This window comes from Cenococcum geophilum, assembly GCF_001692895.1.
Source record: "Cenococcum geophilum 1.58 unplaced genomic scaffold K441scaffold_1, whole genome shotgun sequence".
Lineage (NCBI taxonomy): Eukaryota > Fungi > Ascomycota > Dothideomycetes > Gloniales > Gloniaceae > Cenococcum > Cenococcum geophilum.
This window is the reverse complement of record NW_027137559.1, coordinates 358076-422739: the sequence shown is the minus strand read 5'-3', so window position 1 is coordinate 422739 and position 64664 is coordinate 358076. Positions and strand designations below refer to the sequence as shown.

The window sequence follows — 64664 nt, the reverse complement described above, 5'->3', positions numbered from 1 at the left end:
TAACTAAGGTATTCCTAGTACTGCCTTATTATTTCCTAATAGTAATATATTAAAAGACATCTTAATTTATCTCCCTTTAATAGTTAACTAAATAGGTCCTATTTTAAGGTTGATAATGCCTCCTCTATAGGCTATTAGATCTTCTAAAATTATCACTAATAGGTAAGAGTGCTTCTTCTTTTTGTATAGTAATCCCATTCTTTTAACTACTGCTAGTAAGATATGGTTCCTTATTGCTCTACTATTTATTAATACTTTAAACTATTAATCTTACTATTTAACTTATAAATTTAGGTGCCGTTTTTGAATTCCTTTAAGGGTCTAAGGCTCTACTACTAATTCCCTCTAGTTTTGTGGGCCTCTACTTTTCCTAACTATTAGCTGCTTAATCCTATTTATACTTAGTCTACCTTTAGCTAATACTTAGTTTGCTTTTTGTCTTCTATATACTATAGATATATATTCTCTAGGTATTCCTACTACTATTATCTATCTAGGCATTCTTCCGTAAGGAATCTTTTTAGCTAAAGTATTAAGTCTCCTAACTTCTGTACTTCTACTAGATGCCAGCTATGTATATACTTAGTATTCTAATACTTTTATTCTTCTGCCATCTAATATATTCTTATAGGGTATTTTCGATATTTATTCTTAGGTGCTCTGTATATATTATATATATTATCTATATATATAATGTAAGCTTTGCAGTGTATGGGAATTGAACAAGCAACTTGATTGTAAATCTATGGGTATCAAGTGGAATATATATATAAAATGGTAGCTGAAATGGGAACAGTGATCTGCAAGCAATATTGATCTGCGATCAATATATTGGGTGGCGTTGAGGCTGTCTCGGCAGCACGCGTAGTCGGTTACATATAATCTATACCAACGTATAATATGCTTAGTACTTTAGGTTAACTCTTAGCTTATCCTTATCTTTAAGTTTAAACCTCTACCGTATTAATCTAAACGTTGCGACTTTATTTACAGGTACTAAGATACGCCTTTTACTTCTTTAGTCTTTTAAACGCTCCTCTAGATCCTTTAACATTATAATTAAGGCTCCTTTAATGTGACTTATCGCCTTTTCTATAATAGGGTGGTCCTAAATAACTTTCTTATCTAACTATATATAGAAATCTTCCCACTTATTGTTGTGCCTTTACCTATACTACTTTTGGTATAGCTGCTGGAGTATATACAGTTTATTTATAAGGAAGTATCTTCTTATTACTGTATTGTAATAGCCCTTTATATATTATTCCTCAAACCTAGTTAAAATCCCTAAATCCTTTTCTTATTCTAGTTCGGTAAGCTATTTAGCTCTTAGTGTGCCTACTTTAGGCCTATTAGTAATTCTTTATCTATCTATCGCAGTCACGTAAGGGGATATTTTAATTTTTGTATAATTGGGAGGCGCAGGGCTATAAGGTCGCTCTAGGGCTAGTTCTTAGCAGTTTTGCTAGTTCCTAGCACTCAAATCTGCTAAGGATTTGCCCTAAAGCGGCCAGATNTCCNNNACCGCAAGCCTATNGCTNNAAGACTATNTAACTNTAGTNGTCGCATTAAGGCTNGCTNTTAGTGGTTTTACTAGTTCCTAGCACCTACTAAAGAATTGCCTTAAAGCGCTATCTATATATAATATATACTAAGTACAAGGGATGGCGGGTAGGGAAAGCGAATTAGCCACGTAGTAACTGCGTTTAATATTCGCGAATATTATAGGAGGTCTTAGTATTGTGCGTTACTAAGGTAGATGCTGCTAAGCAATATATAGACGCTAGTATCTATCTATCGCAGTCACGTAAGGGGATATTTTAATTTTTATATAATTAGGAGGCGTAGGGCTATAAGGTCGCTCTAGGGCTAGTTCTTAGCAGTTTTACTAGTTCCTAGCACTTAAATCTACTAAGGATTTGCCCTAAAGCGGCCAGATATCCCTAAGCGAAGCTCCTGCGCCTAACAAGACATTACCGCATTCTGCTATATTCTACCAAATTCTACCACCTTATCGCATTCTGCCAAATTCTGCTACATTATCGCATTCTGCCAAATTCTACCACATTATCGCATTCTGCCAAATTCTGCCATATTATCGCATTCTGCCAAATTCTGCCATATTGTCGCATTCTGCCAAGTTCTGCCATATTGTCGTATTCTGCCATATTTTGCCAACCCTAAGTTATAAGCCAACCAATTAGGATTTTCTATGCCTGGTATAGAAAATCGCTATTAGCTTGCTTACCACTAGCGCCTTAGCGGCCCTCTTAATATCTTAACCTATTATATAGTAATTCTTACGCTAAGAGCGGTATACCACGCTAAAAGTAAGAGTTAAGGCGATAAAGGTTAGTAGTCTTAGTCTTAATATATAGGCAAAAGGCTTCTAATAACTACTGACCTAGCTGCTGAATTTACTAGTGTAAATACCCTAAATCTTTAGCGAACTGGGCAGCGCCCTAGTAGAAGGAGTAGTTTAAGTAACTACTTAGGTTAATCCTAGCAGCTACTAGATAGGAGGAAAGGATCTTATAAACCCCTAGAGAAGTAAAAAGTTTACTATTAAGACTAAATAAGGGAGAGTTAAGGGGTTAAGGGTCCCTATTAAATAGCTTTATTATAGCAGCAACTAGGCATAATAGGCCGCCTACCACCGCGATAGCGACGTTAACGCCCTAGTATTACTTATTGGCTTTGCTCTATTTAAGGCGGAATATTATCCTACTAGGCGTAAAGGTAATATTATATTAAGTGGCCTTTTTTGCTAAAAAGGTCGTTCGGTTCTTAAGCTCCGCTATAGTATATATAATCTCGCCTATCTATAGAAATCTAGCAAATGCGAGGGTGAATACGGCATTAGTGTTGATATCTGGTAGCAATAGGCCGTATATTACTACCTGGGCTAGAATATCCCTAGTAATAGGTTACTTATCCTTTTTTGCTAAGGAAGAGATAGCGGCTACTCTAGCGAGTAATTGGTGTACTATAGGATCCTTAAATGCTATAATTAAGATACTATAATCCACGTGGTGTAAGCGAATTACGGAGATATAGGCTTATAAGGTTTCGGCCTTAAGCCTGCCTATCTATAGCTAGGAGGTACTAAACGTGTAGTAGGTAATCCATTTACCTAGTTTACGCGGCTTAGCTAGGTAAGGGGAGACTCCTTTAAGTGCGTAGTATAACTTCCAGCTATTAACTACTAAGGAATAGTTCCTATGGGTTACTGGCGTAAGGCCATTCCAGAGAAGGAGCGCGTAGAGGTTAGATAGCGCGTTAATATTATCTTTAAAGTTTATAGGCGGTTATAAGTAGTCTATTAGGTTTACGGCACCTATTAAAAACTTATTAGCTTTAGTAGTAATAAATTAAAGGCCTAGTATGGGCAGAACTAATAGATAGCCGTGGCCTGGAATTAAGATAGTATATTAGCTAAGCTATTTAAATTACCTAGGATCTACTTCGCGGATATTATAATATCGTAAGCTATAGTAGCTAGCATAATCTTACAGAGTAATTTGTTTACTATACTACGGATAATAGTCTTCTTAATGCCTTAGTAAACCATTATGCTATTAGTATAAATAGATAGCGCGCTATACTACTAGTTAGTAGACTATAGATTAAATACGTAAGCAATAGCATGCATCTCTTTTAGATTAATATAGTCTATTTATTAACTAGGCTTAGGCAATATACTAAACGCCTAAGATTAAGGGAGGTTAGCTATATACTACTACTAGTTATCCTTATATTTAAGTTCCTTAAAAAAGTAAAAGCCGCCAAACTTAAACTGGGTAGAGGCGTTAGTAAAGAGATAAATACGGGTACGCTTAACGTTGTTAAAGAATAATACCCTATTACTCATAGTAAGTAGGTTAAGCCAGATATATAAGTTACTTTATAACTTAGTACTAAATCGCCTAGGTTTATACTTATTTACTAAAGTCTCCAGCTAAGTAGTAATAAAGATCTAGAGGGATTTAGAGTAAGATTAACTAAGTTTAATTACGTAGGCGCACTATATAAGGTAGCCCGTAAGCTACTAGGCTTAAAAGAATAATAATAAGCCATATTAGAGTGCGGTAGTGACTTTCTTAATAGCACATAATTGTTTCTGTGGTAATAATTACATTTACATTTATATGGTGTTAATAGTATATCCTAGAACTTTAATAATAGTTCCTGCTATATCTTTAAAGCCATTTTAAGGGATACCTAGGGAGTTAGTAATAGAGATATAAGTCTAGGTAATAGCCACTAAGTTATTTAGGTTGGCAAGGATAAAGATAAAATCATCTAGGTAGTGTTCTACCTTATAAGGTAGTTATAAATAGAGTATTTAGTATAGGCCTTCCGCGAAGAGGTTAAATATAAGCGGCGCAGTTTAAAGATTAAAGGATAGGTAGTATTCCTGGTGGGTAACACCTTCCTAGAAGAAGCCTATTAATGTTCTTACCCTATAAGATAGGGGGACTATATAGAACGCGTCTTTAATATCTCTTTTAAGCAGTAGATATCTATAACCTACAAAAATAATATAGGCTTAAATAGCGGTAACTGTAGTGTATACTAGTGCTCCATATTCTTCTAGGATTGCGTTATTAACTAAAAATGCTAGTAAAAAGGAGAGATCGTGAATTTGGCGGTATCCTCTATCCGATTTTGGCACTAGGCTAAGAGGTAAAACTATAATAGGCCCTATCGCAATTCTAATATATCCTTTTTTAAGGTCTAATATTATCTTCTTAGAGATAAAGTCGGCGTTATCCTAAGAGGAGTTATAGTTCCTATAAGATCTTAGGGTAGAAATAAACTCGGCTCCTATCTCGCAGCTATAGGTTAGGATGCCTATTAAGGTAGCTAGTAAATTACCCAGGTAGTTAGATAAAAGGAAGTGCTATGCTAAGATCCTTAGGGGTAATGGAGAGTAATAGAGAGCCTTTACCTCTATAAAGGTAGAGAATAATAATAACGTATTAGGCCTAGGTCCTAGGCGTATAATTAAAGTTAGTATTATTATTAGGCTAGACCCTACTTTATAAGGTTCACCTTACTATTCTTAGGCGCAAGCTTTAGATAATATAGTGTAATCTTTACCATACTTTAAGCACTTATATAGGTATTTACAAGCTATATTATTGCAGCCTCTGCTATTAAACCTATAGTAGGTATTAGAGGTATAGGAGGTATCTAACCTAGGTCTCTTTAAGGCGGCGAAGCCGATAGCATTAGATATTATAAGGTATGGCGCTATATACTAAGCTAGTATTTGCCAATTAGTAGGCTCTAGTTGGCCATTAGTTATTATAAAGGTATAATAGTTAAGTGCTAAGTTAAGTATATAACCTACCTAGATATACTAGGTTAATAAGGTATAAATCGTGTTTATTTAGAGAAGTATGCTAGCGATAAGGTCTAGTGGGCATATATAAAGGGTGCCAGTAATAACTATGTAGTTAGTAAAACCTTTAAACCAAACGCCTTTATCTATAAATAGCTTCCTATTTACCTTTGCCTTCCTTATAACCAAAGTACTATTCTTAATCCGTGTCTTATTGGCGATCTTAATTTAAGCGGTATAGACTTAAAGATGGGCGAGGTTTACTAGATTAAAGGTACCCTTAAAAATATCCAGGTAATCCCTTTTTATAATGCCAGAAAGGCGGAGTTCGAGCGACTTTATGCTAGAAAAGAGAGGCTTACTAAGGACATTAGCTGTAGCAGCTGTTGTAGTGGCCTGTAAGGCCGAAGCGGCTAAGCCTAACTATAATTAAGCCATTTGAGCTAGGTGGTATTTATACTGGCGAGCCTCCTCCACTAGGTGGGCTTTACGCTCTTCCTTATACTTCTAAATCTCCCTTTTATCTTAGGCTTGTTCCCTTTACTCTTTAGCAATTTNNCGCTCTTTTANNGCAGNGGCGCGTATATTAGCCTNNGACGGCATTATAGNACTAGNNGAGNAGGGTGTAGCGGTTGTAGACGATGGTGTAGTTAAGGTAGGTCGTCTAGGTGGGTTTACTTATTGGGATTATACACGCGTATAAGTCTCCTAGTTAGTTATAAGCGGTAATAGCGTTATAAAATAATTCTTAAACGAATGGATGATAAATATATAATGAATATTAATGAGTTTAGCGATATTAAAAGTGAATTAGCTATATAGTAACTGCGTTTGATATTCGCGAATATTGCGGGAGGTCTTAGTATTGTACGTTACTGAGGTAGATGCTGCCAAGCAATATATAGACGCTAGTATATAGGTGCTCTGTCCTTTATACGACCTAATATACTAGATCTTTTATCTAGTTTCTATTTTTACTATAAGGTAATTCTTATTCTAAATTCCTCTATAGTTTCTTTCTTTTTATATCTTATAAGTGGATTCTTAAAGTCTTCCTACTTCTTAATCTTATTAATAATCCTTATTCGTGTTTTGAAATCTTAGTTTTATAGAATTCTTAATCCTAAGCTTACTTCTACTTTAAGCCTTACTCTAGCCTTAGTTTAACTAGGCTTACTTAGTATTCTTATCTTATCTTAAGAGTCTTAAATCTTACTTATTTCTTTTTAAGAATCTTATACCTATAGAAAACTCTATCTTAAGCTTATTTATATATCTTTAAACTAAGCTATTACCCTACTCCATCGGTTTCTGTTTATTGTGGGTCCTTAGGTATACCTTATCTTATCTTAAAAATCTTAGTTATCTCTTATCTTATCTTAAGAATCTTAAGCCTTTGGCCTTTTGCCTTTATTAAGTGCCAAAGTAGCTTATTATCCTACTTCTCTTGCGTCTTATAAAGCGATAGATATTATGTCTAGTAGGGTCTTACTCCCTACTAATGTTCCCTATTCTATAGTGGAATTATCCTCTATTTCTATTATAATATCTTTAAGGTTTATATACTCCTAATAAGCTGCCTTTATTACCTTATTATTATAGAATATTTCGCCTATATTAAATTTATCGTCCTTAATATCCGATCTATAAACTAGTTTATTAGTTTCTCTATACTTTAAGGATTTTAGCTCTTATAGCTAATAGCTTACGCTATACTTAGTGTTTTTATAAATTTAGTATGCGTTGTTATAACAAAACGCAAAACTTCTAATTAAATACTCTTTGGTTCCTCGCAGTATACTATTACCTCTCTATACGTATATATCTTTTACTAGTCTAGTTCCCTTTATTATATAGTTACTCTAATTATCTTTATTATCCCTTGCGAAGTGACTTTATTTTCTGTAATTATATAAGCTCTATCTTTAAACTATTAACTTTGCTATAAAGTCTACCTAAATGTCTTCTACTACTAAGATCCCTAGTTTAGCCTCTACTCCTTAGTCCTATAATATGAGGGGATCTTATAGACAGGGGCTATAAGGACACGATTGGAACAGGATAGATTGGTAAGAGAGATGAATTTTTAAGGAGGTAAGGCCTCTAGGATCGTAGAGACTATATACTACGGGCACGTGCCTCTGGCACGTAACTAGTGACTATCTAAGGGGCGTCCGGGGGTTGTCCTAAGGGTAACCTAAGGTGTCTGCAATAATATCCCTTACATTGCCCTCCCCCTTCTTGCGGTTGGCCTTTGATTGCTATTACCTTACGGTAGGGAGATTATAAGGGCTTGTTTTAGAAGAGGTTCAAAAAGATATTAGAGAGGTATTAGTATACCGCTGTATATTATCTATCTATCTAACCCCTGCTTTAAACTCCTAAAAAACCTTAATAAGGGAAAAATATAATTAGAGAAAAGACGTGAGGATTACTAGGAGACCTATTAAAAGCCTATTAGAAGTATGCCGGTGACTACCTAGGCTAATATAGGGATTTTTATATAACTTTACTTCTAAGCCTTTATGCTAGTCTATAATTAATCACGAGTATTATAGGTAATTTAGTATTCTAGTATAGTTCCGTAGAACCTTTTAGTATGGGATTTAATGTATAGAGCCTTAGCCTGCCGTTGTCTTTAACTGCTAAGATATGGTCTATAATTCTTTCTTATAATCCTTTTCTTATAATCCTCTGCGTTACTAACGCATTACTCCCATATTTGCCCTTAGGCTATTAGATGCGGTTAAGGTATTAATTAGTTAGTTAAAGAGACTTGTCTTTTAAGATTTAGTGTATATACTTTCAAATCTAGTGGTCCTATACTGTATATTTGGCGTAGCTCTACTACCTAGTAAATAGGGACATTTCGCGATAGTAATTGTAGCTATTATGCGATTGTTAAGAACGTCTATAACGTTGTTCTTTGATACTATAATATCGTTTTAGGTCTAATTTAACCTATATGCGTCTTTAATTTAACGTCTTAATTGCCTTCCCCCGGCCGCGTAGTTAGTTTTTATAAGGAAGTGATGGTTAAATAACTTATACGCGTGTTTCCTTCCTTCTAAATAACGCTATTGTAACGGAGTTATATTGGCAAGGTTGCGGCTAGTTACTAAAAGGGTAATAGACGGTAAAGTATAAAGACACTTTACTTATTAAGCTTAATCCTTTTCCTTAATACCTTACTTCCCATTATTAACCTTTATCTAATTTAGACGTATCTTCGATATATTATTAAGATTTTCTTCTTTTTCATTATTAATTTAATATGCCTCTTTGTTCTCCTGCTAACTACTTTTCTAAGTAAATTCTATAGTGTATTCTAACCCTACCTTTATATATAGAACCCTAATCCCCGCTAACCTGTAACTGGTGCTAGTCCTACCTAAATAATTTTGCCTATATGTCTTCAAAAGACCAGAAATCTAATGACAGGATTCTGGAGGCAAGAGCGGCAGTTGCATTAAGGTAAGTTTTTCTATCCTTAATAGATTTCTATTGCTAACTTTAAGCTTTAATAGCCTAGGCCTAAGTGGCGACGTTCCTTTAATATCCTTAACTACTATATTGCCTAGGCTCTCTCTTATTCTAGCGTAAATGCTAAATAGCTTAGCCGAATTTAAGACTATGCTACGGCTATCTATACTGCCCATAATTCCTAATAAGCTAGCTAGTAACGCCTAATATAAGAGTAAGGTTAGTATACTAAGGATAGGGTGCGTAATGGGGGTAATAAGAAGAAGGTCGCTGTCTACTATAGAAAGGAGTTTGCGTATACGCGTTAAGTTTTAAAAGAGTATAACATAATACGGTATTAGGTAGGTTACCCTTTGGGTACCTAGCGGATAGGTAACTAATAGTTACTGTAGTAAGGTCTTAGTGGTTCTGGACTATACCAGCTAGCTAACATCTCTGTTTATTCTAGGCTTAAGCGTGTTTTTATTAACTATAAGCTTATGCTATAAGAGCTTTGTTAGTATTGGTTTAGACCTAATATTAGTGTTAAGCATTTAAGAGTCTCTGCTCTAGCTACACCTTATTACCCTACCCCTATTTTTATACCTACTTATACGCCTACTAAGGGATCTAGATCCTATTCTTATTAGCCATTACTTAGTAGCCTGATGGATACTGATCCTACTCCTAATAATAAGGCATAGTGGCTTTTTAGATTGGGTATTTATGGTTTAGACTTTTGGGATTTGTTCTTATATATAGTAGCAATTAAGGACCTTAATTAGGTGCTTAGAAAGGCCTTATAAGGCTTTTAGAAAGGGCTTAGAAGCTCTAGGAACTATATTCCTAATATAGATTTATAAATAGGAATGTAATTCTAGCAAAATGCCCTATTAACTCTATGCTATATACGTGAAAAGGCTAAGGACCCATCCTGCCTTAGGCTGTAGCCCTATCCCTATAGTTTCCGGAGCTTATCTATACTATATCTAATTTAACCTATTTACTCTTTAGGGCCTTTTGCGGCCTATTATAAGCTTTCTTTATAGGTTGCGATAATACTATAGTATTAGAGCGCTTTCTATAATTTATAGATTGTAGACCTTGGTCCCAATATTCTTTTAGAATATCTTTATAATAATTAAGGTAATCCTCTAGTTTCTATATAGAGTCCTTAGCGGGCTAGCCTAGCTATTTAATTTTAAATTAAAGCTTGTTCTTGACAGACTTATAGTATAGTATAGCTTTAACCTTATACCGCTCGCCCACTACCTTAGGGTGTTTAATTGGGCCTAGACGGAAGTTCTTTTTTAGTAGTAGTCTATACCATGGCTCTAGTAAGTTTATATAAAATACTAGATATATATAGGCTATAGATGGGAGTAGCTAGAGATAATAGGCTAGCTTGCCAATTCGTTCCTTGACTTAGAAGGGACCTAGGTATTTTATATTAAGCTTCTTTAATAGTTAACGGGTCTTAATATTTGTTAAACGTAATAGAACCTTATCGCCTACTCCAAAATACTTGTTTTAGTGCTTGCGGTTATACTAAAGTCTCTACTGCTCTTAGGCATCTTGTAGGCTCTACTTTATATACTTCTATTACTCCTTCTATTTCTAGAGGTATCCTTATACTCTTTAGTAGATATCCTTAGACTTCCTAATAGGATCCTATAACTAATTATGCGGCCTTAGCTAGTAATTATTGGGTATACTATTAAACCTAAATAGTTAAACGCTATAGGCAATCTGGATTAATGCATACTTATATAATATATGTTGCTTTAAATTGTAAGCGTACTCTATATACGAAAGTAGCTCGCACTAGTTATCTTGCTAGTAGTTTAAATATATCCATAGGTAAGACTCTAGTTCCTAGTTCTAGCGTTCTATTTGCCTATCCGTCTATAGGTAGAAAGCCGTACTATACTAGTGGTCTATCTTTAAATAGAAGTATAGGTCCGACCAGTATTAGCTTATAAAGACGCTGCCCCTATTAGTAATAATAGAGTATGGTTAATCTACTTTAAGAAAGCATTTCTTTTTAATTAGGTTAATGAGCTCTTATATATTAATCGTCTTGTTAATAAAAAGGTATTAGACGTACTTTAAAAACCTATTAATAAGTATAAGGACCGAATTGTATATTTGTTCTTAGCCATCTTTAGATAGCGGGAGATCCGTGATAAAGTCTATGGCGTAATATCGCCATAGCTCACTGGTGGGAGGAATTGATTTAAGTAGACCCTATGGCTTATACCTGCGGATCTTGTATACTTAATACTTCTTATAATAGCTAATGTACTCCTTTGCTTTCTAATTAAGCCTTAGCTAATAGTATTTGCGCTAAAGTAATTCTACTGTCTTTACTTAACTATAGTGGCCGCCTAAAGGATTATCGTGATTCTTTATAAGAATCTTCTATTATAGATTTGCTTCTTATAGCACCTAAACCTTACTACCTCTATATAGTAGGCCTATCGGGTCTAGTTCCTAATAGTAGCGCCTAGTAGCTTTCTTTTTGTTACGTTTCCGGTCTACTTCTATATTAAGGATAGTATAGGAAGTATCCCTTTATTGCATCTTATAGATAAAATCCGTTAACCTTTCGGATAGTTTTTAGGTAAAAGCTGTTTTGTCCTATACTGCTCCAAATATAAGACTAGATAGTACTATAGATCTTATAACTCTTTAATACGCGTACGTTAGGAAGGCCGCTATAAGGTTAAAGTTCTTTAGTTATTATAGGGCTCCGAGTTCTAATTACTTTATGGCTTTACTATTTATTTAAGGGGATAGCTTAGTAATTAGAGATGGTATATTACTAGGTTCCGAGAATGTATTAGGGACGTCCTATCTAGGTATATTTAGACCCTTATTAGTAATGGACCGGGTACTAGCTAGAATATTAGTGGAAATTAATAGGGCTTGCACCGCCTAAGACTTAGTATATAGAGCTATAGGTACTTAAGCATCCTATACCCGGAGCTTATTCTATAATATAAGGAGTAAGATATCTATTATCTGTTTTCCTTCTCCTGTTTTAAAGCCTTTGGTATAGTCTAGCCGTTATAACGGTTTATTAGCAGGGTTGTTTTCCCCTAGCTTATATTTAATCTTAAAATTAAATCGCGCGAGCTCCTCTACCTATTTGGCTTATTAAGGTATAAGCTCCTTTATAGTTATAAAGTAGCGTAGATTATAGTAATCTAAGAGTATATAAGTGGTATAGCTCGCATACTTAAGGTAGTATCGCTACTATTTAAAGCAGTTAACTATAGCTAGCAGTTCCTTATTATAGGTATAATACCTAACTTTAGGTCCCTAGAATTTTCTATTATAAAATATTACTAGTCTTTAATGGAGCTGGGTAGCGTCTAGATGCCTATTAGGTTATAGTAGGATACTAATAAGGGCAAAATTTAATATATTAATAATTATTATTAATAGCTAATCTAGGTTAAAATGCCGCAGTAATAAAGCTTCTATAAACTTTATATAAAGTTCCTAGAAGGCCTTCTAAACCTTTCTAGGCTATAACTATAGCTTATACCATTTAGTTAGTCCCTTTTTAGTTTTCTTCCTTACCGCCTTTAAGCTTTTTACTCCTTAAGTCAGGTCTTAAGAAGCTTCTATAATATATATTACAGACGCTTTAAGTATAATATTACAACTACTTGGAGAAGAGATGGAAGAAGCTAGTTAGTTAATATAAGCACGGTCCAGGATGGAACCCGTGGAACCATATAACGAGGAATAGTAAGCAGAGTCACGTAATATAATCTATATAATCTGTATAATCTATAAGATCTATCGCAGAGGCAAACAGAGCAGATAGAGCAGATAGAGCAACAACTTTCTTAGGAGTACGGTTATATATTTAAGGACCCTTAGTCCCTACCTAGATAGTTCCTTCCTTATAGTAATTCTTAGAATATAATTAGAGTTAATCTATTAAACAACCACTCCACCAGTTATTATTACGTTGTTGACTTTTATACTTACATTTTCTACACACCTAGCCTAATAACAAGCCCATCATAGTTCTTGCTACAAGGTTCCGTTACACAATTACTACCTAGTTACAGTATTAATATAAGAAGTCAAACAATATGCCACCAAAAGCAGCCACCACAACGCCATTAACGGCAGCAACTACTTTAGGGATAGGAGGTGACACCAGTATGGCAGATACTAACTTACAGCAACCTATAACGGTTGGACAGCTATAGGAAATAGTTAACTAGCTAACAGCTAATAATATAATATTAGAAGAAAAACTTAACGGGATAGGAGCAGCAAAAATCAAGCTACTATCAATTAAGAGATTTATAGAAGAAAGGTTAAAGCTTAAAGGATTCCTTACGCAGATACACTTTAAGGTCTTATAAGAAGAAGTAAAGTTACCTATACCTATAGATCGGATAGCCTACGCAGGACTATTCTTATTAGGAAAAGTATTTAAGTAGTTCAAACCTTACCTTATAGAGATATAGGTAAATAGAATAACAACCACTAATTAAGACATGCGATTTATGTTCTTAAGTTAGGAAGGATTCACAGAATAACTTACGCAGATATTTGGAGACCTAAAAGAAACAACTATAGCGGAAAGAAAACTCCAGAACCTCGTGCAATAAACTTTAATAATTAAGTATACAATATAGTTCTAGACACTAGCAATATAAGTAGAGTAGAATAATAGGGCGCTTATAACACAGTATAAACAGGGACTTAAGGCTAAAGTCTAGGACGTAATTATCCTAATAGAAGATGCGGACACCCTAAGGGAACTAATAGATTAGGCGATTAAGATTAACAATTAGATCTACTAAAGGGAATAGGCTAAAAGAGGCTAGGATAGAGTTTTACAGTTATATAAGGCGTAGAGTACGCAACAATAAAAGCTAAGTTAAAAACTATAGTATAGCGCAGAGCCAATAGACCTAAGTGGTACTAAAGAAGCCTATAAGAGATGGAGCAAACTATAAAAACCTAGAGGATAAGGATTAAGTAATTAAAGGTTTAAGGAGCAGAGGCTGAATTAAGGATCTTAATAGCAAAAGATATTCAGGCGGACTCTATAACAAGAAAAATAGTTTAAAAAAGGAGCTTACATAAATTGCGGAAAACAGGGTTATTACGTCAGAGACTGTAAAAGTGGGTAGAGTTACTATATAGTAAGGGGCATAAGACTAGCAGACGACATATACGTATAAAGGGATAACAATATACTGCGAGGAACAAAAGAATGTTTAATTAAAAGTTTTGCGTTTTATTACAATAATGCATATTAAATTCATAAGAACGCCAAGTATGGCGTAAGCTATTAGCTATAAGAGCTAGCACCTATAGGATATAGAGGAACTAATAAACTAGTTCGCAGATTAGACATTAAGGACGATGAATTTAATATAGGCGAAACATTCTATAATAATAAGGCAATAAGAGCCGCTTACTAGGAGCGAGCAGACCTTAGAGATGTTATACTAGAGGTAGAGGATAATTTCACTATAGAATAGGAAACATTAGTAGGGATCGAAACCCTACTAGACATAATGTCTATCGCTTCACAAGACGCAAGAGAAGTAGGATAGTAAACCACTTCGGCACTTAATAAAGGCAAAAGGCCAAAGGCTTAAGATTCTTACAGCAAAATAAGAAATAACTAAGATTCTTAAAACGAGATAAGGCAAGCTTAAGGACCTATAACAGACGATAACCAATGAAGTAGGGCAGTAGCTTAGTTTGGAAACATACGAATAAGCTCGGAATAGAAGTTCCCATAGGCACAAGACTCTTAAGACGAGATAAGTGAGATTTAAGACTCTTAAGACGAGATAAGAACACTATAAACGCCTAGCTAGACTAAGGCGGGAGCTAAGCTTAAGTTAGAAGCAAGCTTAGGATTAAAGAATCTAAGGGACTAAGATTTCAGAGTATAAATAAGGGCACCTATAGGCAAGAGGTAAGGGGCTTCTTTATAGATCAGAGAATCTACGGCATAAACAGCAATTAGACTAGGAGACGAATATATAGACCTAAAGGATTTACTAGTTAAATAAAGTGTTTAGACTAAAGATTAAAAAGTTAATACTAAGATTAAGAAGTAAGACGACTTTAAGGATTAGAGCGCAAGGCGCAAACTAAAAGAAACTATAGAAGAATTTAGGTAAAGAATTATTATATAGCAAGAATAGAAACTAGATAAGAGATCTAGTATATTGGGACGTATAAAGGACAGAGCACTAGTATAAAGAATTACTAATAGGCCGAGAGCAGGCACACTAAGAGCTAAGTAGCTTACCGAACTAGAAGATAAAGAGGATTTAGGGATTCCAACTAGGTTTAAGGAACGACATATAAAGGGCTGTTATAATATAGTAGTAAGAAGATACTTCCTTATAAATAGGCCGTATACACTTTAGCAGCTATACTAAAAGTAGTATAGGCAAAGGCACAATAATAAGTAGGAAGATTTCTATATATGGTTAGATAAAAAAATTATCTAAGACCACCCAATTATAGAAAAGGCCATAACGTATATTAAAGGAGCCTTAATTATAACGTCAAAGGATCTAGAGGAACATTTAGAGGACTAAAGAAGCGAGAGACGCATTTTAGTACCTGTAAATNAAGTTATAACGTTTAAATTAGCACGATAAAGGTTTAAACTTAGGGATAAAGACGAGCTAAGAGTTAACCTAAAGCACCTAGCACACTATACGTTATTATAGATTGCGTACGTGGACAATATATACGAAATATATAAGAATCTAAAAAAAAAGAATCGGAAATACCCTATAAGGATATACTAGATAACGGATAAGTAATAATATAGGAATGCCAAATATATATATAGATGGCATCTAGCAGAGGTCTAAAAGGAAGGAAGTTTAGTACTTTAACTAGGAAGATTCCTTATAGAAGAATGCTTAGACGGATAATAGTGGTAGGAATACCTAGAGAATACGTGTCTATAGTATATTAAAGATAAAAAGCGAACTAGGCATTGGCTAAAGAGTAAGCTAAATATACTAGGATTAAGTAGCTAATAGTTAGGAAAAGTAGAGGCCTATAGAACTAAAGGGAGCTAGTAGTAGAGCCTTAAACCCTTAAAGGAATTTAAGGATAACACCTAAATTTACGGATTAATTAGTAAGATTAGCAGTTTAAAGCGCTAATAGATAGTAGAGCAATACAAAACCATATTTTACTAGTAGCAGTTAAGAGAATAGGGCTACCTTATAGATAGAAGAAGCAACTTTACCTATTAGTTACAATTTTAGGAGATCCAATAACCTATAGAGGAGGGATTATTAATCTTAAAACAGGACCTATTTAGATAATTATTAAAGGGAGACAAATTAAGATGTCTTTTAATATTCTACCATTAGGACGGAACGAGGCAGTATTAGGTATACCTTAGTTATAGGAATATAATCTAAGAATTAATTAGATTATAGGTTAAGTCAATATTAAAGATACTTAACGCTATAAAATGCAACAATAAGCTAAGTTAGTATGATACTAAGTAGGAGCAACCTATAAAGAAATAGAAAAAGGACTAAGTTATATACCAAAGAGATACTATAAGTACGGCAAGAAACTATAGTTACTAGAAAGTAAAAAGCTATTAGAATATATAATATAGGACTATAAGATAGAGTTAGAACTAGAAATAAATTTAAAGTTTTTTCTAATCTATAAGCTTACCAAAGAAGAAGGTAGAGCATTAAAAGAGTTTATCTAGGAAAATCTATAAAAAGGATATATTAAACCATCGCAGTTATTAGCGGGTTATCTAGTACTATTTATACTAAAAAAGAATGGCAAACTAAGGCTATATATCGACTATAGACAGTTAAACAGCATTACTAGAAAGGATAGGTATCCTTTACCCTTAATTAGCGAAATCTAAGACAGGATAGGTAATGCGCAAATCTTCACAAAGATAGATCTAAGATAGGCGTACTATTAAATTAGGATTAAAGAAGGCGATGAATAGAAAGCAGCCTTTAGGTTAAAGGAAGGACTATATAAACTATTAGTTATATAATTCGGGCTTATAAACGCACTAGCAATGTTCCAGAAGCGTATTAACAATATATTAAAAGAACACTTAGATAAATTTGTTATGGTATATCTTAATAATATTATTATCTACTTAATAACTAAGGAAGAATATAGGGAATACATTAAATAGGTTTTAAAGAGACTATAAGAAGAACAGATGCTAGTAGTAATTAAGAAATACGAGTTCTTTACTAGGAAGACTAATTTCGTTAAATTCATTATTAAACTAGGCTAACTTAGTATAGATCTAAAGAAGATCGAGGCTATAGTAAATTGGTAGGAACTAAAGAACGTTATATAGTTAAGATTATTCCTAAGGTTTTACAATTACTATAGAAGGTTTATAGCGCAGTGGTTAAAGGATATTAAGCCATTTACGCGGTTAATAAAGAAAGAAGAACTATAGGCATAGGGAGAGGAGTAAAAAGAACTCTTTAAGAAAGTCAAAGAGTTATTTACCTAGAAGCTAGTTCTTAAGATCTATTAACTAGAACTAGAGACGGTTATAGAGATAGATATATTAGACTATATACTAGGGGCATACTTTATATAAAAGCATTAAGATAGATAGCACTTAGTGGTATACTATAGTCGGAAGATAATACTACCGGAGTTAAACTATAACATCTATAACAAGGAGTTATTAGGTATAGTTACAGTATTAAAGAAATAAAGAGCATTTTTATAAGGTATAGAGAAACCATTTATAGTTAAGACGGATTATAAGAACCTAATAGGATTCCTAACGACAAAGGAACTTAACTAAAGATAGGTTAGATGGGCAGAGATGCTTACGGAATACTATTTTAAGATTTAGTATACTAAAGGTACAGACAATACGCGGGCAGATACTCTAAGCCGTAAAGCTAAACTACAAAATAAGGAAAAGCCATTAGGGGCTTTATTACGAAAAGATATAGACGGATTAATTAGGTATAATTATCTAAAAATCACAGCAACTTAAGAAGATGATAAACTAGAGAAAGTCTACAAGATACTAGAAAGCTTTTAGGTATAAAGAATTCTAAAAGCACAGCTAGAAGATCTACAGACAGATATATACGAAAATTAAAAAGTAAAGTACATCCTAAAAAGCATAGCAGAGTAGTTTATAAAAGACTTCTATAAGGGACTAACCTAAGGATATAATAGAGCTACAGGCTTAGTGTTAAGACTTTAGGAGGAGTACATTATTAATAGAATCTAGAGAATAGCTAGAAGGGTTATAAAGAAATATCTAGATTGCTAAAGGAATAAACTAACAAGGCATAAGCTATATAGAGGGCTATAACCTATTAAAATATTAGAGAGACTATAGGAGGTTATATTATAGGACTTTATTATTAAGTTGCTAAAATTAAAAAATCCTATTACCGAATAAGATTATAACGCGATTTTAGTAATAGTAGATAAGCTTATAAAGTGGGGATATTTTATAGTATATATAAAAGAAATCTTAGCGGAGGATATTGCTAGAATCTATGTTAAAGAAGTGTTTATAAAATATAGAGCACTAAGCAAAATTATATTAGATAGAGATCTAAGATTCGTAACAGCATTCTGGGAAGTATTCTTAGCAGAGTAAGAAGTTTAAGCAGCAACTTCTACTGCATATTATCTACAGACAGACGGTTAAACGGAAAGGTTAAATTAGACGCTAGAATAGTATCTAAGGTATTATATTAATTATGCACAGAATAATTAGGTATCGCTATTACCAGTTATATAATTCGCATATAACGCAACACCTTAAGAAGAAATAGGTATATTACTATTTAAGGCAAATTACGGATATAAGCCAAAAACATCGTTATTACTATAATAAGTAAAGAAAACAAGTAGCACAGCTAAAGAAAGAATAAAGATATTAATAAATCTTTATACAAACCTTACGGAATTAGCAAAAAAAGTACAAGAGAGAATAAAAAGGTACTATAATGCTAAGAGATCTAAGGGACCAGATCTTAAGGAGGGAGATAAAGTATAGCTACTATATAAAAATTTTAAGAGTTAACGACTAAGCAAGAAATTAGACTATGTTAGACTAGGACCTTTCAAAATTATATAAAGAATTTTACTAGTTATATTTAAGTTGAACCTACCAGCTAAAATAAAAATCTACCCTATATAGCACATCGCAATACTAGAGCTAGTATATGGGAATATTAAGCCACCAGTCTATAAAGCAGACACATATAGAGAATAAGAAGAAGATAAATAGTAAGTTTTAAAGATCATTAATTATAAGGACATTAATAACAAGATATAGTATAAGATTAAGTAGATAGGCTACACTAAGACTACCTAGGAGCTACTAGAGAATTTAAGAAACGCTATAAGAAAGGTATAGAAGTATCGGAAGAGATTAGGTTAGGCAGCATTAATAAAGAAAGATTACTAAAGAATAAGTCACCTAAGGGGGACCTAAGAAGAGCAGTTGCCAAACTACTTAGATCTATTTCCTTCTTTATTAAAGGAGAATCTGTTCTTTTATTACCTAGTTCCTATAGACCTTATTCTATAAGTTTCTACTCCTTAAAACAAACCTTCTTATAAACGTATTAAAGACGCTAAACTTTCGCAAAGGTAGACTGCTAAGCCTTAAGGGCATAAGCAGATTCTTTAGATCGACAATAGGCTTCCGCTAGCGCTGTGGCAAGATTACCCTTAAGTTTTTCTACCTCGGATTAAATATAAGACCCTAAGACAAATTAATTAGGGAACTAAATAACTATTAAGAGTAATAGGTCGCGCATATTTAACATTAGAGATAGAGCGAATGTTATAGGATAACCAAATATTTGCTTTAGTGCACTCTAAATAAGAGGAAGGTTACCAGGACAAAGGACTTACTAACATAATATAAACTAACCCCTCTTTTACATAACGAGAATACGGAGATGGTATTATCTTACTAAGAGATAATATTATAGTAACAGTATAAGACTAACGGGCTGTAGAGGAAGAAGAAGGTGCTTTAGGTATTATAAGTAACAATATTAACCAAATTAATTAGACGGATATTATACCTCTAGTAAACAACCTAAAGATGCTAGGTATCTTTAAGGACGAAGATAAAGAGGAGGGAGATGGTATTACGGACGCTTTAAGTATAATATTATAACTACTCGGAGAAGAGACGGAAGAAGCTAGTTAGTTAATATAAGCACGGTCCAGAATAGAACCCGTGGAACTATATAACGAGGAATAGTAAGCAGAATTATATAATGTAATCTGTATAATCTATATAATCTATAAGATCTATCGTAAAGGTAAATAGAGTAGATAGAGCAGACAGAGCAACAACTTTCTTAGGAGTATGGTTATATATTTAAGAACCCTTAGTCCCTACCTAGATAGTTCCTTCCTTATAGTGATTCTCAGAATATAATTAGAGTTAATCTGTTAGGCAACCACTCCACTAGTTGTTATTACGTTGTTGACTTTTATACTTGCATTTCCTACACACCTAGCCCAATAACGAGCCCATCGTAGTTCTTGCTACAAGGTTCCGTTACAATATAGTTAAATAGGTATTGGGCGATATTTAAGTAATTATAGATAAAGCGCCTATAGAAATTAGCAAAGCCTAGGAANACTTAAANATCCTANTAGCTNTTTAGCTCCGGCCACTCCTAGATCATCTACACCCGTATTAGGTCTATAACTATACCTATAGGCGTTATAATATAACCCAGGAACTTAACCTACTTAGTATTAAAGATATACTTTAACGCCTTAGCGTAGAGGCCCTAATTATCTAAACGTTCCAGTACTTCGCGGATATATTACTTGTGTTAATCCTCGTCTTCTAAGTAGATTAAGATATTATCTAAATAGATAACGTATATACGGTCAACTAGTCCCCCTAAGGCTCTATAAATATATAATTGGAATATCGCAGGTGCATTAGCTAGCCTAAAAGGTATTACCAAATACTTAAAGTGGCCGTATTAGGTCTTAAAAGCGGTCTTTTACTTATTCCCTTCTTTAATACGGAGCCTATAATAGGCGTCTTATAGATCCAGCTTTGTAAAGATCTTCGCCCTAAATAGCTGATTTAGCATTTTACTAACTAGTAGTAGTGGGTAACGGTTCTTAATTATAATCTTATTAAGACCGCGATAGTCTACGTATAGCCTTATAGTTCTATTTAGTTTTAGGATAAAGAAAATTAGTACGCCTAACAGCGACTTACTAGGCTAGATCTACCCCTTTTCTAGTAACCTATTAAAGTACTCCCGTAGGATCTTAAGCTCTTTACGCAAGAGGTTATAGATAAGAAGGTTTAGCGGTTATTTGCCTTCTTCTAGATTAATTATATAATTATACTCCAAGTTCTATAGTAGGACTTTTGCTCTCCTACTCGAAAATACCCTTAGTAAGTCCCTTAGGCCTACTAGAATATTTAACAAATTAGGGTCGCGTTTGTCCTCTATATTATCGTTAGGTAGATTCTAGAGCTTTCTTAAAATACTTACGGGCAGCGTTATACGCTATAGTAGTTACTTATATATGGTTACCATTATACATTAAACCATTTTATACAGTAGCCAGTAAAGGGCAGGGAACTCCTTAACGCAGCGTTTAAGGTGCCGTAGTATACTCTCCGTATATTACTTAAGCTAGAGTAACCTATAGCGGTTAAAATATCTTATAAGATCCTTAAGATCGCCGCCTCCCTATAATGTCTCCGCGACCTATTTAGTAGTTCCCTATAGGGTCTCCATTATAAAGGGGTTATTACCTATACTAGGCTCTATACCTATTTTACTATTAAATAGGGGTTAAATCTAATACTCCTTTGGGTATAGAGTGTACACTATTTTACCTAGGGCTATATTCTTTAGGATGTCCTTTAGGCTTATTAGTAATATACGCCCTTTTAAATCTTTATTATTTTATTATTTAAAGGCTCTAGTCTTAAAGCGTATCTTAGGATTTACTTCTGCTAGCTAAGGGTATCTAAGAATAAGGTTATAACCTATAAAGTTAGCCGCTTAGAAGGGTTACGGGCTAACTACCTTAATGCGGTTGTATATATTAGCCACTAACACTATAAGCTTATAGGCACTATATAGCTTAATCTAATACTTATCTAGAAAGCCTATAATAGGTTTCTGCTACCTTTATAATGGGATAAGTTTATACTCTTTTACTAAATCATATTATATAAGATTAATTTCGGCGCCGCTATTATATAGTGCTTAGAACTGTTATACCATACCTATAGGGAGTATTATTTCTAGCTTAACAGCAATACGGAGAGTCTTTTCTTCCGTATCTTGCCCTAGTTACAGCTAAAAGAGGTCCGCAACTAGGGCTTTTCTTTTTTTAGATTATTAGTGCGGTTATTACTCTACTTATTTTTCTAATAGAATCTACCTCCGGAGTTTTCTCTTAACTTTTTAAAGTGTTTCCGTAAAGGTGCCAGACGGGTATTAGGTTAACCCTAGAAGTCTTTCCCGTTATTTAAGGTTCCTAACTTTAACCCTTTTAAAGTTCTCTTTAAGAACAGCTTCTTTAAAGGTTAGGTCTGCCCTATATTACTACTAAAGTGCCCGCGCTTTTAGTGACCCCTTAACTTTCTACTAGAAGAGGTCTGGTTCCTTATTATATCTTTAGCGTTTAGAACTGCTTATTTGAAATCTATATATATAGTAATCCATAATAGGGCTCCTACGCGCTTTATCTTATTATAAATTACTAGCTTAATTCTAGCCTAGATAAACCCAATTTCTCCTTTTTATAGATGCTACCGCCCTTATTTTTAAAGGGCTCTAAATCTATCTACTAAGTATAAGTTTTTATAAAGTTTATAAACTAGCGAAAGTCGTGGCAGTCTAGCTAGATCCTATTTTAGAATAGCTCTATATTATTATATTATATAATATACGGATATTAAGTCCATTTCTTTAGAAAGGTTTATAGCTATAGCTATATAGTAATTTACTCTTTATTAAGCTAATTAAGTGCAATCTAGTTTAGTAATTGGTCTTTAATCTTGCTAATAATCTAGTATATACGCTCTTTAGTATTATCTTATATTATTAGCATTTTAAAGAAGTTATTTACCTTATAAACCCAATCGTCTAACTGCTAGGCGTTAGGTCTATGGCGGAGTTCTAAACTACTAAAGGCCTTAGCCAGTTAGTCTATATCCTTTTTCTATTTATAGCGTAGATAACTCTCTAAGTCTTTTATACCTCCTTAGGTAGGTATTAAGTAGCTTCTAGGAAGCCCTTAGCCTTAACTAGGTTATAAAAGAATTTGCCTTGCTTAGATTAGACCCTACTAGATCTAGATTTACCCTTAAAGGGTTCTAATATATTTATTAGTGGCTTCCTTCTATATAGCTTCTAAGAGCCTTACGATAGCTTTCTAATATCTATCTTAAAGAAGATTGGTATAGGGCTCTTAACCTTCTAAACTTAGGCCTAGGGAGGCTCCTACTATAAAGGTAGTGTTAGTACTAGTAGCTAGTATAGGCTTCCCAACAAGGCTTGGGTCTTAAGTTAGTAATTAGCTTAGATTACCTAAAGAAGTAGGCCCGCTTAGCTTATAAGCAGTCTATATACTACTACTATACTAATTATAGGCCGGTGGTCTTCTGGGAGGGTTCCGGTTGGTTCCCTAGTTAAATATATTAGTGTATTTTTCTGGCATTTCTAGCTTAGGGGAAGATCTTAGAGTTGCCTCTAGCGCTTAATCTTCTAATTAGCCTAGGTAGGGCTAGAGGGGTTTTAGTTACTTTTTAGCAGCGTTATAACCGTTATAGAGGGTATCTATATTTTCCTTAGCGTTGCTAGTAACTGTAAGTATACGAGAGTCTTTAAGCTCTTAGAGCATCTAGGTATTAGGGCTCGTTTAGCTATCTTACCTAGAGGGTTATATTATCGCAATCTCTTGCTATTAGAGGGACCTTCCTGCCTTTACGCGACGGCTTTCTATAAGGTATTTATGGAGTTTCTATTTAGGTTATCGCGAGATTTTAAGGGAAAATAGTAGTTGTAAACAAAAGATGTAAATAAATAATCTAGTCCTTAAGCCGACTACCCTTCTAAAAAAGAGTAGAAAGAATTTAAATATAAGGGGATTTTATAGACAGGGGGCTATAAGGACATGATTAGAATAGAATAGATTGGTAAGAGAGATAAATCCTTAAAAAGGTAAGGCTTCTGGGATTGTGGAGATTATATACTATAGGCACGTGCCTCTAATACGTAACTGGCGACTATTTAAGGGGCGTCTGGGGGTTGTCCTAAGGGTAACCTAAGGTGTCCGTAATAATATCCCTTATATATAATTACTAAATCCTTAACCTTTAGGTTTCTATAGTTTCTTACTCTATCTTTTATAGGCTTCTTTAGTACTACTTAGGTCTATTAGCTCCGCGCTATACTATAGTTTTTAACTTAGCTTTAGTTGTTGCGTACTTTATATTTTATATAACTATAGAACTCTATCCTAGCCTCTCTTAGCTTATTGACTTTAGTAAATCTAATTATTAATCTTAATTACTTAATCTATTAAATCCTATAGGGTGTCCGTATCTTTTATTAGGATAATTATATTCTAGACTTTAGCCTTAAGTCCTTGCTTATACTATGCTATAAGCACCTTATTATTCTACTTTACTTATATTACTAATATCTAAAACTACGTTATATACTTAATTACTAAGGTTTATTACATAATATCTTAGAGTTTTTTTTTACTATAATTACCGCCTCTAGGTCTCTAAATATTTATATAAGTTGCTCCATAAATTCTTCCTAGCTTAAGAATATAAATTATACCTCTTAATTAGTGGTTATTATTCTATTATTCTATATCTCTATAAGGTAAGGCTTAAACTACTTAAGTACTCTTTCTAATAGGAATAGTTCTATATATGCTATTTAATCTATAGGTATTAGTAGCTTTACTCTTTCTTATATAACCTTAAAGTATATTTACATAAGGAATCCTTTAAGCTTTAATCTTTCCCCTAAGTACCTCTTAATTAATAGTAACTTAATCTTTACCGCTCCTATCCTATTAACCCTTTCTTCTAGCGCTGCATTATTGGTTATTAACTAGTTAACTATCTCTTATAACTATTTAACCGTTATAGGTTGTTATAAATTAGTATCCGCTATACTAGTATCTCCTCCTAACCTTAAAGTAGTTACCGCCGTTAATAGCGTTATAGTAGCTGCTTTTAGTGGCATATTATTTAACTTTCTATATTTAATATTGTAACTAGGTAGTAATTATATAATGGAACCTTATAATAGATACTACGGTAGACTTATTATTAGGCTAGGTATATAGGTAATATAAATTAAAGTTAATAATATAATAATAACTAGTGGAGTGGTTGCCTAATAGATTAACTCTAATTATATTCTAAGAATTACTATAAGGAAGGAACTATCTAGGTAGGGACTAAGGGTCCTTAAATACACAACCATACTCCTATAAAATCCTTCTTATATATAATATACGTGTGCTCTATCTGCTTTGTTATAGATTATACAGATCCTATAGATTATACAGATCATGTCTCGTGACCTCGGTTACTATTCCTCGTCACATAGTTCTATTGGCTCCATTCTGGACCGTGCCTGAATTAACTAACTAGCTTCTTCCGACTCTTCTCCAAGTAGTCGTAACATCGTACTTAAAGCGTCCGTAACAGCCTTACTTAAAATTAAGCTTATTCTAATTAGGGAAACCCCGCACTCTATTATTTTACTACTATATAAAGGGTAAGGTTATTAAGCCTTAATTGGCAGGAGGTGGATTTTGTATTAACCCCTTGAATTATCTCTCTAAATGTATGTCTAGCATGTGAGAATCGACATCCGTAGAATTCGGATATGCGTACCCTAGGAACCCTACACTTACGACTGTTTTCAGCTTTGGCAAGCCCCTAGTTGCTGTTGTCGGAGTATAGCGCGAGGTAAGTAAACGCCACCTAGTTGACAAGAATGGCAAATTCCTCCCCGGCACGAATTTCCACTCACTTATGATTGCCACCTCACTGTTATAAAATCAAGCTTCCTCTCCTCCAAAGCCTTTGGCTTACCTCTACTACTACCATTAGCACAGGTAAATCCTAGAGATGTCAGCGTACTGGCGAACCTCCTCAAGTCAGGGTATCATTACTGTCCCATAGTAGCTAGATTGGAGCGATAGGCCCTCACGCTCATGAGGAAACTTTAAGGTAGGCATCCAAGGTCTGGCATTTTAATTTGGTATTCTCGACTGTTTATACAAACCATTATGCAATGTAGTTCTCGATCAGACAAAAATTTTATGTAATGGAAGGCCTGGTAGAGTACGAATATACATCAAGATATCCAGATGCAATCCTACGCCGAATACAGTACAGATATAGAAACAAATAGAAGATAATCAATCCGACGGTCATCTATCAACGCCGCTATCTACTATGACCTATATACCTCTTGTTCCAGCACTTTTAAACCACCACAAAACACCCAACCCAACCCCATGCAAAACGCCTCTCCCCATTCCTCCCTCATCAGCTCTGCCTCTCCCCTCCCTCAGCTCCGGCCTCCTCCCTCTCTCCAACTACCCTCCTCAAAACTTCCGCATCTTTCTCAAACTTCCCTACGACCGCCTCTATCCCCGCAAACAGATCCCCGCCCGCGGCCGCCCTCGCCTCCTGCAATAACTGCTCTCCCCCCGCCGGCGTCTTCTGCTTCCCCTGCTGCTGCGGCTGCGGGACTTCCACCCCCTCAACCCGCACCATCACGCCCCCACTGATCCCTCCCCCCTCTGCCACAGCCTCCTCGTCCCACGTGGGCGCCGCCCGCACTTGCGTCCCTGTGACCTGCCACTCGGCACTCAAGCTCTGCGCGGCGACTATGCTCGCGCCATCAGACCCCACATCCAGCAGCAAGAACCGCTCCTTCACGCCGGGCAGCGACGGCGGCAGTGGAGACTCGCGAACCTCGTCGTCCACCTCGTTCTCGCGCGCGCCGGGCCCTAGGTTTGGGTCGGCGTTTACGCCGTCGTTCAGCGGCTCCGGCTCCGGCGGCCGCGCGATCAGCGCCGCGTCGTCGACGCCGAGGGCGCGCATGGATGCCGCGGTCAGCAGGACCGGGTCGTCGTCGGCGAAAACGTAGTGCACGGACGGGTGGTAGTGCTCGCCTGTGTCGGCGTCTTCGATGAGCGTGAAGAAGGGCTTGAAGTTGGGAGGGGGCAGCAGGCTCCCGGCGTCGGGTTCGATGTAGGCTGCTTCGTCGGTGGGATCGGGCGGTGGAGCGGCATCGTGAGGGTTTTGAGGGACTTCTGGGGGAGGATGGAGTGAAGAGGAGGGAGAGGGGTGGTCTGGGGGGAAGACGGAGGGGAGAAGGGCCGGTGGTGGTTGTGGGTTGGTGGACATTGTTGGGGTGGGAGGTGGTTGGGGTTTGGATAGAGGTTGATGGAAGCTTTATCGATAAGGATGGTAGGGACGAGGGAGCACGGGAGTTGAGCCCCAAGGCAAACAATATCACTGGCTTGGTCACATATATTGTTTACGACAGACTCAGGCGGCGTCTGCACCATTTTACATTTGTCCACCCTAACGTTCTCATCAGCTTCCGCGCAGGTATGGGATACCCAGCCAAATTCTATCCCTGCAGCGAGTCCATCTCAGACAATCGAAAGGCCAAGATTTTGAACGCATCTTTACCACCTCGTTCGATGCCTTTACAGTCTCCGGCTGCTATCCTGCGGCTCTGTCCTATGCTCCCTACCCATTTTCTCTCACGCGTCCTGCTGCAAGAGTCGCGGATCATCATCACTCAGGTATCCACGTTAATTGCTCAGCTCTTCTCGTTGTAGATTGAATCATTCAAGATATATATGATGATTTCAACTTGGTGGGACAAAGTCACCGCCTTGAGTTGTGGGGCGTGTCGCCTCCTGTGCCTTACTCTTGAATGCTAAAGAGGCAAGTGGTCAGTTGGGGTGCAAGGGGAGAGCAGGACCTAACTTACGCTGTCGACACATTGGGCACTTCTCTTGAGAGCTTTCTTGTCGGAGCCAGGAGAAGATACAGTGCTATTAGAAGATTGTAAATCAGGAATGCGGTCGTAAACATGAACCGTTCATACTCGGCTTACCATATGGAAAGAATGGTTGCATTCGCCTAGGACTGAGACATGATATTAGTGCTTGAATAAAAGAAAATATGCGATTTTCAAGCAGATGTGGACTTACGGAGAGGGCACTCATCGCCAGGAAATTTACACTTGGAACATGTGCTATCATAAGGATTGCGGCAGATGCCACAGACATCGTCGTCTGGCATGTCCCAGCGCCACGCAGCCACAGCATTCCATTGTTTGATAGTGACCTTCATAGTAATTTCAATAGAGTGAGACACACAATAGTGGCGATAGGGGTGAAGCGGAATAAAAGTAAACAACGATGGCAGATTAATTGGCAGATAACGGCAGATTACGAAGCGGTCAAACAGGCGGCCGAAAAATAAACGTCCCACTTTGTCGAAATGACAACATCCGCCAAGACTGTCGGACATGCTGGCATTTTCTCATCAGCAGCAGGTAATGCGATCAATGGGACTCACCACCATGTCTACGCTGTAGTGACGAGCTTGAAATTGCTCTAAGCTTGCTGGTGAGCTCTTTCATGTGATAACTACCTCAGCAAAGGAGAACACGCGAAGATCCCGATCTGCAACGAGCAATATATCCCAAGCTCCAGCATCCCCTCTTTCCCACTCCCCACCCGGACATCATCTCTCTCCCCCTTAGAGCTCTTCATGTCCATTTCTTCTATCTGAACTGATCCGAGCCGATACCCTACAGCTTCCGTCATGCTATTTGTCAGTTTCCGCGCCGCCGTTCGCCCGCTTTCGTACCTCTCTCCTCAGCTGCCTCGGGTAGCACGACGACTCATGTCCCAATATACGCTCGATTCCTACCTTGTCACGCCTGCCCAGCTCGATTCTGCTCTTCAAAAGAATATCCACAGTCGGCTTTCTACAGCACCTCGCATAATCCCACTGTGCGCAACATGGTTTCTACCAAACGATACTTCTGGTAGGACCGGGATGGATACATTCATTGCTGGTCGTGTACCGCGTGCAAGGTTTTTTGACTTGGATGCCGTCAAGGATCCAAACTCTCCTTACCCACACATGCTTCCCTCTCCGGAAGACTTTGCCAAAGCAATGGGCCAATTGGGCATTCGGAGGGACGACAGCGTAGTTGTGTACGACTCCAAAGAACTGGGTATATTCAGCGCGCCAAGGGTAGGGTGGACCCTTCAAGTCTTCGGACATTCTAATGTACACCTCTTGAACAACTTCAGGCTGTGGTGCGAAGAAGGATATCCAGTAGAAAGCGGTGAGCCGGAAGCTGTCGAGCCTGTGGAGTATCCAGTCCCGGAGCTTGACGTGGGCAAAGTCGTGGCATTTGAACAAGTCAAGGAGATAGCGTTGGAACAAGGAAAAGAGGGTGCTGAGGAGGTGCAAATCTTGGACGCTAGAAGTGAGGGCAGATGGAAGGGAACAGAGCCAGAACCAAGACCCGGTAAGCCATGTCCTGTTTCTTTGCCATCGCTTATAATTCGTTCTATTCAATGAATGGCCATCCTTCTAACTAGACTTAGGGCTTTCTTCCGGTCATATTCCGCATTCCATCTCCGTGCCAGTGTCTTCCCTTCTTGATGTGAAAACGAAAGCTCTACTCCCATCATCAGACCTCCAAGCTCTTTTCAAGTTCAAAGGCATCGACCCATCCAAGCCCATCATTAGCAGCTGTGGCACTGGTGTGACCGCCGCAGTCATTGATGCTGCCCTTGTTGAGGCCGGATATCCCAGTGAGAAGAAGGGACTCTACGATGGAAGCTGGACCGAGTGGGCCCAACGAGTCAAGCCTGGTGAGGATCTCATCCAGAAGGTCGGAGGCTAGGGTCATCATACCTGCTGATTAATGTTTGTGGCACCTGCTCACCTTGTATGAATCGATAGCCTTTTGTTCTGTCGCTCTTCCCTGGGGATGAGTGTCCGCTAGTTACGTTACTAATGACTACTTTCTGTATTCTACTTCAATATTTTGACTGTTTCTAGGATTTCTCGGAGGATATCGTCACCTGAGAGAAAATGTATAACAAAGCACCACAAGCAAGGTTCTTACCGTCCATACCAGGAATCGCTCTGTCGTGGAAGTCTTTTCGATTGGGGTTATTTGATTCCGCAATCATCCACCCATTGGACTCGAGCCGCTGCAGAATCTCCTCAAATCGTATCAATAGTGCTCGACATATTCATCCCAAACTCCGGTGAGGAGCCTTAAAAGATTCTGCAGGCTTGAGCTTCAATTTGACCGAAGTAAAAAAAAAATTAGGAAATTTCTGTTGCTTTTTGAGTTTTCAGGAATCGCCGATAAATTTGGTAGATGCGGCTATTTTACTCACACGTCGAGGTAAACGAGTCCTGGGGATGATTGTCGATCCTTCATTACCCCTGCAGGGGCGTTGAAAAGAAATGTTCGGTTTGATATTAGCTTTTCCATTACGTCGCTTATGTGCTTTTGCTAGTTGGGGGTTTGATGATCGTTTAGGTTTCCCGTATAATTACGTCCGTGCCCTGAGGCTTGGAGTTTTAGTGTTGGAAACCGTTAAAGCTTATAAAGTCCCATATCTCTCTACGAATCAAACTTCGTCAATTTCAATAGGCGTCTTGACTGCCAAGCCTTGGTAAGTGAAGGTGGATATCTCCGCTTCATACTTCCATTACCCTATCTTCTATCGCACAATCATCCCAGCTCTTCACCTCTTTCCTCAACTATAGAACTCTGTTAATCCTACGCAACTCCTTCGTTTACATAACATATTTCATAATAACTAGTTTCTACACTCATGATTGCGAAAGCCTAGCTTGAATATAGAAATATTTTAACTATCTACGCATTCCTGCACTTCTAGAAGCCGCCTTCAGTCTGCTTTCGAAAGACCTAGGCTCTTTTTTATTTTAAAAAAAAACCATTCGCTTCGAAATCTCTTCTGATTGGGATAGGGTCGCTCTCTGCAGTGTCATCAGCGTAAGTAGTTTAGTTGCCTAGTCTTTCTGACTCGTTTACTAGTCGCCCGGGGGAGCTTAAATTTCGATTTCAGGCCCTATTATCCAGCCCTAGCCATCATGCGCTGCTACGCCACTCTCCGTGCAATCCTCAGTAACTTCTTCCGCCTTCCCAAACCGCTCCACCCCATCAATATACTCGCCGTCCGCTTCCCCGCACTGCACTTTGACCACTCCTTCGCCACCGCCGAGTACGTCTACCTCACCACCACCACCTATGCGATCAACGACACCCGCTGTAGCTACCTAAAGCACGCCCCAGACGTTCGCCGCTTCTGGGCGCCCTGGGTAAATGGCGGAGATGATGTCCGTAGGGCGCAATTACTGCACGAAGAATGGATGCAGATGAAGTCCTGCAGGAATGTATTAAGAGACCAGCCGTGCGCCGCCTGCAACGGCATCTATGTAACCATCTATACCGGCTACCATGTACCATGTATCGACGACGCGCCCGCTAGACTCGTCGGTACCAATGGGCCTGGCACGAATATCGACACGTCCGTCGATATTGAGGATCAAGTTATCGAGCGCGATAATTTTGGGCTCCCGCTGAATCGGAGGGTGCCGAATTGCTTCAGGCCAACGGGGAGGAAGATGTATGGCGACGTGTTTGTGCTAAGGGTTGCGGACGCGGAGTGGGGAGAGAAGGAGAGAGAGGCGCTGTTTGCGGATGTGTGCGGGAATCTGCTGCAGATGGCGGAGGTGAATATCATTAAGCCGGCTGTAAAGGGACTGGTAGAGATGCAGAAGCGAGAGCCGGCTGAGCTTATGCAGTTGGAGGGGATCGGGGTGGCTATGTGAGGAGGGAAGGGATAAGTTTTTGTGGGAGGTGTTGGATGGGTATTTGATATGGTACTCTTTTGTGGTGCGGTTTGAGCGCTTTTTAGACTCGGTTGGTTGGTCATTTCCAAATTAGAACTAGAGAACATGTTAAGCTATATCACGGTCTAGAAGTGTATTAACCAGCAAATTTTAGCTTATTCTGAATGGGAATCACCTAGAGGGCAAATAAATTCTTACATCAATCAGGCCAGCCTTGATGCCCAATGGCATTTCGAAATCTCACTTCTTCCAAGTTACTGATTACGAACTCCACTCGGTTTTGGTCTTTTCCAAGACACGTTGAGAAGCTGAGCATGGTCACCGATAGAGCCACCGGAAAAAGATCGGCAGTGCTACACTTTTACCCACACAGAACGCGCATCGGTAGCCACAATTCACCTTTAGCGACCGCATGCACTGAATATACAGTGCATATACTAAGCATATACACGTATATAACTATCCCTTGCAGGTCCTACTGGAGGTGGTCCGTGCGGGAACACCAGAATCAGAGCCAGACCTGCGGAGGATAGATTATCCTATCCGGTCGGGCGGATAATAATCCTATCCGAGGATAGCCCGGATATCGGATAATATTTACCTCAGCAAGCTCAGACGTGATTCCGTTGGTGCGGATTTTTAATCGGTCCGCAACCTGACTAACTACGTTTGTGCGAAACCACCGGAATCACGTCTGAGGGACATTTCCAATGTTTCTTAGCAGCTCCGACGATATCCACGATTTTCCCTATACTCGCGGTTAAATTACTCAACTACAACGGCTTAAAATACTAAGAAAAGTTCATTAATTAGAGAGATAACCCGATATTTTATAGATATTGGGGTCTAAATTGGCCCATAACCCCTAGGAGCTGTACTTATTTTCGCCAAAAAAAAAGTTATTATTAGGGATTGTAACATTATATATAACGTCGCAAAAAGTATATATATAAGAGCCAAAAATTAATCATTTATAGACCTAGCTCGTGCGATTATTTTAAGCCTATGTNNAGCCCTAGACCTTACGTGGGTAGCTTTAACAATTTTNTTAAAGATTGTATATAGCTCCCTATACAAATTTAGACAACGCGGCGAGACTTAGCTATAATGTCGCAGNAGGCNNATATATAAGGCCNAAAAGTTNATNAATTATAGAGTTAGTTCTATAGATTAATNNAATAATATTTATAAAATAATAGCTGTTGTGGGGCTATAGATCAATTTCATTAAAAAAGGTGACTGCTTTTACATACAAACAACGTCGCATCGCTTAAGAAACGTTGGAAAAGTCCCTCAGACCATAGAATCAACTTTTTGACAAAAAAGGTTAGCGATATCCGCTTGCGGATATACGTAAGTCCGCTAATTAATTCTTCGGTCTGAGCTTGCTGAGGTAAGGATAATATCCAGATAACATCTAGATATCCGCAAAATTTTAACTACAAAACTAAACCTTTACCCCCTATTGTACGACGCTATAAATATAGCTAGTACTAGTAAAATTCACCCTAAAAACTTTAATAATAATAATTCCTTTAAAGTTAATATACTTTCTACCCTTTTAAGCGGCGTTAAAACTAAAGCTAATACTAGTTTAATCCTAACTACTTATATAACACAGATCTTAAGATAAGTCTCCTTAATTTATAAACATACTTATACGGTAATAAAGGAAGAAAAGGCTTATATAAAGAAACGCTACTTTTATAAATACTATCCTCCTTAAGACCTAAAAGGACACTATTCCTTAACTGTTAGATTATAAGGCTATCTTAAAAAATATATTATTAAATAGAATCTAGCAGAGAACTAGGAGCGTACAACAGTAAAAGATTAGGGGGAGAGATCTCTTTTAGATCTATATTAAAAGCTTTTAGTAAGAGGAGAAGTTTAATGTCTTAAGGGTAAGGTTTTAAAGTATATAGTATATTAAAATACTATAAAGCAAGCACTTCTAGATCTAATTATTGTATAACGGCTTCCCTTCTTATATATAGAATGGCTAGAGTTTTATACTTTTATAAAAGCATTAAATTAAAAAGCACCCTTAATTATCCCTATATACTACTTAACAATTACAGCCTAGATTCTTAAATACTTTACTAAGAGTTAAGATATTATACAAAAAGTACTTTAATCTGCAAAAATAAAAATTTATTTTACTGTAGATATCTAGACTTCTTTAAGTTATTCCCTTTTTCTCGGAATCTATACTAGCTTTATTAATATTTAGAATAAATACCGGAACCCCTTAATTGCCCTTTATATAGTATCTAGTTAGAGTAATATAGATTAATAAAAGGCGCTTTATCCGGTTCTTATTAAGTATAATATTAAAACAAAGATTAGAGCTCTTATTGGCGATAATACCGGATTAAACAATATTCTCTATTATATAATTAGCTAATAGCTTAGCCTTAAGTATAAAATCAACTGGATTATAATACATTAAAGAATTCGCTATTAAGGGCACGTTATTAATCTTATTATTTAAGCCTTTCTATTTAGTTTAAAAAAGGATAAAAAGCTTATAAACTTATATAATAAAGAGAATAAAAAACAGAATAAAGAAGAAAAGGAGGAAGAAGAAGAAGTCGTATAATAAGTACTACCGCTAGTTAAAAAAAAGAAAAAGAAGGATAAAGAATTAGAGCTAGCATTAGATAAAAAGTGTAAAAGAGGTAAAAATATTCGAAATATTATAGGGCCGATAGGAAAGCTTTATAACTATATTATTTATATCCGTAGCTTAGCTAACTATATAATATGGTTTACCAAATATACTAGTAAAATAGTTCCTCTTAATAACTATATAAGATAGAATAGCTAGTTTTTTATACTATGTGTAGCTCTAGAGGATAAGGTAAAGGCTAGGCTTTAACTCTATATAGAGCGCTATAAGGATAACTTAAAAGATAATATCCTCTTAATAAGCGAATAGATATATCTTTATACGATTTATAATTTCCTTTAGTCTTTCTATAAAGCAACTCTATTTCTTTAAGGAGATTATATAACACTAGAGAGGGTTCTAAAATTAGTTAATATTTTTAAGGATATAATATAGACCGCATTAGTATATTATATAATACTCTTAATATTTCTTTAGCTAACTTTCCTACAGGTAATAGCTACTAAGGCTAAGGATAAGTTTATAACTCCTTAACTCTAACATGCTAAGGAAAAGCTTATAAAGTACATTAAGAAGCTAGATAATTCTCCCTACTATCTAGCAGCACGAGTTCTTAACCCGGAGTATTATACGGCTTTTTTAAAAGATTGGAACAATTATATTACCATTAAAGAAGAAAAGAAGCTTTTTAGCGTATAAAAGCTCTAGGAGAGATTCCGCGAGAAAGTAATACTTTTAGGTTTAACTATATCGTACGCAACTAAGAAAACTTAAAAGTCGCCTTTAGAGTCTAAAGAAAACCTCTTTGCCTTTTATAAGGCTCGTCTTTAGCATTATTTAAAATATACTCGTCCGTAAAGTCTAGATAAGTTTAATAACTATATTAATAAGAACCTAATTCCGCTTAATAGCCATATAACAGCTATTTAATAGTAGAACCAGCCTCTTTAGTATATAAGATTTCTATAACTCTTACAGCTTATAATTAAAGTTCTCTTAATACCTGGAATAAGCGATAAGCTAAAGAGAGTATTTTTAGGTTCTTAACGTCGCGTTCTATGGGATCGTATAAGTACTACTCTATAAATACTTAAGGCATTAGAATGCGCAAAGGACTAGGCAGCTTATAAGATTCTAAGTATTCTTTTATAGTTGTACAAGGGAAAGTATATAAGGGGTATGTTGTATAACACTAAAGGGGGGTAGGGGGGTATATAAATAAAATAATTTTAGGCAAAAGGTAACCACTAAAGGCGTATAGGTAGCATAGGTAAATATATACTAACTTTAAACTTAATAGATTATAAATTTAAATCCCACCAACGTCGTCCTTTATTAAGAATCGGGAAATATAATTGTCTAGTATACTTCTCGTCCTACCGTATAATAGATTCTCCGGCACATTACTATACTATAAGTAAACTCTTCTTTCTGTATAATATACTTATATAACTAACTACTCTTAGGATAAGTAGGAGAAGGTGGAAGCTTTACCGGCGATTAATGTAGAGGCTTAGGTTAGGGGTATATTAAAGAGGCAGGTGCGGATAGGGAGGCCCTTATATATAAATGCAATTCTAATTTAGAGCTGTGGGTCTCTAAATACAACTATAAGTAACCTATATTACTCGTACGAGGCAGAGAGCTAATTAATACTAGCCTTGCGAGGCTTGTACGGCGACTTTACGTCGTCCAGTAGGCCCTTGCCCCTTTACTAAATATTAAAGTCTCTTAGGGTTCTGTGGTGGGTGCTATAGAAATTGCAAGTGGCGGGATTATGAGCTTAATATTCGTCGTACGATATAAATTCTTAGCCTATAGTGGCGGCAGCGGGAGCATTAAAGGGTAAGGATCGGATTGTGGAACTGGGGATAATAAGGAGTAGAAAAAAGTTACTGAATTTAAACTGCTAGGTCTCCTCTCTTTTTTCCTATTTTTATTTTATTTTATAGTATTTTATATAAAGAGAAATATAAATAAAAAGGTAGAAAGAAGATATCTAATTAGTAGGAAAGCTAAAGGTATTTGCTAAGGCTCTGCACGAAGCTCTGCACGAAGCTCTGCACGAAGCTCTACGGAGGCTCTATACGAAGCTTTATACGAAGCTCTATATATAGAGGCTCTGCACGACGGTTCTGCGTACGACGGCTCTACTGCGGAGGCTCTATATAAAAGCTTTGTGCAGAGCTTCGTGTAGAGCTTTATGCAGAGCTTCGTGTAAAGCTTTATGCAGAGCTTCGTGTAGAGCTTCGTGCAGAGCTTTATGCGGAGCCTCCGCAGAGCTTCGAGCGGAGCCTCCGCAGAGCTCTTATAAGCCTTATATCTATATAATATTACTTATCCTTAGGATATTTAGATAAAAGTGGTACCATTTTAAAGCGCTTTATAAGCTCTATAAATCTATACTAATAGAAAAATTATTTATTTAATATTGGGGGGTGCATTACAAGTGTAAGTATATTAGGGGGTTTTGCTAAGACTATCCGGATAGTCTCCGGATACTATCAGCTGATAGGTCTATTATCCGAGAGGCCTATCCGGCCTATCCTCCGCAGGTCTGATCAGAGCTACACGACTCTAAGATTCTCACGCTGGAGATTATCGATAAGAATAGGGCACATTTTAACGTTGCAAGGGATAAGATACCTATAGTAAATAAACGCCGGCATAAAGTAAACGAGAATATATTACGGTAGTTAAACGGCTTATTAGCGGGAGAATATGCGTTATATATGCGTTATTATAAGCTTTGTAGTGTGGTGAATTAAATAAACGACTTGATTGTGAATGTGGCTCTAAAGCCTCTATATATACACGAAGAAGGTGGAGGTAATAAGATATAAAAGGGTAATAGGTAACTAAAATGGGAATAGTGATCTGCAAGTAATATTAATCTACAATTAATATATAGGGTGGCGTTGACGCTATCTTAGAGCCTTCTAAGCGGTAATCTTGTGTCTTAGTAGTGTTGGTAGTCGGTTATACACCCCCCCAGATTTAATGGTGTAGTTAAAGCTATAGAATATAAAATAAAGGCAGAAGCTATACTAAAATAGGAAATTTAGATATAATTTAAGAGTAGTAAACGGATAGGGTAACTGTGACGGATATTATAAATATTATGGATATTGCGGATATTGCGAATATTGTAAATGGAATTAATTAACCTGATGTTGTGGTGGTGTGATTTGGCCCCTGGATTTAACATCTAGATTGGGCATAGCTTCGGGAGAGCCTAGGCCTTACACAAGTTATATAGATCGGTCTGGAGCCCTTAGAGTCAATAACAACTCGGATAGGTATGACCAACCAGGAATATATTCTTTCCTTTCTTCTTACTGACTGCTTTCCTACTAATTAATTACGACTGACTAACCGACCGACTGACTAACCAACAGACAGACAGACAGCATTGAGACTTTCCTATCTAAGAGTGGTTGTACCCTCCTATATATTTTATGGCATTCTACGTGGGGACGACGGCAAGCTCTTTGGATTAGAAGTCTAGCGCTATATACACAGGAGACGCATAGGAACGTGCTGCAGCTACTGAAAACTGTTGAGTCACCAATAGGTGCGGAAATTGAGCACGGAACTACTAGCGACGTACGCGCAGGCATTACCATTACTAAGATAAGTTAATAACACTTTCGGAGATTGTTATCTAAGACCTATGGTAGACGGAATAGACGACTAGGAGTGGGAATACGAGCACGGGGTATGGCAGGACGGAGGATAAAAGAGAGGGTTATGATATATTAGGACTAGTAGAAAGAAGTCTTTAATTTTTTATTTACTATATTTATAATAGTCTATATAATTCTTCTGGTATTTATATAAGCCTCCCTTAAATTTATAAGAGTAATGGCGATAGGACTAATAAAGGGAATACTAGGGATGCTAGGCCTATTCTATAATGACGGTGGAGAAGAAAGTAGGCAGCCTGCTGACTTACAAAGTTTTCCTAACCTAGAGGATGTGGTACTAGACCTAACTCCTATAATGTCTAGAACCGATGACCTTTAATAAAGAGAGGATAAGAACTAGGAGGTTAACTTACTTATCCTAGAAGAAACTACTAGTCTATTACCTTATAATAAACCACTAATGGAATAAGATAAGGTATATGTTATGGCCCAGCCTATGCTAGCTTTAGGGACTCTAGGGACTCTTTACTTTATAGGATAAAATATATCGCAATTTATTGAATAATATGAGCGACTATGTATTTAATACCGTGTTACGGATAATAAGAAGTATTAAGGACTTCCGGAATATTGTAACTATTGGATAGGGACCTAGATCTAAAGTCTGCCTAAGTTTATTATTAGCAGATAGATAGAACTTGTAAGAAAGCTTCGGATAGACTACTAAGGAAGTAACTACTTTTAATAAGTTAAGACGGTAGAATTCTTGGAAGCGTATATACTATAGTGTAGGAATAACCTACCTAGTAGTATACGCGAGTACTGTAGATAATTTACACTAATTTTTTAGAAGGTTACTAAAGCTAATAATTTGGAAAACTGTGAATAAGGATACTGGTTTGTAAAAGGACTCCTATTTAAATATTAAAAATATACTATAACTAAGACAGGAGCTGACCTGGATAGACGAAAGTCTTTTAACTTCTACCTATTAAGAAGGGCTGTAGAAGACAGGCTTAATTTATATAAGGGCGCAGACTGCTTATTAATAATAAACCCTAAGGAGCAAGGTCTCTAACAACTAGTTAGACAATTCCGCGAGCAGTAGCCGGCTATATTAAACTAGAGAGATGCTGCTCTTTAGCCGCCCGTAGTCTCTTAGCTAAATAAGTTGGTAAGTACCCGTTATATGACCTAAGAAATAGACCCTAAGCTAGAGAGCCTTACTAGTTAACTTTGGAAGCTTAATCTTGGGACGGTTGAATTGGCAAGCGTTATATCTTTAATGCCGTTCCTTAATAGAATTCGCCAAGACCTAATATAGTATATACAGCTCCTAAATAAGGCGTTAGCGCGTTAAGAATAAGTAGGTCCGCGACTAGTAACAAATAATAATAGACTACTGCCGTCCTATAAAGGGGCGCTATAAGAGTAATATAAGCTAGGTCTAGGAAGGTATAAAGGACTAGGAAACCTTAGTGCATACTAGGCATAAGATAAGACGTGTTATAGATATGGAGGCCCTTATTATTTTATTAACTAATACCTAGAGCTCTAAGAACTAGTTAGCCAGGGGTTCCTATATATAAACGAGAACAACCAAATCTATACTAGAACACGTTAGTACCTAGGAAATCCACTCCCGTATTTACCGAGCAGCTATTAAATTTAGTTCCTTAAAGACTGGCTAAGGTAGAATGCGAATATTAATCCTAATGTAACGGCGACAGGCATCTAACTAAATGCATCCTTAGTAGAGCTTATAGAAAGCAATGGCGCTAAAAGCGAAGAAAAGCTCGGTAAGTCCTGGGAAGATATATACTAAGTGGAGTTAGTGTATATTAATCCAGTAGGAGCAGCAACCTAGTCGCAGTCTATAATACGGTCATACGATCTTAGGAAGCTAAGAGGAGATATTAGGGTAACAAAACCACCTTTAAAACTAACTGGTTTGCAACTAGTAATAGTTTAAAATATATAACTAGGAGGACATATCTAAATCGCACCACGACTACAGTGGCAGGCCCCCCATTCACTAGTAGATAATAAGGAGACTAATAAAATAGACTATACTAAACAGCTAAGAAGAGAAGTAGAGCAAGGAACGGAAGCGACTGCGACTGCTAAAGCACCGCGACTAAAGCCGGTTAGGATAATAGACATATTAAAAGAGAACGTCCTAAGCCTAACTATAATGGCGGATAAGATCTTATTAAAAACTATTAAAGTTACTGTCGGTGACTGCCTTATGTATATGCCTGAAGTTGTAAGGTTATTCTTTAAGCCGCTTTCGCTATCTCTTATAGAACCTTACCAATAAAAGCAAGAGGGTGTTAAGGCATTTACGTCATTAGCATACCTGACGTTTTATACTAATCAAGCTGGCCTAATAACTATAGAGGTAGACCAGATTAAACGGGAAGCAGGATTTACCTAGTTTCGACGACGATGTTTAAAGGTGGAAGCATAGATAGGAGACAAAAGGGTTAAGTGCTTAATTAACTCTAGAGCGGAGCTTAACCTTATTAAGGAAAGTGTGGCTCTACAATACGGCTTGCTAATATTAAGTCTGCCCCCGTAGTTATAGGGTATACGTTTAATGTCTATAAATGGGACTTAGTCTAAGTTTATTAGATTAGTGTATATAGCCACTATAGTTATAGGGGACGTCTTAATATCCACGACTTTCATTGCTATCGGAGAAATATTACATAAGGTAATACTTAGTAAGCCGTAGTTAGTAAGGGCTAGGCTAGTAACACAGCAAACCGCAATAGGCTAGGTATCTTGCATTATTTAATTAAAAGATAGCGGAGTTAAAATAAGGTTCTTAACATCCTACAAGGACATAATATTCCTTAGACTAGATAAAGGAATTAGTATAGGTAGTAGTTCGGGAAATATGTAACTGGTATAACCGCTAGGATCATATCCGGGGTTACTTATAACCCGGCATATTAGGATAAGGAGGACGCCGAGGACGGAGAGGAGGGAAATGAGGTGTAACTTTAATAAGGACGTTTGCCATTCTAGATATCCGCTAAATAGGGCAATTAACGGAAAGAAGAGCATAACGCTAGATAAAGAAAGCTCGACAGCAAAACGTTAAAGGAAGTCCTAAAGAAGTACTTAGGAGAAAGGTAGAAGCTAGTATTTAAAGCAAAGGCTAGATCCCTTATATATTAAATATTAAAGATAACGGATCTATTTACGATGTAAATAGAAGGCTATAGGAGTAAGGCCTAATAGAATGCTATAAGTATAGTAACTGCGTATAAATAAAAGGCAGAGAAGGTCCGCCTAGTTAATTCGTTAGTACCAGACAGAACGGTTATAGGAGGAATAATAGAGTAGTAAGAAGTGGCCTTGCGTCGGCAAAAGGCGTCCATTTAAGAGTTACCCCTTAGTCCATATAATTATTTCCTTAAGCCGCGGTATACTAAGCTGGCCTATAGTACACGGCTAAAGCTAGAATAATTAGAGCGCGTAATTATAGGGGACCTCCAGCTAAGAGAACGAGAAATCTTTAAGGCCATATTATTTAACTAAGAAGAGGCTCTAGTATGGGAGTTTTCTAAGATAGGTTGTGTTAGTAGAGACGTAACTCCACCATTAAAGATTAAGACTGTACTATATAAAGCATAGCAAGTGCCAAACTTCCCTATACTAAGAGCCCTATAAGGGGAAGTAATAAATATATTATAAGAATAACTAGCTTAAGGGACTCTGGAATATTGCGAAAGCCTATATAGGAATTTATGGTTTCTTATAAGCAAAAAGGAACATAAGAAGTACTGGCTAATTAACGCGGTAATAAATATCAACCAAGTGACTATTAGGGACGCAAATCTGCCGCCATATGCTGATGAGTTTTCTAAGGAGTTTGCAGGGTGTAAAGTTATGTCTCTAGTAGACTTCTTCTCTAAATATGACTAATTGGAGCTAGATATAGAAAGTAGGAACCTAATGGCCTTTATAATACCTCTAGGACTTCTATAACAAATGACGGTACCTATAAAAGGAATAAATTCAGTAGCCTAGTTTGTGAGGATAATTACTAAGATTTTAGAGTAATATATCCTACACTATGCCCTGCCGTTTCTAGATAATATTATAGTAAAAGGACCATAGATAATGTATGATGGAGAAGAGAGCCTTTTAGGCGTGCGCAGATATATTCTGGAATATATTATATGGCTAGACGGAGTACTTATAGATTTGGAATGAGCTGGGTATATAATCTTAGGCGCAAAGTCTCATTTCTACAAGGACGAGATTATAGTGGTTGGTTACCGCTATAATAGAAAGGGGCAATATCTGGAAGAGTTAAAAGTCGCAAAGATTATTTACTAGAGAGACTGTAAAGACGTTATATCTGCCCAAGCCTTTATAGGAGTTGTTGTGTATTACTGAATATAGGTAGAAGACTTCGTAATAAAGGCAGAGCTAATCTTCCGACTACTACGAGTAAATATTCCGTTTGTATAGGGTATAGAGCAGATAACTGCTATAAAGACTCTAAAGTATGCAATCACTACTATACCCGCGTTGGTTTAACTAGATTATAGTAAGGGGGCTAGGCTAATTATTCTCACCGTTAACGGATGTAAGAATGGGTAGGGATGCGGTCTTATATAACTGGACGTGCAAGGTTGTTACCACCTATATTAATATAAGAGCGGCATTTAGTCTTAAGCGGAGCAGAAGTACAATTCAGGAAAGCTTAAATGTCGGGCATTACTGCATATATTAAAGAAGTATTAAGTGTACCTATACGGCGTCCGCTTTATAGTTAAGACGGATATAAATACCTTAGTTATATAACTAAATTGTGCTGCTACTAATTTACTAGGAGCCTTAATGACATAATAGCTAGTATAGATTCAGTTATAGGACTTTAATATTAGGCATGTTCTAGGGAAGAAGAATAGCCTAGCTAATAGACTATTATAACAACTACTAGATGGCAAACGACCTAATAAGCTGACTAAAGATATTAAAGAGTTCATTAACTGCGAACTAAGTGCTTTAGAATATACGGCTAGCCTAGTTAAAATAGAGGTGGATCTGCTACTGGAAGACTTATATTCTAGAAAGTCTTAGAAGATTATAAAATAGCTAGTGACCTTATAACGTCCAAAAGAAATAAATACTAAAGAATTTAAAAAGTTTAAATAATATACGCTGAAATTCCTAGTGCGCAATTAATAGCTCTTCCGCCGATAATTAAAAAATATACTAATGCAAAGGGTAGTTAATAACAAGGACGCTTAGCAAGAGATTATTAAAAGCCTTTATAATTAAAGCGGACATCGCGAATAAAAAGGAACGTATTAGAGAATCTTAAATTGATATTGGTAGCTAGGGCTATAGGATTAGATATTATAGTATATTAAATCGTGTCTATAATGCTAGAAGCAACAGCTAGAATAGGAAGAAGAAGCGATATACCCTATATAGGAGTCCACCTTGTAATAATAAGTAGTAGTAGATATTACGTTTATACCTCTAAGCCGTCTTAGATTCTAGTACCTAGTTATTACTTAAGAATATATATCTAGATAGGTGGAAGCTTGGGCCCTTTAAAATAAGGATGCGAAAAGTATAGCGAAGTTCCTTTACGAAGATGTTATCTGCCAATGGGGAGCATTTGGATAGCTCTCTGTAGATAGTAGAGGAGAGAATGCTAATATTACCGCTGCGCTCGTAGAACTCTATAATATTAAGAGGGTTATGGCTTTCGCTTACTATACTTAGGCGTAAGGCTTTATAAAGCGAGGCCATAAACCTATAATAGACGCTTTAGCAAAAATGGATGGCTTATAGCTGGACAATCTTTATACCGTTTTATAGGCAGATAGGATAACTATTAAGCGGCCTATGGGAATAATACTGGTAAGAGTTATATGCGGATATAAGTATGTCCTTCCTATTGAACTCTGTATACCTACTTGGTAGACGCTACCTTAGTAAACAATCCGGACTACTGTAGAGCTACTAGTACTTTATATAAAGTAGTTTAACTAAAGAGATATAGATATAAAAGAGGCTATTACGCGTATAAGACGACTAAGGGTAGTAAATAAGGAGTACTTTAATAACACCTACTGCATTCGCTAGGATGGATTTAAGGTTGGAGATATAGTTATACTTTATAACACGCAGCTTAAGTAAGACTATTCTAGTAGTTGTAAGTTAGATCTAAAATGGCTGGGCCTATTCCGTATATGTGAGAGTTACCCTTATAAAGGATAGTACTTGATTAAGGATCTTAATAGTACACTATTCTATAATTAAACTTCTAGAAATAGATTAAAGAGGTTCTATTAATAATAGATATTTAAAGTCCACTAGGAAGACTGGCTCGACCAGTTAGGCGGAACTATGCTATAAGAAATAACAGCAGAGCTAGAGCCTAAGAAAGATATATAAAATCCACTAGTATCGCAACGCCGCGTAGTTTAAGAAGTGTATGTTTTAGAAAGATCGTTTAATAGAACTAAGTATAAAACATTTAACTAGGGGACAGTTAAGTTCTACGGCGGGGGAGGGGATATAGATAACAGCCGTGTAATTCTTTTATTTGCCGTATTTTCTAAAGCTCTTTCTATTACGCGTTCTTATTTGCTTTTTTAGTTAGGAATCTAATACGTATTAATAGTAAGGTAAGGGTAGAAGAATGTTTGTAAATAACTATATAGTATTATTTACTATAAAGATGTTAGTTCCGCTTACCGCCTTTACTAAGCTAATAGTAATTTTTTATGCCGGGTATAGAAAATCATAATTGGTCTATTTAACGATTAGAGCTGGTAGAACTCTATACCACTACCTAGATTCGGTAGACCATTTAGATTAGGAAACCCTATTTAGAACTTTACCTTTTTGCCCTTAATAAACCTTAGAGATAGTTATAATTAGCTAAAGTAGAAACCAAGCAGAATTAAGAATAATGGTATGCTTATTATGTCTTTATTTAGTAGACCACTAGTCCTCTATAAAGGAGCTAAGTAATAAATTAGTGACGTCCTAACGGAAGTTAGAGGCTTCGCGGTTAATTGGCGTTGAGTAGTGCTTATCTAAATCTGTGACGAGATTTTGCTCTTATAAGAAAACTACGCAGATATGGCTAGTGTAGTAGTTAATTTCATTAACTAAGATAACGGACTATAAGTATCTCTAGAAAAGGATACATTTATATTAATCTTTAAGGACATCTCTGACGTTAGCAAAATGGCTAAAGATTAGAGAAACTAATATAATAAAGCTAGAGAAACCATCCGAAAGGCCTAGGGATAAGATATTTTTAACGGACCGCTAAAATATATAGTCTCCTATAACTTCCTCTCCGCCGTCTAAAAGCTTATAATATACCTACTTCCTAAAGTTATAGTAAGAGTTAATAAAGCTCTAATTAATAGGCTTAAACGTCTAGGACGTGGTATTAAGAACACTACTTAACTATAGCTGACCGATTTTACGCTCGCATCTAAGATGTTAGGAAGGGTAATATTAGACCAGGTGGTGAATAAGTATAGTTTAGGAAGACACTTAACTAGCTTCCTTGTTTTAAATAAGGACCTACTACTAAGAAGTAGGAGACTAACTACTATAGGACTAGAGGTTACTAATGTTGGAATTAGATAAGTAGGAGAGAGCTTAGCTCTTGCACTGCGAATATATTTATAGTATACTTCTAATATAATAAATCCCTTAGCCTTTTAGCCGTCGACACTTATTTAAGGAGGAGGCATTAATATTATGCCAAGCCCGTCCTAATAAGGATTGCCTATATTAGTTAACTCGCCTTTATTATCTATAAATGAGAGTATTCTCGCAGCTGGAACGCCTGTTGGCTCGCCCCTATAGCTGCTAGTATCTTTATTAAGAAGGAATCCAAGAAGGGGGCTAATAATTGCTTACCTAGAAGTAGGGGGGCTAGGAGTAGAATTAATATTTAATGAGAATATTATTAAGCTAGGAGATAATGTGGAGTATATTAAGGAGGCTGTAGATGCTATAGCGGTACTCCGTGTAAAACAAGGATATAACTGTAAGGATAATGTGCTAGCGTATCTTAAGGTGTCCCTAAATTAAACTACTAAAATCAAACTAATAGAGGTTATAAAGCTCTTGCGTAGCTGGTATAGGGCGGCTGGTTTTAATCCGGAGATATATAAGGTTTACTAGATGTATACTTAAGCAATAGGAGGATATATAGGTTTGGCGATAAAAGGTCTAAACTATGCCATACTATGTTATAGACTCTATTTAATATATTACGCCTATAACTACCTCGGCACTATAAAGACTAATCCTACTATATACTCCTAGTTTAGAAAGGCTTATAGACTTTTAGTTCCGTCCGATTCCTTAGGACTGTATAAGTTCATTTATAACTTAGCGCTAAGGTTTTCCTATAATAGAGAGGCTTTGCTTAATTGGATAATATTACTAAAAGATTAAGAAGTATGGTAGTAAGAAGGATCCGTGATTTTAAACGTGTTTAAATAGTAGTGGGATTTTAGTATCTTAATAATAATTAATAAGGAAATGCGTATATACCGCTATTATTAGCGTCTAATTAATGGGCGGCTAAATTATAGCTAGTTAAGAATAATGGTCTACGGTTTCTGTTAATAGCTAATAAGATAAGACCCTTAGTATTATTGTCTCTATTACGCCCTTAGACCTAACAGCTAGTGGCGACTTATCTCCTACCCTTATTATATAAAATTCGCAGTTAAAGGAGACTCTACAGCTTTCCGCCATATTAATATTAATATTCCCTCGCTTCTTAAAAGTAGATATAGTACTAATATAATTTAAGGGAGCATTTCTCTAGATAATAAGACTAAGGATAACTGCATAATTATTTTACTTGGTATATATTACCACCTAGAATCATAGTAGGAGGATCTTAAGGCGTGAGGATTAACTAAGGGCAACGGATTTGTTTATAAGATCTCTAACTAAGACTAGACTACTAAAGACGTAGAAAAGTATGCGACTGACTAGGTAGCTTAGCCATATAAAAAAGGAGATGTGCGTATAACTATGCCTTACCTTCCTTATAGAGCGAAAGGACCTTTAACTAAAACCCGGCGAACAATACTACTATAGTTTATTGGTATTTAGGACGATTATAATAACCTTAAGGTTACTAAAGGAGGTACTTGGGCAGAGTTGGTAGATGCGCACTAAGACTTAAGAGCGCCGCCCTATACGCCGTCTAGACATACTAATCTCTACGGCGCAATTCCATATCACTTCCCTGTAGTAATTAAGCTTATAGCTGCTAGCGCTCTATCTAACGCCCTTCTTAGTAAACAATAATAGGATTCTCTAGCGGTAGTTTAAGATTATAACTTTCTTCTTAATAGCAATAGGAACGAAGTTGGGAAATGGATGCATTCCTACCGTTTTAGGGCTGTTAAGAATTATAAAGATGCGTTTAAGCTAATATGTGTAACTAAGATAGAACGCTTTAATAGCCGCTCTTACTTCTACTATATTAATAATAGAATTAATCCTTTAGCTATTACGGTAGATCTAAGTAGAGTACCCCTAGTTATTATAGAAGGATAGAGTTATGTGGAGTTGCCTAAAGAATTATAGGACAAAACTAAGCAAATAGAAGGGCGCGAAAGAGCTATATTATCTAAGAGCTGCCAGTCTAAAGTCTCTCTTGCTGCTTAGCCAAGTAGATAAGAATGGTCTTATTTAACCAGAATAGAGTCTCCTTGTTTACTATCTTGGGTTCGTAGTAAGGGTAAGGAACGTATATAATTACCTACCGCGCCTTTGTTTTAAAGATAAGGAGTTTTAGAGTTTTGGAAGTCGTTAGGGGACAACAACTTAGGTGGGGGAGGTATGTGGTAGTGTGATTTGGCCCCTAGATTTAATATCTAGATTAGGCATAGCTTTAGGAGAGCTTAGGCCTTATATAAGTTATATAGATCGGTCTGGAGCCCTTAGAGTTAATAATAACTCGGATAGGCACGACCGACCGGGAATATATTCTTTCCTTTCTTCTTACTAACTGCTTTCCTACTAATTGATTACGACCGACCGACCGACCGACCGACCGACCAACAGACAGACAGACAGCATTGAGACTTTCCTATCTGAGAGTGGTCGTACCCTCCCACAATGTTGAATATCCACTAAATTTAATTGCTTTATCTAAGCTTTGTGCTTTTAATAAGGTAGGATCTTAGTAAGGCCGTTAGTAGGTATTTTGTCTATAGGGACCTATTAAATGTTAATCTTTTTGTCTTAAACTTTCTATCTTAGCTAGTGCTAATAGACGTTAATATGTCGAAGCTTGGTATTAAGCTTTAGTGTATCCTGTCTTAGGAGTTATACGGTCTATATATTGTCGTAAAGTATAGTAAAATTGCGTTCTAAATTAAAGCCTATTGCCTTAAAGAATTATTACCACTAGATAATTTTAACGGCAGTAGTAAATAGGGAGAGAAGCTCTGCTTTAGTAGTTAAGCGTATAACAGATCGCTGTAGGGTTGCTTTCTAATTAATTAGACCTCTAAATAGGATAAATAAATATCCTTAAGAGCTCCATCTGGTCTCCTTTTAGTCTATAAATACTATATTAGATGCTCTATAAAAGGTAACGTCTTCTTCTTTAGGGTTTCTAAAGTAGATATATGCTTTAAATACTTCGCTAGAGTATTTAATAGCTATAGATTTTGTTCTAAGGTAATAGGTAATTGCTTAGTTTGCTATATTAAGGTGCTTTTAATTTAGATTAGTTAGGAATTCGGCCAGCTTAGAATACATCTTAGTAATATTAGGTTTTCTAAATACGGTAAGGTGTGTAAGTGACCCTACTTATTGCTAGTAGGCTAGCGTTCTTTAAGGGGTTGTCTGCTGGTTAGATGGAATTAGTTCTTTAGGAAATAGTAACTTAGGGAATCTTTCTAGTAGTTAAATATTAAATTAATTGGCTATCTTTTTAATATAGGAGTCTTAGCAGAGCCAGAGCTTCCTGCTTACTTAATTTCGTTTGATTTAAATACCTAGGAACTATTATAGGTCTCCTAGTACACGGATCTCGTATTAGTGTAGTAGTTTGGCTTTAAATTCTTCTAGTTTTAGAAGGTCCTTTTTGGCAAATAAAACGGCAATATCGTTTACGTAAAAGAAGATAATAAGTTATTTATTAGTAAATAGGCAGTTAGTACCTAGGATAGGCTTTAATCTAAATTTAGACAGTGTATTAGTAAGCTTTTTATACTAAAGTAGTAGTGAGATTTTTAATCCGTATAGCGCTATAAGTAGCTTTAGGATATGTCCTTTTTAATTAAATCCTTCTAGGTAGTAGCAGTAGACTAGTTTACTAAGCTTAGCATTTATAAACGCGTTTACAGCGTTATACTATTAAATTTCTAAATTAAATACAGCTGCTATAGCTATAAGAGTATGGAATATTCGAGCAGCTAGGGTTACTGTATAGATCTCTTCTTTAGTAATCTATAGGTCTTTACGGATATATAGTTAAGCTTTAAGCTTTTATAGGTAGCCGTTGCTATTAAGCTTATATTTAAAGACCTATTTTAGTAGAAGGATCTGCTTATTACTTACCTCTTCCTTTAGTACGATTTTAAATATCCCTTAACGTTTTAGGCTATTGTATTCTTTTTCTATAGCTTTTTAGAAGCTAGTAGTTAATAGATGCTTTCTTAGATCTTTAAGATTCTTTAGTTTAGGAGAAAGGTTGTCCTAATATAGAGATAAGGATCTAGTTTGGTTAATATCCTTTACTAGTCCTATAATAAAGCCAGCGTAGTAATTAAATAGGGTAGATAGATTGGCTAGTGCTGCTATATACGCTTAACGTTAAATTCGTTTTAACCCTTTTAGTAGGATAAGGTTGGCAAAAGGTTTAGCTAAGACTTTATTAGCTTATAGAGCTATATTAAATAGCTCTAGCGAACTTAGCTAGGTAGGGGTTATTTTAATTATATTTAAGATATCGTCTTAAAGTCCTTCTGGTATAGTATTTATTTCTAATAAATCTGGAGATACTATTCTGCTAGGAGTTGGTAACTACTTGGTATCCTTTATACAAGGCTCTACCGCATTATTTGATTTAGGTATAGTCGTTTAATTTATATTTAAGGTAGGTCTATATAGAATAGATTTATCCTTAGATTTATCCTTATAGAGAGGTTCTGGTAGACTAATTATCTAGAGAGTGTCTTCTAATGCTTCCCTTAGCAGGTAGTTAATATCTTAACCCTTAGGGTTATAGAATAAGGTCTCGTTAAATATGACGTCTTTAGTTTAAATAACCTTGCGGAGACTTAGAATCCAGATTTAATAGATATTAGTTAAATTATAGCCGACTAGATGTCTAATTAATATATAAGGAGCTAGTTTATCTCCCCTTTTAATTTATTTATCTAGTGTATAGGTTTTGCAGCCGTATATATATATATAGGTAAGTAATAGCGGCTTGCCGTAAGCGATCTCGTACGGAGTTTTCCATCCTAGTTACTTATTTGGCGTTTAATTAAGTGTATAGCTAGTAGTAAGGAAAGCCTCTAGTCCTAGAGATAGGGGTAAGGAAGCTTCTAGCTATATAGCACTTAATTATTCTATAAGGGTTCGTCTAGATTATTTAGCTCTACTATTTTGTTCTTCAATATACGGGGCTTAGCATTTAAAAGTAATGCCTTCGTCTACGCATTACGTCTATAGTATGTCTTCGGTTTATTTAAATATATATTTATTATTACCAGGCATAGCAGTAAGTCTTCCAATTAAGCCCGAATTGACTTAAATTGATTATAAATTAATTCAAATCAATACAATTTACGAAGTAGCGTTAGGCGACAATTCTAGTGCAAAGGGGTAGGGCGGCTTAAATTGTTTAAATAAAATAGGTAAGGTTTTTTGTCAGGTAAAACCTAAGTAGATAGTTATATAGCCGCAAGGTATGGGCAACCCTGGGGCAACCCAGGGGTAACTCGCCCGTAAGGTACGTGCGCTGCACATACCTAGGGAAAACCCTTCCTACCTCGCACACAGACTCCTCCTTTTCCCTTAAGGATTCGTCTCTGTCTATACAATATACCTATTGTTCTATCATTAGACTCCCTATCCATATCCTTACCTTACATTCAAATCCTTACTAATCCCCTTAGGAGGATAGCCGGTTTAATTTTTCTACAATGCCTCTGAAAAGAAAACCGACGCCTATACCCAATGGTAATACGCTGGCGATGTGATCGTAAAACGCCTTAAAATCTAGTATAGACGAAACCGCTAGAAGCACACTAGTAGCATTTAAGCCATTTTCTAAATCTTAAAACGATTAGATATCTACGAACGCTAAAGACTAGTTTAACTTATATACCTAGGCTTAATAGGAGCTTAGTAAGGTTACTAGCGTCTTACCTAATACCGCTAATATAAAGGAGCTAGATAAGCTAGCTAAGAAAATAGCTAACTTATAGAGCATTATTAATTTAATAAAGCCCTCCCGTCGCCTCTTTAGCGAAGAGTATAAGTTATATAGCAAACGTATACACTAATTAAATCTTAACGCCCTGGTTAAGAAGTTACTACCCAATATTAGCGGTACTACTTAATAGCATTTTAACCGGTGGATTGCCGCAGTTAAGAACCGATTTAAGGTTAATAACGCTAACTATAACTATAAGCGACGCACGCGCTAGGCCATTAAAGGTCTTATAAAAGAGAAGACAATCGCCTAACTAGTTTATTGCCGGTTAGGCACTAAGGACAAGGGTCCTTTACTATAGGATAAATTTAAGACTATAGTCTAAGACTAGATTAGAAACCCTATAGTAAGACGCTTTAATAACGCTATAGCGTATTATATAGCTGTTATAAAGGAGAATTAGAGGTTTAACGTCTTTCTAGCCCATATGCGTAGCTTAGAGGACCTCTTCTTATATACCCCTTTTATCAATCCTAAATAATAGGTAGACTTTTAGTTCTTATATCTCCTAGCCCACCTATAAGCAGAGCTCTTCTGCCAGAACTTCGCCTAATAGGTAAGAACCGCCAAAGACCTCTTTAATGAAATCCGCTGTATAGAGTAATTGCTTAATACCACAAAGCTTACGGAAGATCGCGTAAGTGGTAGCGGTAAATTATCGCGTATAAAGCGTGGTCGCAGCACAGGCTCTATAGAGTTAGGCTTAGGGAATAGAACCTAAAAAGGGCGACGCTTTTCTAAGTAAACTCCTAGGGAGATTACCTAAAAGCTGGATAGCTTAGGGGACCCCCCGGACACTAGTACTATGCAAGTAAGTTAAAGGACCGTAGGCGGCCACCGTAAGAAATACTGGAAGTAGGCTAATAAAGAGAAGTTAGCTTAGGCTTTGGAAAACCTAAAGCCCTAATAGCGCATCTTTCTTAACTATAACTAGGGCCTAATATAGAGGGAGAAAAGAAATATATTATGGTATACATCGTAATAGATATACCCTAGGGCGAAGTCCGCCTATATACTTTATATAACAATAGGTGCTAAATTAACCTCATTAATTAAGATATCGTCCGTAGGTTTAACCTGCCTATACGCTATACGCTATATTTATATAAACCTATTATACGTTTCCTTAATAGCAACTAGATAATAATCTAGGATGCTTATAATCTAATAGTTACCACTAGCGACTTCTAGGGTACCTCTCGCACTATTAGCCCGCAGACCTTTTAGGGCGGCTTATTTAATAGTTATAATATAGTTCTTAGATAGGATTGGCTCGCGGAAGTAGATCTATTAATTAGCTTCCGTTCTAAATAGTTTATCTAGGGTACTTTAGACCCCAGACGCCTCTAAATAGTCACCCTTAACGCTCTTCTAGTAGATATTAAGGCTGACAAAATAGTCTATTCGCTATAGCTAGAAGACTCCTTCTTTACGCCAGTTATAAATATAATAGAGGACCTGTTATTACTGGCAGCGAGTACCTATACAGACCCTCTAGATATAGAGACACCGGTTATAAACATAGTAGAGGACCTACTGTTACCGGCAGCGAGTACCTATAGAGACCCTCTGGTGCTGGCGTAGATTACCTATATATAAGGGGGAGGTAATTAAAACCCTAAAACTATTAAGTATACTGCAGCAGAGCTATATATACTCTTAATACGAGCATACCTACAAAACGCATATCGGCTATACTCTTCTCTTCACTAGCTTCTGGAAGTACACTACTATATAATAGTTGCTTTAACCTCTATAGCCCCTAGCCTGCCAGATATATATAAGGAGGAAATTAATATCTTTTCTAATAAGCTAGCAAGCATGCTACTGTAGAACTCTGAGTATAACTATATAATCGACTTAAAAGAAGGCAAGACGCTACTGTAAATGCCCCTCTACAACCTCTTATAGAAAGAGTTGTAGATCTTATAAAAGTACCTAGACAGTGCTCTTAGAAAGGGCTGGATTAGGCCTAATAAGTCGCCTACTAAAGCGCCTATCCTCTTCATGCCGAAAGCAGACGGTATAATGCGGCTATGCGTTGACTATAGACGCCTAAATAAGATCACGATTAAAAATCGGTACCCCCTACCGCTGGTCAGCGAACTCTTTAATAGGCTTAGCTATGCGAAGATATTTATAAAGCTAGATCTTCGTGATGCGTACTATAGGATTTGTATTAAAAAGGGAGACGAATGAAAGACCGTATTTAAGACACGTTATAGTTACTTTAAGTACCTAGTAATGCCCTTTAGTTTTATTAACACCCCTACGACTTTCTAGAGCTATATTTATAAAGCTCTAGGAACCCTAGTAGATACTATCTATATAGTTTACCTAGATAATATTCTTATCTACTTAAATAATAAGGATAAGTATGTTAAGCACGTTAAGTAGGTACTACGACAGCTCCGCGCTTAAGGCCTATACGCCAAACTATTAAAATATATCTTTTATACTAAGAACGTTAAGTTCCTAGGCTTTATTATTACCCCTAGGGGTATTATAATGGACCCTAACCGCGTAAAAGCTATTAAGGAATAGCCTAAGCCTAAGTCCTATAGGGACATTTAGGTCTTCCTTAGCTTTGCTAACTTCTATAGGCGATTTATCTAAAACTACTCGGATACTGTATACCCCCTATACGTATATCTTATATAGGTATATTATAACCCAACGTTAGATAGGGAGAAGAAGAAGAAGCGTAAGTTAAAAGGGCCTACTAAATAGTATTAACCCTAGTCCTAGCCCGACGACGCGCAGTAGGCTTTCTATAAGCTACGCGCTGTATTTATATAGGCTCCTCTATTTCGCCATTTCGACCTTAATCTACCCCTAATAGTAATTACTAACGCTTCTAATTATGCCTATAGCGGTATACTTCTGCAGCCTTTAGGGTAAGGAGATTAACTCTACTAGTACCTAATCGCCTATTGCAGTTATAAGCTTACTAGCCTAAAAATACGGTATAATATGTATAATAAAGAACTACTCGCTATAGTGTAATGCTTTAAAACATAGCGCCATTACCTTAAATATGCCGCGTATGTAACGCGCGTGCTCTATAATTACAATAATCTTAGGTACTTTATAACCACTAAGAGCTTATCTACTTATTAGGCCTAGTACGCTAAGAAACTGGCTAAGTTTAATTTTAAGATTAAATATAAGCTAGGTAAGATAAATCCTACTAATATACTATCCTGGCGCCTGGATTATGCTAAAGGCTTTAAAGATAGTAGTAAAAGGACAATCCTTAATACTATGCTGCCTATATTATAGCAAAAGTTGCGGGTTATAGGCCTTATAGGCGGCCCTAGTGCTATTATACTAAACTAGTAAGTAGTATACGTGCAGTATACAAGCGACCCTCGCGAACTTGGCGCCGGCGGACTAGAGCGTCCTACTATTCTCTTTAAGACCACTTTAACTAACCTAATAGCGCTTAACCCTAGGGAAGACCCCTTAGCCTATGCTACGGTCCCCTATAACAACCCGGCAAGTTACCTACGCATTATATATTACCTTACTAGCACTAACTTTACGTAAAGTCTCGTGCTATGGCAAGAGGTAGTAGTAGCTGCTTTAGCTGAAACGGCGTTTATAGAATACCCCCCTAAGTCACTAGTTAATTTTATTCGCGGAGTATAAAAAAGGGACGCCTTTACACACTTTATATATAATTAGTTAACTTAGGAATAAGTTCCTACTAGTAATAAGGACTACACCCTTAATAATTAAGGACTCCTAAGGTAAAATAATAAGGTCTAGGTGCCGAATTATATATTACTATAATAGGAGATCCTTAAGCGGAATTATAACGATCCTATGGGCGGCTACTATAGTTTTAACCGTACCTTTAAGGTAATCGCGCGAAAGTATACTTAGAACGGCCTTACCTAGGACCTCCGTAAATATCTAGATAATTATAATACCTACTAACGCTCCAAATTGCGCCGCTATAAACCCTATAGTAAGCTGCAGCCTCTTTAGGCCCCCACCCGAGCCTAGCGGTATTATTTACTTAACTTTATTACGGATCTCCTAGAGTCTAAGACTCCTAATAGCGTAGAGTATAACTCCGTCCTTGTCCTTATAGACCGTTTTATAAAGCTAGTGCGCTACTATCTAGTACGTAAGATAATTAATGCTACGTAACTTGCAGAACTCTTATTTAAAGTCTTTATATAAATAGGGCCTCTAGATAATATTGTCTCTAATAGGGGTAGTATATTTATAAGCGAGTACTAGAGCACTATATGCTACTATCTTCGCGTTTAACGTAAACTTAGCACTATATTCTACCCGCAGATAGATAGTTAGACGGAGCGTTAAAACTAGGAGCTTAAGGTATACCTATATATATTTAGGAACTGGAAATAGTCTAATTAGGCCTCCCTACTTAAAGAAGCAGCCTTTACCTATAACTCTAAGGTCTATACTATAATAAAGCGTTCCCCTATTAAGCTTGCCTATAGCTAGCTACTAAACGTCCCGGATAGAGTTCTGGACAGTATTTAAAACGCCCGGTAAGGTGGGGAGGGGTCTAAATTAATAAATATCTAACTTATAGAGACGTACCTATAACGCCTGCGCCTTATATATAAGGCAGCGGCGGCGTTAATAATGTACGCCTAAAAGCTTTAGGTAAAATACTACAATCGTCACTATCTGGCTAAGTATTTCGCCGTCGGTGAACGAGTCCTGCTCTCCTCCAAGAATATCCACACGAAACGTCCTTATAAAAAGCTTGACTATAAGTTTATAGGACTGTTTTAGATCCTAAAGCGCGTAGGGCAGTAAGTATATAAGCTAGAGCTCCTACCTACTATAGTATAGCTCCACCTAGTCTTCTATATCTCCCTACTAGATATTATAGACGCTTTAAGTACAATACTACAACTACTAGGAGAAAAGTCAGAAGAAGCTAGTTGGTTAATTTAGGCACGGTCCAGAATGGAGCCGATAGAACTATGTAACGAGGAATAGTAGTCGAGGTCATATAATGTACTACGTATTAAACGGGAGGAATGAGAGGAACTTACGTACCTTATATATAAGACGTATATTACGTATAAGAAGGATTTTATAGAAGTACGGTTATGTATTTAAGGACCCTTAGTCCCTACCTAGATAGTTCCTTCCTTATAGTAATTCTCAGAATATAATTAGAGTTAATCTATTAGGCAACCACTCCACCAGTTGTTATTACGTTGTTAACTTTTATACTTATATTTCCTATACACCTAGCCCATTGACGAGCCTACCGTAGTTCCTGCTATAAGGTTTTATTACACAATTACTACCTAATTACGGTATTAATATAAGAAGTCGAACAACATGCTACTAAAAGCAGCCACTATAACGCTATCAACGGCAGCAACTATATTAAGGTTAGGTAACGACACCAGTATAGCAGACACTAACTTATAGTAACCTATAACGGTTAAACAGTTATAAAAAATAGTTAACCAGTTAATAGAAAATAATACGACGTTAGAAAATAGGATTAATGGGATAGGCGCAGCAAAGGTTAAGTTACTATTAATTAAAAGGTATTTAGGAGAGAGATCAAAGCTTAAAGAATTCCTAACGTAAATGCACTTTAAAGTAGCATAGGAAGAAGCAAAGCTGGTAATACCTATAGATTAAATAGCATATGCAGGATTATTCTTAACAGGAAGAGTACTTAAATGGTTTAAGCCTTACCTAACAGAAATTCAGGTAAGCGGAATAATAACTACAAACTAAGAGGTACGGTTTATGTTCTTAAGCTAGAATAGATTTGTTAAACAACTTATATAAATATTTGGAGACCCAAAGGCAGTAACTACGGCAGAAAGAAAACTCTAAGACATTATGTAATAAACCTTAGTAATTAAGTATACAACGCAGTTCCAGACGTTAGCGATATAAGTTAAGTAGAATAATAGGGCGCTTATAGCACAGTATAAATAGGGACTTAAGGCTAAAGTCTAGGACGTAATTATTCTAATAGAAGATGTGGACACCCTAAGGGAACTAATAGATTAGGCGATTAAGATTAATAATTAGATCTACCAAAGGGAACAGGCTAAAAAAGGTTAGGATAGAGTTCTATAGTTATATAAGGCGCAGAGTACGCAATAATAGAAGCTAAGTTAGAAATTATGGTATAGCGTAGAGCTAATAGACCTAAGTAGTACTAAAGAAGCCTATAAGAGATGGAGCAAACCATAGAAACCTAGAGATAAGGATTAAGTAATTAAAGGTCTAAAGAGCAGAGGCCAAATTAGGGATCTTAATAGTAGAAGACATTTAGGCGGACTCTATAGCAAGAAAAATGGTTTAAAGAAGGAGCTTATATAAATTGCGGAAAACAGGGTTATTACGTTAGAGACTGTAGAAGTAGGCAGAGTTACCATATAGTAAAAGGTATAAGACTAGTAGACGACATATATATATAGAGGGACGACAATATGCTATAAGGAACAAAAGAATGTTTAATTAGAAGTTTTACATTTTGTTATAACAATATATACCGAATTTATAAGGACGCTAAGTACGGTATAAGCTATTGGCTATAAAAGCTAGCACCTATAGGATATAAAGGAACCAATAAACCAGTTCGCAGATCGGACATTAAGGATAATAAATTTAACGTAGGCAAAACATTTTATAACGATAAGGTAATAAGAGCGGTTTACTAGGAACACGCAGCCATTAGAGATGTTACACTAAAGGTAGAGGATAATTCCACTATAGAATAGGGAATATTAGTAGGGATTAAGACCCCACTAGACACGATGTCTATCGCTTTATAAGACGTAAGAGAAGTAGAATAGCGAACTACTTCGGCACTTAATAAAGGCAAAAGGCTAAAAGCTTAAGATTCTTATAGCGAGATAAAAAATAACTAAGATTCTTAAGATAAGATAAGGTAAGCTTAAGGACCTATAATAGACGATAACTAATGGAGCAGAGTAACGGCTTAGTTTAGTAATATACGAATAAGCTTAGGACGAAGTTTCCTAAGGACACAAGATTCTTAAGACGAGATGAGTGAAATTTAAGACTCTTAAGATGAGATAAGAACACTAAGTAAGCCTAGTTAGACTAAGGCTAAAGCAAAGCTTAAGTTAGAAGCAAGCTTGGGATTAAAGAATCTAAGGGATTAAGAATTCGGAGTACGAATTAGGACACCTATAAGTAAGAGGTAAGGAGCTTCTTTATAGATTAGAGAATCTGCGGCGCAAATAGTAATTAGATTAGGAGACGAATATATAAACCTAGAAGATTTACTAGTAGAATATAGTATTCGGACTAAAGATCGAAAAGTTAATACCAAGATTAAGAAGTAAGAAGACTTTAAGGATTAGAGCGTAAGGTGTAAACTAAAAGAAACTATAGAAGAGTTTAGATAAAGAATTATCATATAGTAAGAACAGAAACTAGATAAGAGATCTAGCATATTAGGACGTATAAAGGATAGAGCACTAGTATAAAGAATCATTAATAGGCTAAGAGTAGGTATACTAAGAGCTAAGTAGCTTACTAAACTAGAAGATAAAGAGGATCTAGGGATTCTAACTAGGTTTAAAGAACGACACATAAAGAGCTGTTACGACGTAGTAATAAGAAGATACTTCCTTACGGATAAGCCGTATATACTCTAGTAGCTATACCAAAAGTAGTATAGGCAAAGGCATAACGATAAGTAGGAAGATTTCTATATATAGTTAGATGAGAAAGTTATCTAGGACTACCTAATTATAGAAAAGGCTATAACTTACATTAAAGGAGCCTTAATTATAACGTTAAAGGATCTAGAGGAGCGTTTAGAGGACTAGAGAAATAAGAGACATATTTTAGTACCTATAAATAAAGTTATAACGTTTAGATTAGCATAATAGAGGTTTAAACTTAAGGATAAAGATAAGTTAAGAGTTAACCTAAAGCACCTAGTATACCACACATTATTATAGATCGCGTACATAGACGACATATATAAGATATATAAGAATCCAAAGAAAAAGAATTGGAAATACCCTATAAGGATATACTGGATAATGGATAAGTAATAGTATAGGAATGCTAAATATATATATAGATGGCATCCAGCAAAGGTTTAAGAGAAAGGAAGTTTAGTACTTTAACTAGGAAGATTTCTTACAGAAGAATGCTTAGACGGATAATAGTAGTAAAAATACCTAGAAAACACGTGTCTATAGTATATTAAAGATAAAAAGCGAACTAGGCATTAGCCGAAGAGCGAGCTAAGTGTATAAGGATTAAGCAGCTAATAGTTAGGAAAAGTAAAGGCCTACAGAACTAGAGGGAGCCAGTAGTAGAGCCTTAGACCCTTAAAGGAATTCAAGGACGGTACCTAAATTTATAAGTTAAATAATAAGATTAACAGTTTAAAGCGCTAATAGATAGTGGAGCAATAAGAAACCATATCTTACTAGCAGTAGTTAAAAGAATGGGATTGCCTTATAAACAAAAGGAGGAACTTTACCTATTAGTTATAATTTTAGGAGATCTAATAACCTACGGAGGAGGGATTATTAATCTTAAAATAGAACCTATTTAGATAACTATTAAAGGAAGACGAATTAAGATGTCTTTTGATATCCTACCATTAGGACAGAACGAGGCAGTATTAGGAATGTCTTAGTTATAGGAGTATAATCTAAGGATCGATTGGATTATAGGTCAGGTTAATATTAGGGATACTTAACGCCGTAAGATATAATAATAAGCCAAGTTAGTATAATACTAAGTAGGAGCGACCTATAAAGAAACAGAAAAAGGACTAAGTTATATACTAAAGAGATACCATAAATATAGCAAGAAACTATAGTCACTGGAAAGTAAAAAGCTATTAGAGTATACAGCATAGGACTATAAGATAGAGTTAGAACTAGGAATAAGTCCAAAGTTCTTTCCAATCTATAAGCTTACTAAAGAAGAAAATAGAGTACTAAAAGAGTTTGTTTAAGAAAATCTATAAAAGGGATATATCAGACTATCGCAGTTATTAGTAGGATATCCAGTACTATTTATACTAAAGAAAAATAGCAAACTAAGGCTGTATATTAACTATAGATAGTTAAACAGCATTACTAGGAAGGATAGGTATCCTTTACCCTTAATTAGCAAAATCTAAAATAGAATAGGCAACGTGTAAATCTTTATAAAGATAGATCTGAGATAAGCGTACTATTAGATTAGAATTAAGGAAGGCAATAAATAAAAGGCAGCCTTTAGGTTAAAGGAAGGACTATATAAACTATTAGTTATATAATTTAGGCTTATAAACGCACTAGTAATATTCCAGAAGCGTATTAATAATATATTAGGAGAATACTTGGATAAATTTGTTATAGTATACCTTAACGACATTATTATCTACTTAATGACTAAGGAAGAACACGGGGAACACGTTAAATGGGTTTTAAAGAGACTATAGGAAGAATAGATGCTAGTAGCAATTAAGAAATATAAGTTCTTCACTAGGAAGACAGATTTTATTAGATTTATTATTAAACTAGGCTAACTTAGTATAGATCTAAAGAAGATCGAGGCTATAGTGAATTGGCAAAAACTAAAGAACGTTACGCAGTTAAGATTGTTTCTAGGGTTTTATAATTACTGCAGGAGGTTTATAGCGTAGTGGTTAAAAGATATTAAGCTATTTACGCAATTAATAAAGAAAGAAGAACTATAGGCATAGGGAGAGGAATAGAAAGAACTCTTTAAGAAAGTTAAGGAGTTGTTTACCTAAAAGCCAGTTCTTAAGATCTATTAACTAGGTCTAGAGACGGTTATAGAGACAAATATATTAGACTATATACTAGGGGCATACTTTATATAAAAATATTAAGATGGATGGCACCTAGTAGCATATTATAGTCGAAAGATAACACTACTAGAGTTAAACTATAACATCTATAACAAGGAGTTGTTAGGTATAGTTATAGTATTAAAGAAATAGAGAGCATTCTTATAAGGCATAGAGAAACTATTTATAGTTAAGACGGATTATAAGAACCTAATAGGATTCCTAATAATAAAGGAACTTAACTAAAAACAGGTTAGATGGGCAGAGATGCTTATAGAATACTATTTCAAGATTTAGTATACTAAGGGTATAGATAATACGCGGGCAGATGCTCTAAGCCGTAAAGCTAAATTATAAAATAATAAAAAGCCATTAGGGGCTTTACTGCGAAAAGATATAGATGGATTAATTAGGTATAATTATCCAAAGATTATAGCAACCTAGGAAGAACTAGGTAAGGTTTATAAAATACTAAAAAGCTTTTAGGTATAAAGGATTCTAGAAGTATAACTAGAAGATCTATAAATAAATATATACGAAAATCGAGAAGCTAAGTACATCCTAAGAAGTATAGCAAAGCAGTTTGTGGAAGACTTCTATAAGGGACTAACTTAAGGATATAATAGAGCTATAGGCTTAGTGTTAAGACTCTAGGAGGAGTATATTATTGATAGAATCTAGGGCTTAGCTAGGAAAGTTACTAAGGAATATCTAGATTGCTAAAGAAATAAACTAACGAGGTATAAGCTATATGGAGGGCTACAACCTATTAAAACACTAGAGAGACTATAGGAGGTTATATTATAGGACTTTATTATTAAGTTGCCAAAATTAAGAGATCCTATTACCGGATAAGATTATAACGCAATCTTAGTAATAGTAGATAAGCTTATAAAGTGGGGATACTTTATAGCATGTATAGAAGAAATCTTAGTAGAAGATATTGCTAGAATCTATATTAAAGAAGTATTTATAAGATATAGAGCACTAAGCAAGATTATATCGGATAGAGATTTAAGATTTATAGCAGTATTCTAGGAGGTATTCTTAGCGGAGTAAGGAGTTTAAGCAGTAACTTCCACCGTATATTATCTGTAGATAGACAGTTAAACGGAAAGACTAAATTAGACACTAGAGCAGTATCTAAGGTATTATATTAATTATGCACAGAATAATTGGGTATTACTATTACTAGTTATATAGTTTACATATAATATAACACCTTAAGAAGGAATAGGTATATTACTATTTAAGGCGAATTATAGATATAAGCTAAGAATATCGTTATTACTATAGTAAGTGAAGAAAATAAGTAGTATAGCTAAAGAGAGAATAAAGATGTTAATAAATCTTTATATAGACCTTATGGAATTAGTAAAGAAAGTATAAAAGAGAATAAAAAAGTACTATAATACTAAGAGATCTAAGGGATTAGATCTTAAGGAGGGAGATAAAGTATAGCTACTATACAAAAATTTTAAGAGTTAACGACTAAGCAAGAAGTTAGACTATGTTAGACTAGGACCTTTCAAAATTACGTAGAGGATTTTACTAGTTACGTTTAAGTTAAACCTACTAGCTAAAATAAAGATCTACCCTATATAGCATATCGCAATGCTAGAGCCAGTATATAGAAATGTTAAGCCACTAGTCTATAAAGCAGACACGTATAAAGAATAGGAAGAAGACAAATAGTAAGTTTTAAAGATCGTTAGTTATAAGAATATTGACGATAAAATATAGTATAAGGTTAAGTGGATAGGCTATAACGAGACTACCTAGGAGCTACTAGAAAATTTAAAGAATACTATAGGAAAGGTATAGGAGTATCGGAAGAGATTAGGTTAGGTAGTATTAATAAAGAAGGATCGCTAAAAAATAAGTCACCTAAGGGGGACCTAAGAAGAGCAGTTGCCAAGCTATTTAGATCTATTTCCTTCTCTATTGAAAGAGAATCCGTTTTTTTATTACTAAGTTCCTGTAAACCTTATTCTATAAGTTTCTACTCCTTAAAACAAACCTTCTTACGAACCTTCTTAAGACGAAGTAAACGAGTAGATGTTGTAATTTAAGTATTTAGGGCCTTCTATTCTGTATTATAAGAACGTTCTAACTTAGTAAGGGCTTAAGATAGTTTACTATCTAGTTATGCAGTAGTAGATTAAATACGAGACCCTAAGATAAATTAATTAGGGAACTAGACGACTATTAAGAGTTATAGGTCGCGTATATTTAGTATTAGAGGTAGAGTAAACGTCACAGGACGAATAAATATTCACTTTAGTGCACTCTAAATAAGAGAACGGTTGTCGCGAAGATGGACTTGCTAACGTAACATAAACCAACCCCTCTTTCGAACAGCGAGAATATAGAGACGGTATAATCTCACTAAGAGACAATATTGCAGCTATAGTGTAAGCACAACGTTGGGCGTATAAAGAAGAAATTACTTTAGGTATAATAAGCAATAATATTAACTAAATTAATTAGACGGATATTATACCTCTAGTAAACGACCTAAAGATATTCCGAATTTTTGAGGATAAAGATAAAGAGGAAAGAGATAGTGTTACGGACGCTTTAAGTACAATGCTATAACTACTAGGAGAAGAGTCGGAAGAAGCTAGTTGGTTAATTTAGGCACGGTCTAGGATAGAGCCGATAGAACTATGTAATAAGGAATAGTAGCCGAGGTTATATAATATGCTATATATTAAACGGGAGGAACGAGAGGAACTTACGTACCTTATGTATAAGACGTATATTACGTATAAGAAGGATTTTATAGGAGTATGGTTGTGTATTTAAGGACCCTTAGTCCCTACCTAGATAGTTCCTTCCTTATAGTAATTCTTAGAATATAATTAGAGTTAATCTGTTAGGCAACTACTCCACCAGTTATTATTACGTTGTTAACTTTTATACTTGCATTTCCTACACACCTAGCCTATTGACGAGCCTACCATAGTTCCTGCTACAAGGTTCCGTTACACTAGAGCCTTATAGGTTACGCCCTAAGTTTTAACCCCTAGCAGTAAAAGAGCTTAAGGAAGGCAGCTAGGAAGTAAAAGCAATTATTACCTACTAGGATCGTACTGGACAACCGTAGTACCTTATTAAATGGCTAGGATGGCTAAATAAGTATAATAAATAGAAATACAAGACAGAACTTAAGAATTGTTAATAACTGCTAGATAAGTACCGTAAGCGGGACACCCTAGCCTTATAGCCGAAGCGTAGGCGAAAAGTAAGCGCCGCT

The 64664-nt window shown here is 36.0% G+C and overlaps 4 protein-coding genes across 4 annotated transcripts; 2 read left to right on the top strand and 2 right to left on the bottom strand.

Moving 5' to 3' along the window:
• Positions 1–26462: 26462 nt before the first annotated feature.
• On the bottom strand, positions 26463–27185 carry K441DRAFT_486436 (uncharacterized protein; the record flags this gene model as incomplete). Its single annotated transcript, XM_067641939.1, has 1 exon — positions 26463–27185. A coding segment is annotated over one exon (723 nt), but the record flags the coding sequence as incomplete, so codon positions are not given.
• A 242-nt stretch (positions 27186–27427) lies between these two features.
• On the bottom strand, positions 27428–28316 carry K441DRAFT_599585 (RING/U-box). The gene is made up of 4 exons (XM_067645154.1): positions 28106–28316; positions 28009–28040; positions 27883–27946; positions 27428–27828 (listed from the first exon to the last, which is right to left on the bottom strand). The coding sequence occupies exons 1-4, from the start codon at positions 28245–28247 to the stop codon at positions 27758–27760; spliced, it is 309 nt and encodes a 102-aa protein (XP_067510201.1). The 5' UTR covers positions 28248–28316; the 3' UTR covers positions 27428–27757.
• Positions 28317–28724: 408 nt separating this feature from the next.
• Positions 28725–29823, top strand: K441DRAFT_533194 (putative thiosulfate sulfurtransferase; the record flags this gene model as incomplete). Its single annotated transcript, XM_067642267.1, has 2 exons — positions 28725–29442; positions 29522–29823. The coding sequence occupies 2 exons, from the start codon at positions 28725–28727 to the stop codon at positions 29821–29823; spliced, it is 1020 nt and encodes a 339-aa protein (XP_067510200.1).
• Positions 29824–31052: 1229 nt separating this feature from the next.
• K441DRAFT_672355 (uncharacterized protein) lies at positions 31053–31793 on the top strand (the record flags this gene model as incomplete). The annotated part of the gene is made up of 1 exon (XM_067650540.1): positions 31053–31793. The coding sequence occupies one exon, from the start codon at positions 31053–31055 to the stop codon at positions 31791–31793; it is 741 nt and encodes a 246-aa protein (XP_067510199.1).
• Between the last annotated feature and the right edge of the window lie 32871 nt (positions 31794–64664).

Excerpts from the sequence above, each read along its gene's own strand:
- K441DRAFT_599585 (XM_067645154.1), bottom strand. The coding sequence starts at position 28,247 with ATGAAGGTCACTATCAAACAATGGAATGCTGTGGCTGCGTGGCGCTGG. Across the intron at positions 28,041-28,105 it reads TGGCGATGAGTGCCCTCTCC|TCCTAGGCGAATGCAACCAT; the intron begins GTAAGTCCACAT and ends ATCATGTCTCAG. Across the intron at positions 27,829-27,882 it reads GTGCCCAATGTGTCGACAGC|CATTCAAGAGTAAGGCACAG; the intron begins GTAAGTTAGGTC and ends TTGCCTCTTTAG.